Below are 72089 nucleotides of genomic sequence, written 5' to 3'. Positions count from 1 at the left end.
GAGTGCTGAAGATGCCGTCACTCGGATGTGAGGTGTGTCCTCTCAGGTGGTTGTAAAAGATATGAAGAATTTATCCCTTGTATCCGGGACAATAATTATCCCTCAATAACAAAAACAGATCATCTGGCCATTCTCACCTTGCTGTTGTGGGGTCTGCTGTACAAGCATGGGGCTGCATTCTCCGATTGCCAATGCCGAAATCACATTTGTCAATCAGCCGGAGAGTTCATGTTTACGCCGGAATCGCCCTCAAAAAGGGCGTTACCTGAGGCCCTCCCTGATGCTCCGCCCCCAATGGGCCGAGTCCCCGACGGCGTCGCTTGCATGTGCTCACACCGTTCGGGGACCACGCATGGCGGCTGCGGACTGTGTCCAGCGCCACCGCAATCGGCTGAGGGGGAGCCGTTCTGCTGGCAGGGGGGGGGCTTCAGCGGGGGCTGGGGGGACTGGTGGGGGTTGGTCTGGGGGTGGCAAGGCTGGTTACAGGGAGGGCAGTGTTTGGTAGGCCGGGTCCACGCGCGGCTGGCACCATGTTGCACACCGTGGCCGCCGCGTGCATGTGCGGCCACAGACCCGGCCATTCTGTGGCCATATCCGCAGGTAAAGTCGGGGGCCTTACGCAGCATGGCTGCTAGCCTCCCCCCCCCGCCGGGCAGAAGATCGGTGCAGGGGATGGGGGGGAGGGGTGCGGCGACTTGATCGGAGAATCCAGCCCATGGTTCCTGTATTTTCTACACTTCAACAGTGGCTACACTTCAATGTATTTAATTGGCTGTAAAAGGTGATGGGATACCCAGTGGTTGTTAAAGGCGCTATGTGAATGCAAATTTTTCATTTTTTTAAAAGGCCTCGATGTTCCCCTCCTTGTTGAATGCACCATCCTAACTGGATGGTGCTGGCTCAAAGACGGCCAAGTGTCAGTTGGTGGGTAGCGACTGTCTAACCATGACTCTTCACATATCCAAACCATGTGGTTGGCCTGGTGGTCTTTTATAGCCTTTCATTTTCATACTCCTGTGCACAAATGTTGCTGTGGCAAAGATCACACACCAAGCGCAGGCTGGAAATTAAAGATGGAACTTTGGTATTCCATATCACTCAGAATCGCACTCAGCAGCCTTGGGGAATTGGCCTTTTAAGAATGTTTAAATGGTCAAATATTATTTTTAAATAAAGATCAACTGTTAATGAACTTATTTGCTCCCTATCTTCAGGACCAACGTCATAAAATTTCCTCTATCACCCCGAATATCCCACCCCCTTCCGCTGGAATCACAGGAGGTGGCGCACCCGCTCTTTCACCATCTCTCGCCTCAAGAACCCCAACGGGATCCTTCCAGTTGAAGCAGCGACTGTACTTCTTTCAATTTAGCCCACGGTATTTACCGCTCACAATGCACTCTCCTCGACACTGCCCAGACCAGACGCAGACTGGGTGACTACCTTACAGAACCACCTCCACGTGGTGCAGCAGCAGGGCACCCGTCTTCCAGTGGCTTGCCATTTTAATTCACCACCTTGCCCTCACACTCGTATATCTGCCCTCGGCCTGCTGAAGTGTTCCAGTGAAGATCAACGCAAACATGAGGAACAGCACCTCATCTCCCGACTCATCACGGCCTTCTGGACTTAACGCTGAGGTCAACAACGTCAGACCGTGAACCCGGTCCTTCATATTGATTCATTGTTGTTTTCTGCCAACGCCAGTCTCTATCTTGTTCTCCTTTCTTTGCTTTCAGGCACAGCTTCCATTATTCTGCCATCTACCCTCACTCTGGACCAATGCTTTGCTTCTTTATTACAATTATTACCACTCCTTTTTCCATTTTGTTCTATGACATCCTTGTTATGTTGGGCGCGATTCAGCAAACCCGTTGCTCCTGGCGCGAATCCGGGTGCAAGGGGTGAATTGAGCAGGGGCCTAAAATCAGGCGTTAGGCCGGATGCCGGGCTGATCGCGAGTCACCTGAGTCGCTCCGCCCAGCGTGAACTGGATCTCGCCTCCTCGCTGGGCTTTAACTTGAGTCCGCTGAATCGTGCCCTTTATCTCTCCCACCTTCTGATCAGTCCCAGACCTTTTATTTTGTTATTCCTCTCTCCACCCCTGGTTTACTAAAAAGCTGGCTTATAAAGCAGAACAAGGCTAGCAGCGCGGGTTCAATTCCCGAACCGGCCTCCCCGAACAGGCGCCGGAATGTGGCGACTAGGGGCTTTTCACAGTAACTTCACTTGAAGCCTACTCGTGACAACAAGTGATTTCCAATTTCAATTTTCAATTTTCAATTTCCACCCAGAATTGCACAAAACCTATCCCATTTCCACCTTCCTTCAATTCCAAAGAAGGATTTGACTCAAAACATTGGGCGCAATCTCCCGGTGTCTGTGTGGGTTTCCTCCGGGTGCACCGGTTTCCTCCCACAGTCCAAAGATGTGCAGGTTAGGTGGATTGGCCATGATAAATTGCCCTTAGTGTCCAAAATTGCCCTTAGTGTTGGGTGGGGTTGCTGGGTTATGGGGATGGGATGCAGGTGTTGACCTTAGATAGGGTGCTCTTTCCAAGAGCCGGTGCAGACTCAATGGGCCAAATGCCCTCCTTCTGCACTGTAAATTCTATGAAATCTAAATTTTAAAAAATAGAGTCCTTTCTGGGTGGGTTTAGCCTGGGAACCAGCGCTAGTAGCGCCAGGAATGGCCCCACCATCCACCGGCACTCTGTTTTTTTTAGTGTCCCAGCAGGGAACCCCCCCCCCCCCCCCTCCCCGACCCCCCCCCCCCCCCCCCCCCCCCCCCCCCTCCACCCCCCGACCCCAAGGCTGCACTTAGCATCATTTCCTGCACTGAGGAGCTCCGAAGAGCGTATCCCCACCCATGGTCCAACTCACCTATCAGAGGGTCTTCGGTACACCACCTCACACAGGCAGGGCACCCATGGCCCCAATTCCCAGCATGGGCAAAATGCCAAGGTGCCCATGTGGCAGTGCCAAGGGGGTGCCAGGCCGACAGTGCCAAGGTGTCAGGATACCACCACCAGTTCCAGTGTGCCACCCTGCCCAGAAGCCGACCACCCGGGGGGGGCCTCCGATTACTTGAGAAACCTTACAGGTGCCATTCCGCCTGGTCTCTGTCCAGTACTGAACGGCCCCCGGCTGGGGTCTCCTCAGTGGCGAGGCCGGTAGATGCCGGCTGGCCATTAGATCTGGCGGCAGCGCGGCTAAATGTTTTCTTGAACTCATTTAACCATGCGGAATCCAGATCGCGACGTCTCACGAGATCCAACTAGATCTTGCGAGGCGTAAGGGCCATCGGGAATTCTGGGGGGATGCCTCTCCCGGGATCTCCCAGCCACATCATCACTCCCCGGTTCCGGCGGGAAGCAGCCAGTAGATCACGTCCCTAAACTCGGTTCCTCTCTCCACAATTCTGACTTTTTCTATCACTTCCCATTTTTATTTCAGATTGATCGCCGGATTCTGCAGGATGTGGTGAATGTATAATATGTTTAATTCACACTGTGCATCACTGTGTCCCTGTGGGCTCCATCTGTGAGCCGTTGCGCAGCTTTGCCCACAGGGGGAGATGAGGAGCATGTACAGGGCTCCACCCTTGGCTCCGCCCATGGCTCCTCCCACTACCGGAAGTATAAAGTGCTGCGGTCTTGTGAGCCTGCCCTCAGTTCTTCTGGTCGCAGGCAGGCTCAGTTGTAAGTCGATTAAAGCCACAGTTTACTTCTACTCGTGTCATGAGTGAATTGATGGTTGCATCACAGGATTTTGCTTTTATTTTACCCCAAGAATGAGTTTCTGATGGTCTAGAAATATCTCATTCAAAATAACGGTCCACATGGATATTAGCATTTAAACAATGGTCAGGATTTCCTGACCTTTCGTACTTGTGGGATGGTTCACTCCCGTCGACGGCAAGCCCCTGACACGGGAACCCACGTGGTGCATGTAAAACTAACTTTGGCGTTGAAAGTGAGGGAGTTGACTCTCTAAAATTCCGATTGGTTGCCATGAGAAGGTAGTTGAATTCTTAACATATTGATGCACAATCAATGGACACGAAACGTAGCTAAAGTCCGAACGATAGGCTTTAATACACAAGAAGTGGACTCGGCAACAGACGGACAGAAGAACGGCAGACTGCCGGGGAACATGCCTTGTAGGCGGAGCTACCTACCTCTCAGCCAATCAGCTGAGAGGCAAATGACATACCTGGGCCAATGGGCAGCGAGTCCTCTGCACCAATGGCAGCTCACACTCCTAGGTACCGTAATACCACTAGTCATACTACCACATTCACCCCCTGTGGAGAAAGGAATCGGGAGGGGGGCGTGTACGGGGAATGCGGACATGGAGGGGGGGGTGGGGAGGGGGGGCGTGTCCTGTGAGTACGTGAGAGACTGGTAGTATGACAAGAGATGTTAGATCGTACCATTGCATTGATGGCTGCCCACTGGCCCGCAACTATTTACAAAATACAGAGCAATAACTATGTACAGTTTGGGAAAAATGGGGAGGGAAAAAAATGGAGGACAAGCAAAAACAAGAGTCGATCAGCAGTTCACATGGATTTGATCAGCCGATCGGGTGCCTTGGATGTCCTGTGCGACCTGCGTAGCTGTGCTGGCGACGTTGGAGTGGTGGTCGTCCGTGACTCCGAGAGCGATGATCCTGTTCTTGCGGTTGTGTCCGTACCCCTAGTTGGAGCTAGCGGGGGCCAGGCCGGGGGAGTGTCGTCCTGTCCAGCAGCGCGTGTGAAGGTGTCGATGGGGCCGGGGGGGGGGGGGGGGGGGGGGCGCCTGCAGGGGGACAGTTGGGGTTGGGGGTGCTGGCACCGGGAGGGGTGGCCGGGATCTGGCAGGTGCCAGGTCCCAGAGGGAGACTGTGTCCTGTCGGCCGTTGGGATACTCCACATACGCGTATTGCTGGGTTCGTGTGGAGTAGCTGGACTCTTTCGACCAATGGATCCGGCTTGTGCACCCGCACGTGTTTCCGGAGCAGGATGGGCCCGGGGGTAGCCAGCCGGTTGGGAGCGGGGTCCCTGAGGAAGACTTCCTGGGAAAAACAAGAAGGCGTTCGTGAGGTATTTGGTTAGTGAAGGTACAGAGGAGTGACCGGATAGAATGGGGGGCGTCTGGGAGGACCTCTTGCCAATGGGAGGCTGGGAGATTTCTGGACTGCAGGGCCAGCAGCACGGTCTTCCAGACCGTACCATTCTCCCTCTCGACCTGTCCGTTATCCCGGGCGTTGTAACTGGTCGTCCTGCTGGAGGCGATGCCCCTGCTGAGCAGGAATTGACGCAGCTCGTCACTCATAAAGGAGGACCCCCCTATCGCTATGAATGTAAGCGGGGAATCCAAACAGGGAGAAAATGGTGTGTAGGGCTTTAATGATCGTGGGTGTGGTTATGTCGGGGCAGGGGTTGGCGAAAGGGAAGCGGGAGTACTCGTCAATCACGTTGAGGAAGTACGTGTTGCGGTTGATGGAGGGTAGGGGACCTTTGAAGTCCATGCTGAGACGTTCAAAGGGGCGGGAAGCCTTTATGAGATGCACTTGTTCGGGGCGGTAGAAGTGCGGATTGCACTCTGCGCAGATGTGGCATTCCCTGGTCACCGTCCTGACCTCCTCGTGGAGTAGGGCAGGTTGCGGGTCTTTATAAAGTGGAAAAAGCGGGTGACCCCCGGGTGCAGAGGTCCACGTGGAGGGTTCGGAGGCGGTTCACTTGTGCGTTGGCACAGGTGACGCGGGACAGGGCATCGGGAGGCTCGTTTAGCTTCCCAGGATGATACAAGATGTCGTAGTTGTAAGTGGACAGTTCGATCCTCCACCGCAAGATCTTGTCGTTCTTTATCTTGCCCCTCTGTGCGTTGTCAAACATGAAGGCCACTGACCATCGGTCTGTGAGGAGGGTGAACCTCCTGCCGGCCAGATAGTGCCTCCAATGTCGCGCAGCTTCTACTGTGGCCTGTGCTTCCTTCTCGACCGAAGAGTGGCAGATTTCGGAAGCATGGAGGGTACGGGAGAAGAAGGCCACGGGTCTGCCCGCTTGGTTGAGGGTGGCTGCAAGAGCTACATCGGACGCGTCGCTCTCAACATGGAATGGGAGGGACTCATCGATAGCGCGCATCGTGGCCTTTGCGATATCCGCTTTGATGCGGCTAAAGGCCTGGCGGGCCTCCATTGACAGGGGAAAAGTGGCTGATTGGATGAGTGCACAGGCTTTGTCGGCGTAATTGGGGACCCACTGGGCGTAATATGAAAAGAAGCCCAAACAGCGCTTGAGGGCTTTGAGGGAGTGGGGGAGGGGAAACTCCATCAGGGGGCGCATGCGTTCAGGGTCGGGGCCTATTACTCCGTTACGCACTACGTAGCCGAGGATGGCTAGACGGTCAGTGCTAAACACGCATTTGTCCTTGTTGTAGGTCAGATTAAGGAGTTTTGCGGTTCGGAGGAATTTTTGGAGGTTGGTGTCGTGGTCCTGCTGATCGTGGCCGCAGATGGTGACATTAGCGAGAGACGGAAAGGTTGCCCGTAAAGCGTATTGGTCGACCATTCGGTCCATCTCCCGTTGGAAGACCGAGACCCCGTTTGTGACACCGAAGGGAACCCTTAAAAAGTGGTAGAGTTGCCCATCCGCTTCGAACGCAGTGTACTTTCGGTCACTCGCACGATGGGGAGCTGATGGTAGGCGGACTTGAGGTCCACCGTGGAGAAGACCTTGTACTGCGCGATCCTGTTGACCAGGTCAGAGATACGTTGGAGAGGGTACGCGTCAAGCTGCATAAATCTGTTGATGGTCTGACTGTAGTCTATGACCATCCGATTTTTCTCCCCGGTCTTTACCACCTGCACTTGTGCTCGCCAGGGGCTGTTGCTGGCCTCGATGACCCCTTCCTTCAGAAGCCTTTGGACTTCGGACCTGATGAATGTCCGGTCCTGGGCACTGTACCATCTTCTCCTGGTGGCGACGGGTTTGCAATCCGGGGTGAGGTTTGCAAACAAGGACGAGGGATCGACCTTGAGGGACTCGAGGCTGCAGACAGTAAGACCGCCGAATTTGAATGTTAAGCTCTGGAGGTTGCACTGGAAATCTAACCCCAGGAGTGCTGCCGCGCAGAGGTGAGGAAGGACGAGGAGCTTGTAATTTTAAACTTCCTCCCCTGGACCATGAGGTCTGCTATGCAGCACCCCATGATCTGGACCAAGTGCGAACCGGAGGCCAGAGCGATTTTTTGTTTGACTGGGTAAACAGGAAGAGCGCAGCGTCTTACCGTGGTGGGGTGGACAAAACTCTCTGTGCTCCCGGAGTCCAGCAGGCAGCTTATCACGTGGCCGTTGAGGAAGATCTTCGTGGTTGCTGTGGATAGGGTGCGAGGCCGCGACTGGTCCAATGTGACTGAGGCGAGTCGTGGCAGAAACTCCAAGTCGTCATCAGGCAGAGAGTAGTCCCCTCCGGGGTCCTCCGTGCCGATCCAATATGGCGGCGCCCGTCGGCCGCACATGGTGGAGGGGTGGACAAAATGGCGGTGCCCGTTCCCCCACGTGGAGTCGGGGGCCCAAATTGGCGGCGCCCGGGGATCGCACGTGGCGTCGAGCCCCAAAATGCTGATGCCCAGGGATCACACGTGGCGGTGGGGGGTGGGGGCAGCGAGGTCCGTGGGCCGCACGGGGCCCCTGAGGAGAGCGGGGGGTGGAGGACCCGCGGTCGCTGCTTGGGACCGCAGCGACCGCTTTGGATTGGCAAATGGCCACAAAGTGGCCCTTCTTGCCACAGCCCTGCAGGTTGCGGAGCGGGCCGGGCAGCGCTGGCGGGGGTGCTTTGCCTGGCCGCAAAAATAGCAGCGGGGCCCCGTGGTTTTATCGGGGCACCCTGCGGCGCAGGCCTGGGAGTGGGGGTGAGGGAGGTCGCGTTCCACGCTGCCCAGGGGGCCGCCACGCTGTCGGGGGTGTACGTGCGAGCATTCCAATTAGCAATGACTAGGGAGGAGGCGAGAGCCCGTGCCTCTGTGAGGCTTAAAGTCTCTCTCTCTAAAAGTCTTTGGTGGATCTGCGAGGACTGCATACCTGCAACAAAAGCATCTCTGATCAGAAGTTTGGTATGCTTGGCAGCAGAAACTTGTGGGCAGCCGCAGTTCCTCCCCAGCACAAGGAGGGCACGTTAAAATTCGTCCAGAGACTCACCAGGTAGTTGCTGCCTCGTGGCCAGTAAGTGCCGAGCGTAGACTTGGTTCACCGGCGGAAATGTCCTTTAAGTAAGTCCATTGCCGCGTCGTAGTCTGTCGTGTCCTCTATGAGCGTGTACACGGCGGTGCCGATGCGCGAGTGGAGGATGTGCAATTTCTGTTCCCTCGTCAGGATGTTTTCAGCTGTGCTCAGGTAACTATTGAAGCAAGCCAGCCAGTGCTTAAATGCTGCTGTTGCATTTGTTGCGTGCGGGCTGAGTTGAAGACACTCTGGCTTGATGCGAAGCTCCATCCTTTAAAATCTTGTGTATTAAATTGATGCACAATCAATGGACACGAAACGTAGATAAAGTCCGAACGATAGGCTTTAATACACAAGAAGTGGACCCGGAAGCAGACGTACAGAAGAATGGCAGACTGCCGGGGACAACGGATTCTTATACCCCGCCTCGTAGGTGGATCTACCTACCTCTCAGCCAATCGGCTGAGAGGCACATGACATACCTGGGACAATGGGCTGCGAGTCCTCTGCACCAATGGCAGCTCACACTCCCAGGTACCGTAATACCCCTAGTCATACTACCACACATATTATTTCCGTGGGCATTGTAAATGCGTATCACTTGAGCTACAGATTATTATAAGAAGGTACCATTGTAGCCACCTGGGGTGACCACTGCCCAAACACAAAATGGAAGATTGCAAGGAATGCAGGGAAAATGGGCTTGTTGTAAAAAGCAAGCAGCTTGCAGAGCGCTTGTATATTTGGACTGCTGCAGAAACCAATTTTGGCTGTTGCTGAAACCAGACAACGCTATGAAAAGAAAGAAACAGTTAGCATATTAATGAGGCGATACCGGGCGATCCCCAGGCACAAAAGAAACAAGTTAACACTAATCGATACCTTCAATGGAAGGCCAGACTTTACGGCGCCAAAGAAGCCCAAAACAATGAGTCCCAAGAACCGCCCCAGTGATCGAGATACTGTCCCGTTATTGGGGAATTCAAATCAATCGATTGGGAAGAGACCCAATATATTACAAGAGTATAGAGGGTCCACCCAGGTGGGCGCAAGACCCTGAGAGGAGTATAAAATAGAGACCGCGACCCCAGTTCGCTCTCTCTGTCAGCCTCTCCTTGACCAGCTAGCCCTCCCAGCAGAACGCCGTTGCAGCAGAAGAACTTTGTGCAGGAGAGGTCTGGACAGAAGCCGCCAGCAAGTAAGTCACAATGCACGCTACGGGAATAGACACTCCTGACCCCTTTAGACCATAACTACTGGAAGCCTGCGGATCCAGGACAAAGCTAGAAGCCGTTGTTCCCTGATCCGGCAGTCCCCTTATCCAGATAAGTATTTGGCCTAGTAGTGGTAGGATTAGCCTAGTCTTATAGTTTATATGCATGATTAGTAGATTACTGTAATATAATAAATGTGTCTTGCTTGAACTTACTAATTGGTGTATGGTTTTATTGCTTTGAACTTGACCTTGAAACTTGTGACGGTATCTTAACGATACCTGGCGACTCCAAAGCTAAGTAACGAAACAGAGCCAAATTGAGTGTTAAGCACACTCACCCAGAATGAGCAACACCATTCACGGCGGGTTCCATGCTCTGTGTCTGGGCATAAGATGTAGCGGCAACAATGGCTAATAGACAGTTTATCACATCTAAAGATCTACCTTCAGAATGCTGTGCATTTTGTCCAGTGGAAAATACTCCGAACAGCTTGATCAAATCGGGAGAAGAAAGGGGAACAATCAGTTCATCTGTTTTAGCAATGTGTTGGACAGTCATCATGACAAGATGGGCTCGCTTTATATCAAGTGTATCCGGTTTACAAAGATCATCTATTCTAATGCAATTCTTAGTAACCTGATTTACAGGCCCACTGTTCTGGCACATTAGTGTTTATCACTCAGTAAGCACAGGCTTTGAGAAATTGCTGATGTCAGGAGAACGTTTTATCATGATTCCCGCTCACTGATCAGTATTTTCTCGAGCATCTTCCCACTTGCTTGGCTCAGCATAGATTAGATTAGCCCATACCCTTTGAATTTCAAAAAGTAATTAATTGCGTAAAATGCGCTGAGACCTTTGATCAATCATTATATAAATGCAAGCACTGACACATTGCGTTGATCCTATATCAGCTTCACCAAGAGCTCTACAGCCCAAAGTGCGTGAAAGGGAAATTTTGTAGGTTGCTTACGGCAGTCAGTTTCTCCAGCAAACCCCCCGCCTTGTTTTGATGAATTGAAAATGGTTAAAGGGATTGCAATGAACTTCAAAAAGCCAAGCGGATGAGATGGAACAGATGCTACATTATCTTTGACACGAAGAAGGCCAAATCGATAAGTCTTATCAAGAAAGATTGATTGCGATATTACCACCCAGCTCATGTTTGGAAGAGTTGAAAACTTTTTTTGTTCTGATGGTTCAGCTGCTTGGGTTGGAAAAGGGCATCTGATTGATACCAAGATGCACAGGGGAAAAGTTGGTTGAAGAAATAAACACTAACCTTCCTCAATAATGGACCTGGAAATTCCACTAACAGTTTTTCCTTATATAAATTTAGAGTACCCAATTATTTTTTCCAATTAAGGGGTAATGTTAGCATGGCCAATCCACCTATCCTGCATATCTTTGGGTTGTGGGGGGGGGTGAAACCCCCACAGACACGGCGAGAATGTGCAAACTCCATATGGACGGTGACCCAGGGACGGGATTTGAACCCAAGTCCTCAGCGCCGTAGGCAGCAATGCTAACCACTGCGCCACCGTGCTGCCCCCCAAATTTCAGTAATGTGAACCTGGACATCAACAGTTAGCGACTGGGATTCTCCATTGCGAGTCCGCCACACAACCGCCGCTAGAGAGGACGGAGAATTTGGCCCTCAGCCAAATCACCCATTGACTGTGTCGGGAGTGGAGAACTCGCTGCTGTGAAGTGACGGAGAACCCCCGCCCAACGTCTTGTGAAGTAACAATCTGTTTTGTGCTCAAAACAGCGGACACCATAGAGACATACAGAATGTGCAAGAGGGAACTTGAGGAAATTAGGAGAGCAAAAAGGGGGCATACATGAAAGAATACTGGCAGGTAAAGTAAAGGAAAATCTTAAGTTGTTTTAATAATAATAATAATAATAAGCTTTTTAGTGTCACACGTAGGCTTACATTAACACTGCAATGAAGTTACTGTGAAAATCCCTGAGTCGCCACATTCCGGCGCCTGTTCAGGTACACAGAGTGAGAATTCAGAATGTCCAATTCACCTAACAAGCACATCTTTCAGGACTTGTGGGAGGAAACCGGAGCACCCGGAGGAAACGCACGCAGACACGGGGAGAATGCGCAGACTCCGCACAGACAGTGACTCAAGCCGGGAATCGAACTTGGGACACTGGTGCTGTGAAGCAACAGATTATGGTGGATAAAATTCAACGGAAGTAAGCGCAAAGAGTTACACAACAGTGCTAACCACTGTGCTACCGTGCCACCCAAGTGCATGAAGGGTAAAAGGATAACTAAGGATAGGGTGAGGCCCACTATGGATCACTGCCACAGTGGTCATTTGTGTGTGGAGACAAAGGATGTAGTTAGGGCTCTAAATTGGTGTCTTTCAAATTTCTTTTCCAGGGACCCACTTTTGCCAACTGGTGGACATTCAGGATTATACAGTACCAAATAATAGTTATGAGTCCAATATTCAAAGTTTATGCATTTACACGGTCGAGTTACACGGCTTTCTTGTGCTGCTATAGAATCATAGAATTTACAGTGCAGGAGGTCATTCATCCCATCGAGTCTGCACCGGCTCTTGGAAAGAGCACCCCAGCCAAGCCCACACCTCCACCGTATCCCCATAACCCAGCAATCCCACCCAACACTAAGGGCAATTTTGGACACCAAGGGCAATTTAGCATGGCCAATCCACCTAACCTGCACATCTTTAGACTGTGGGAGGAAACCGGAGCATCCAAAGGAAAACCACACAGACACGGAGAGAACGTGCAGACTCCACACAGACAGTGACCCAAGCCGGGAATCGAACCTGGGACCCTGGAGCTGTGAAGCAATTGTGCTAACCAATACACTACCGTGCTGCCCACACCGAGTCACACAGTTATTACACACCAAGTCACCTCCTCAAAAAAATTCATTAAAATTTGTTAGACGTGATCTCCCCTTGACAAAGCCACAGGAGCTAGCTACCCTTGATTAATCCTTGCCTCTCCAAGTGGAGATTAATTCTGTCCCTCAGAATTTTTAAAAATTCAGATGTGGGATTTGGGCATTGCTGAATAGGACACCATTTATTGCCCATCCCTAGTTACCCTTCAGAAGGTGGTGGTGAGCTGCCTTCTTTAACTGCTGCAGCCCCTGAGGTATAAGCACACCGACAGTGCTGTTTGGGGGGGGGGGGGGGGGGGGGGGGGTGGGAGTGCCTGGATTTTGACCCAGCGACAGTGAAGGAACGGCCAATATATTTCCCAATCGGGGTGGCGAGTGACTTGGAGGGGAACCTCCACATGGTGGTGCTCCGAGCACAGTAGCATTGTGGATAGCACAATCGCTTCACAGCTCCAGGGTCCCAGGTTCGATTCCGGCTTGGGTCACTGTCTGTCCGGAGTCTGCACATCCTCCCCGTGTGTGCGTGGGTTTCCTCCGGGTTCTCCGGTTTCCTCCCACAGTCCAAAGATGTGCAGGTTAGGTGGATTGGCCATGATAAATTGCCCTTAGTGTCCAAAATTGCCCTTCGTGTTCAAAATTGCCCTTAGTGTTGGGTGGGGTTACTGGGTTATGAGGATAGGGTGGAGGTGTTTAGCTTGGGTAGGGTGCTCTTTCCAAGAGCCGGTGCAGACTCGATGGGCCGAATGGCCTCCTTCTGCACTGTAAATTCTATGATAATCTATGATTGTCCTTCTAGGCGGCAGTTGTTGTGAGTTTGGCCTGGAATTACCTGGGTTTTCCTTACTTACCTTCTTGAATTACCACACTAGCTGTCCTCCAGTCCTCTGGCAGCTCTCATGTGGCCAGAGAGGATTTATAAATTAGCGTCAGAGCCCGTCTGCTTTTTTATGCCCCCTCTTCATTCTCCTAATTTCTTTTTTAATTACCCTCCTGCTCTCTCAATACTCCTCTCGGGCATCTACTGTTCTGAGCCCCCTGAATCTGCCATATGCCTCCTTTCTTTTCCTTATCCAATCCTGTATTTCCCTTGATATCCAGGGTTCTCTTGACATTTTAGTCCCACTCTTTACTTTACGGGGATATGTTGGCTTTGTACTCTGCTTCCTTTTTGAATGACTCCCACTGCTCTGATGTGGATCTTTCTACAAGTATCTGCTCCTAGTCCACTTTGGCCAGATCCTGTCTTATCCTATTGAAATCAGCCTTCCCCCAGTTCAGAAAACTCTCCAGTCCATCTTTGCCTTTTCCAGAACTACTTTCAATCTTACCGTGTTATGGTCACTATCACCGAAATGCTCCCCCACTGACATGTCTACCACCTGTCTGGCTTTATTTCCTAAAATTAGGTCAAGTATTGAAATTTACAGGGTACTGAGAGGTCTGGATAAAGTGGACGTGGAGAGGATGTATCCACGAGGAGAAAAAACTAGAAGCAGAGGACACAGCCTCAGACTAAAGGGACGATCCTTTAAAACTGAGATGAGGAGGAATTTCTTCAGCCAGAGGGTGGTGAATCTGTGGAAGTCTTTGCCGCAGAAGGCTGTGGAGGCCAAATCACCGAGTGTCTTTAAGGCAGAGTTAGATAAATTCTTGATTAATAAGGGGATCAGGGGTTATGGGGAGAAGGCAGGAGAATGGGGATGAGAAACATATCAGCCATGATGGAATAGCAGAGCAAACTCATAAGTCCATAAGTTCATAAGATATGGGAGCAAAAATAGGCCATTCGGCCCATCAGGTCTGCTCCGCCATTCTATCATGGCTGATATGTTCCTCATCTGCTACCTACAATGTTACAGACCAAGAGCTGGATTTCGAAATCAGCCAGAGCATCTCCTCCCTATAACACATGACCTTGGAGCGGGTGTAGGCAATTTAGCCTCCCGAGCCTAACACCCTTAATGTAATCATGTCTGATCTCATCCTGGCCTCAACTCCACCATCCTGCCCGTTCTCCATAACCCTTCAACCCATTACCAATTAAGAATATATCTAACTTCACCTTAAATTTACTCACTGTCCCAGCATCCACCACACACTAGGGCAGCGAATTCCACAGATTCACAACCCTTTGGGAGAAGTAGTTTCTCCTCAAATCTGTTTAAAATTTGCTACCTCTTATTCTAAGATTGTGACGTCTCGTTTTAGAATGTCCCACAAGAGGAAGCATCAGCTCCATGTCTACTTTATCCATACCTTTTATCATCTTGTATATCTCAATTAGATCTCCCCTCATTCTTCTAAACTCTAGAGCGTATAGGCCTAAACTGTTCAATCTCTCCTCATACGGCAAACCCTGGAATCAATATAGTGAACCTGGTGCTCGCAGAAAAATACTTTTCACTGTACCTCAGTACACGTGACAATAAACAAATCTAAATAAACAAAGGCAAATCCAAACTGCCTCCAATGCTACTAGATCTTTCCTCAAATAAGGGGACCAAGACTGTGCACAATACACCAGGTGTAGTCTCATCAATGCCTTGTATAGTTGCAACAACACTTCCTTACCTTTATACTCAATTCCTTTTACTATAAATGCCAACGTTCCATTTTCCTTCCTTATTATTTGCTGCACCTGCATGCTCGTTTTCTGTGACTCATGCACGAGGACACCCAGATCCCTCTGCAAGGAGCTCCCCGAAACCTCTTTCCATTTAGATTATAAGTTGCTTTCCCATTTTTTCGATCAAAATGCATGACCTAACACTACATTAAACTCCATCTGCCATATTTTGGCTCACTCTCCTAACTATCTATATCCATTTGTAAGGTCCTTATTTCCTCATTGCAACTTACTGTCCCACCTATTTTTGTGTCATCTGCTAATTTGGCTGTAGAATCTTCCATCCCTGTATCCAAGTTGTTAATATAGATTGTAAATAGCTGGGGCCCAAGGACAGAACCCTGCGACACGCCACTAATTACATCTTGCCATCCAGAAAAAGACTCATTTATCCCCACTCTCTGTCTCCTGTCCATCAGCCAGTCTTCTATCCAAGATAATAAATTACCCCCAATCCCATGCGATCTCACCTTGTGAATTAACCTTCTGTGTGGCACTTTATCAAACACCTTCTGGAAGTCCAGATATACTGGGCGGGATTCTCCCTTTTGGGGATTAAGTCCCCACACCCGCCAGAAAACGGGCGAGAATCACTCCGGACTGTTTCCTTGAAAGTCCGTTGTGATTCTCCGTTTTCCAGACGCATGCGCGCGGCGGCCCACCTCGTGTGGGCCGACATGGTGGAGCCACACTGTGGGCCCGGGCGGAGTAAGGTAGGCCCCCCACAGATTGCGATGGCCCGCCGATCGGTGGCCCCCGAGTCAGATACCCCCCACCAGGACCGCCACCACGGCCGTGGGTCCAAGCTCCCGCTGGGTGCTGCCAGATGTCATCACAGAATTTTACAGTGCGGAAGGAGGCCATTCGGCCCATCGAGTCTGCTCCGGCTCTTGGAAAGAGCACCCTACCCAAGGTCCAGACCTCCACCCTATCCCCATAACTCAGTAACCCCACCCAACACTAAGGGAAATTTGGACACTATGGGCAATTTATCATGGCCAATCCGCCTAACCTGCACATCTTTAGACTGTGGGAGGAAACCGGAGCACCCGGAGGAAACCCACTCACACACGGGGAGAATGTGCAGACTCCGCACAGACAGTGACCCAAGCCGGGAATCGAACCTGGGACCCAGGAGCTGTGAAGCAATTGTGCTCTCCACAATGCTACCATGCTGCCTGACACCGGCGGGTGTTAGGCCGGTCGACCGCGGAGAATCGCTGCTGGGGCATCTTTCAGCAGCTGCCAAACGGCGCCGCGTCGACCGTGTGCACGCGACTGGCGGGTCTGCGGAGAATCGCAAAAGTGCCATCACACCAGATTTCAGGCGTGAACGGCTATCCCCTGCGTTGGGCGCGATTCCAGCACGGAGAGTGGGAGAATCCCACCCACTATATCTACAGGACCCCCATTATCCACTTTGCTTGTTACATCTTCGAAGAGCTCAAACAAATTAGTCAAACATGATTTGCTCTTCATAAAAATGTGCTCACTCTGATGTATAGCGCTTTGGCTTTCCAAATGTTCTGATATTATGTCCTTGATAATTGATTCCAATAATTATACATCGACAGATGTTAAACTAAATCTATCATTTCCCACATTCTGCCTCCCTCCCTTTTCGAATAAGGCACGTTAGCATTTTTTCAATCCACTGGAACCTTTCCCGGGTCCAGACAATTTTGGAATATCATAACCAATGGGTCCACTATATCCACTGCCACTTCCTTTAACACCCGAGGATGTAGGCCATCAGGCCCTAAGGACTTGTCTGCCCTCAATCCCAAGAGTTTGTTGAGTACCGTTTTCCTATTGATGCTGATTGTTCCATGTTCCACCCTTTCTATTATCTCTGAAATCCCATTCCTATAGGAATGGTACTCGTGTCCTACACCATGAAAACTGAGGCAAAGTATTGATTTAGCATCTCTGTCATTTCTGTGTTCCCCACTATTAACTCACCAGTTTCATCTTCCAAGGGGCCAACATTCACCTGAGCTACCTTCTTCCCTTTTATGTACCTGTAGAAGCTTTTGCTGTCCTGTTTGATATTCTGTTATCGTTTTTCTTGTAAATTACCTCAGCCTTTTTTATTACTTTTTTAGTATTCCTTTGTTTATGATTGAAAGATTCCTGATCTTCCAGTCTGTCACTGGCCTTTGCAATATGATATAACTTGCTTTTGTCTTTATAAAGTCCTTGACCTCCTTGTTTAGACATGGGTTTTTTTTTACCTTTTTTACCCCTCTTCCCATCTTTCTTTCCAGGAATATGTTCCTGGGATATATTTTAGTTGTGAGGAATTGAGTATCTCAGGAAACAACTTTCACTGCTCATCAGCTGTCAGTTGTCCTACCTGTTAGCCTTCCGCCCAATCTACCTGGGCCAAATCTGACCTCAAGCCTATGTAATTTCCTTTGTGTAATTCCAGAACACTAGTGTGGGACTCCACTTTCTCGCCCCCACACTGAATCTTGAATTGTACCATACTATGGTCACTACCCCCGAGTGGATCCTTAACTATGAGGTCATTAATTAATCCCTCCACATTACAAAATACCAATTTGTGAGCAGCCTCCTTCCTGGTTGATTCCCCAACATACTGTTCCAGGAAACAATCTCTAATGCAATCAATGAACTCTGCCTCCAGGCTACCCTTACCAATTTGCTTCCTCCAGTCTATGTTCATGTTAAAATCACCCATTATTATTGGTGCACCTTTCTTGCAAGCCCCCTTAATTTCCTGGTTTATACTGTGCCCCACTGTAGAACTACTGTTTGGGGTCTATAGATTACTCTGACCAAGACTTCTTCCCTTTCTTATTTCTCGATGGGTTGAATGGCCTAATTCTGCTCCTCTCTCAGGGTCTTATAGTCCCATATTTAGAAACGAAACCAGCAAAGGTTGGGTCCCACGAGGAGAATGCCGGGGGGGCGATACTGCCCAGGCATGATCTTTCCTCCCATAAGCAATGCAATCACCTGAGCTCTCCAGGGATGCCTGCTCACCAAGAGCATGCTTTGGGAAACCAGTTGGGTTTCACGCTGTTCCACCCTCGCGCCAATGTAAATGGTTTTTCTGATGGGGTGCGGTGGGGGGGGTGGGGGGGGCGGAGTGTGTGGGGTTGGGGGATGATTCGGGCACAGAGGTCTGATACTGATATGTAAATTAATTCAAATGATGTTCCCAACGTTGAATGTCAGGAAACATGCCCGTCGCTGACAGAAAAGGAGACAATTGCGTTAGGCATTCACGCCGAGGTGGAAAGATGATTTGGATGTTCCCGCCGTGTATTCCACACGCTCGGGAGCGGCAGATCCCAGCCATTGTCTAGATGGACTTCAAAAAAGGCAAAACAAAACTCTAAATGCTGGAAAACTGAAATACAAATGCTGGAAATGCTGCGCAGGGCCTAGCAGCAACCGTGGAGAGAAAAACAGCGTCAACACTCTGGTTCACTGACCTTTCATCAGACCCAGGAAAGTCAGAGATGCACCAGGTTTTAGGGCCACGATAGGGTGGAAGACGGGAGAGATTAGGCGACAAAAGAGTTGGTGATGCCGGGGTCCAAGGAAGTGGCAATGCGACAGTAAAGAAACATAAGAGCAGGAGAGAGGATGGATAGAAAGCTGTGCGATATTCAATGGCCGGAAGTCTCCGACCTCGCCCCTGGCTGGGATTCTCCGGCCCTGCTGCAGTGAATGGGAGATTTTGCTGAGAGCCAACTTCTCCATTCTCACTGGCAGCGGCGACGGGACGAACGAGATCGGAGAATCCCGGCCGAAGAGTTAAAGAGACTGAGGAACATGCCAAATAGGGTATGGAATTGGAGAACGATATGGACAAGGATGCATCTTACAATTTTAATATGTTGTTGGGGGAGGGGGGGGGGGGTGGGAGAGGAACAAGTGTTGATGGAGAAATATGTCTTTGTGTGGGAGAGGGCATGGTGAGCAGAGAACTGAGCGATTCAGAGTTTTTGGAGGGACGAGGATGGGAGGTCAGGAAGGAGGCCATTGGGAGGTCAAGGTTGAAAAATGAAGTGATGGAGAGGCCGAGTTAGGCTTGGAGGCAGGAAGCTGACGGGAAATGAAGTACAAGGCAAAAGGAAAAGGGTGGCAGAGTGGGGGGGGGGGGGGGGGGGGGGGGGGGGGAGAGTGGGGGGGGGGGGGGGGGCATGTGGGAGGAGCTGAATCATTCTTGCAGCGAGCCAGAATTGACTGGATAGGTCGAATGGATTTCGTCTGTGCTGTAACCGTTCTCTATGAATCTATTGTGGGATTGGAATTAAGCAATTTCGGTGAAGGATTGCACATGGCTTGTCTAATTCAAGTTCAAACGAGATGCGAAAAACCAGACAGCCTTCAGGAATGGCTCAGGGGAGAGATCAAGTCAAAGGCAGTCAGACCAAATTTATGGCTTTTTTCTCTCCAGTGTTAAGCCAGAGTAAGTTATAACTCATCAAGAATTTAATGCAAGACCAGCAGTTTGACGACCACACAGGCCATAGAGGAGGGATACGGGAACACAAGGAGACAGAAAACCTTTCTCAGGAGTGTGACTTCTGCTTCATATCTTTCTGGCTCTCAACAAACCTCTGGGCGGCACGGTAGCACGGTGGTTAGCACTGTTGCTTCACAGCGCCAGGGTCCGAAGTGCGATTCCCGGCTTGGGTCACTATCCGTGCGAAGTCTGCACATTCTCCCCGTGTCTACTTGGGTTTCCTCCGGGTGCTGCGGTTTCCTCCCACAAGTCCCCGAAGAAGTGCTTGTTAGGTAACTTGAGCATTCTGAATTCTCCCGTTGTGTACCCGAACAGGCGCTGGAATGTGGCGACTAGGGAATTTTCACAGTAACGTCATTGCAGTGTTAATGTAAGTCTACTTGTGACAATAATGATTATTATTATTAGATACCAGACTCCAAAGAGCCTAGTCCCGGTCACCGTGCTGGTCGAAGAGGGTTGCTGGAAGGTCAAACGCTGAGTTTTTTGGGATGACTCTTCAGTTGGAATTCTGAAGTACAAGGAGAGGAACATGAAGCAGAAGGGACAGTAATGCTTCCTATCTCCTACCTCCTCTTTGGGGGGCGGGTGGGGGGGGGGGGGGTAGTGTTATGCACAGTCTGTCAAAGGACGAGCACTCACTACTGCCATTCTGGAGAATACCCAAAGATCCTGCAGCAGCCTAATAGGAGCAAGCAGCCGATATAACGGCTTCTACCTAGGATGGAGGGAATCAGTCTTCCTGATCACCAACATTGGGGCCAACACATTTTGAATCCATTGCTGTTCCCAGAACTCTTCCCATTTGTGCCCAAGCCAGTGAGTAAATGTAGACCCACAGAATGATACAGCACAGAAGGAGGCCATTTGGCCCATCGTGCCTGTGATACCTCAGTCCCACGCCCCCACCCCTTCCCTTACCCCACAGCATTGCAAATCTACCCCCTTCAAGTATCGAAAGAGAAAATGCTGGAAAATCTCAGCAGGTCTGGCGGCATCTGTAGGGAGAGAAAAGAGCCAACGTTTCGAGTCTGATGACTCTTTGGCAAAGCTAACAGACAAAGAAAGGGGGAAATATTTATACTGTGGAGTGAGGATGAAAGATTAATCATAGCCACAGAAACCCAGGGAAAGGGAGTCTCAGTGGCTATTAGCACCCTGTTCCCCTCGGTTTCTGTGTCTATGATTCATCTTTCATTCTCACTCCGCAGTATAAATGTTTCCCACTTTCTCTGTTAGTTTTGACAAAGAGTCATCGGACTCAACGTTAGCTCTTTTCTCTCCCGTCAGATGCAGCCAGACCTGCTGAGATTTTCCAGCATTTTCTCTTTTGTTTCAGATTCCAGCATTTGCAGTAATTTGCTTTTACCCCTCAAGTATCTATCCACTTCCATTTTGAAAGTAAAGATTGAATCAGTCTCCATCACCATTTCAGGCAGCTGATTTCAGATCGCAGCAACTCACTGTGTGATGAAACATCTTTCCTCGTGCAGCCTCCGCCCCTTTGTACAATCGCGTTCTATTTGTCCACTCTATTCACCAACCACTCATCCACTGTAAACAGTGGGATGGATTCTCCGGTCCCCCAGCTGCGTGTTTCTTGGTGGTACGCCATTCGCTGGAGACGGGATCCTCCCTTTCCGCCACGTGTCAATGGGATTTCCCATTAAAGCCACCCTGCGCCGCCGTGAAACCTGCGGGGGGGGGGGGGGGGGGGGGGTGCGCTGCCGGCGGCAACACAGAATCCCAATGGCCGGAGAATTCCGGCCAGTGTCTCGATGAAAACCATCTGTAACCTTGAACACTTCTGTCAAATCTCTCCATAACCTCCTCTGCTTTAAGGAAAAGAGGTCCACCCTCTTACATTTATCTCCCACTCTTTATTTCAAGGTGTAACACTTTGCGCTTACTTCCGTTGAATTGTATCCATCATAATCTGTTGCTTCACAGCGCCAGGGTCCCAGGTTCCAATCCCAGCCTGGGTCACTCTCTGCGTGGAGTCTGCACGTTCTCCCCATGTCGGCGTGGGTTTCCTCCGGGTGCTCCAGTTTCCTCCCACAAGTCCCGAAAGATGTGCTTGTTAGGTAATTTGGACATTCTGAATTTTCCCTGAATGTACCCGAACAGGCGCCGGAATGTGGCGACTAGGGGATTTTCACAGTAACTTCATTGCAGTGTTAATGTAATAAAGATTATTATTGTTGTATGTTTAGATTGTGCCTCTGCTATTCTGCTCTCAGCTGGAGAGGCTTGTTGAATCTGATTGCCCTCTGCTGGATATTTAGTTATTGACATCCCCGCTTGAAAAAAATCTTCCAAGTTGCGCAACTGGTTTGCTAATCTTTACATATTTGTCGATGAATAAGATTGAAATAGAATCATGGTGGAGTTTCAGAGAGGAGAGGAGTGGTGTTTATTCTGGATTGGTCTTGCAACTGAATGTCTGTCTTCTTCTGTCTTTTAAACCCATCTAATGTTCTTCGGGGGATTCTACAATATGTCTTCACACTGAAGGATACATTGTATTACCACAATAGTCAGATAATAAATCTACTACCCATTAGGGAAGGAAATCGGTATCTTTACCTGGTCTGGCCTAAATAAACTCTAAATCCACAGCAATGTTGACTCTGAACTACCCCTGAAATGGCCAAGTATGGCACTCAGTTCAAGGGCAATTAGAGATGGACAATAAATGCTGGCCAGCCAGCGATGCACACATTCCCATGAATGAATAGATTAAAAGATAATCAAGCTGAACTTCAGGAGACTTTTAACCTCCCGAAGCTCCTGATGAACCATTGTAATATGTCGCCATTGTGTGATTGCTATGGTGAAAGCATTCACCTGATTCCATTCGCCTCCTCAGTAGACGAATCAATAATCACAGGGCATAATCTGTTTAGGTAAAGAGCAGGAGGTTTGGAGGGGATTTAAGGTTATTTTACCCAAAGGGTGGTGAGAATCTGGAACTCGGTGCCTGAAAGGGTGGGAGAGGAGGGAACCCTCACAGCACTTAAGCATCTAGATGCGTATTTGAAAGGCCACAGCATACAAGACCGAGTGCTGGAAAATAGGATTGGGAATTGCTAAGTATTTGATGGCCAGCAAAGATACGATGAGCCGAACGGCCTCTTATAGTGCTGTGAAACTCCATGGGTGGGATTCTCCATTGGTGAAGGAGGGAGCTCAGCGATGGTGCCTCTTAAAACTGAATAGCTAGCATGCCACTGGAGTAGTTTTACATAAATTACTTTATTAAGGATTGAGATGAATTATAGGGAGAGTACTGAGTGATCATTGTTGACCATTGAAAATAATTTTTAGAACATAGCAGTAATAAGTAATCAAATGGGCTTTAAGGTACCTAACTTGATCAAAGGGACATTACTTCTGACATCCTATCTTTGTGAAACAATCCAGGGTGCTCGTTCTGTTGTTCTGTTTCTCACAGTCAGCACAGGCTGCTGGGATTGCACATAGCTGTCAGGGTGACGTTTAAACATTACTTGCAATTCTATTGGGTGAAGTTTGAACATTGCTTGCGATTCTATTGGATAAGTTTAAACATAGCAGCTTCAGGGATTGGATTGCGTCCAATTGGGAAAGGCTATTGATTTTTGAAATTTGTATATGTGCTGAGTTTGTATTTTTGATCTGTAGAATGATCCTGGCAGCTATCCAGATCCGTGGAAAGATCTTGGCTGCTATCCAGGTCTTATCTCTCATGGACATGAATGCAAGCACGTAGAAAATAAAACCATCTTTCGGATTGTTGATGTGTCTGCTGCTCTTTGTACTGAGTTGAGCCACAGAAGAAAAGCACACGTGGAAGCCGACTCAATACACAGGCCTTGAAACCGCTCCTACAGTCAGCCGACGGCAAAATCGCGAAATACGATTGGGTGGAGAATCGGTTTTGACGCCAAATTCGCAGTGGGTGCTGGTTTCACGCCAAATCGCAATTCTCCGGTGCCTCGACAGTGGAGTCAATGCGTTCTACTCCGCATGTACAGTAAACTCTATTAGCATATCATGAATCGGCCCGACCCGGTATTCTCCGGACCTCCCCGATTCTCCGCCTCCACTCGTGCGAATCCCCGACGGCGTAGTTCACTGTGCTGTTCAAAATTGTGAAACAGGCGTCGTGGCTGCTGACTGGGAGAGAGGGGGTACGGAACGTGACCAACATCGCCATAGTGTGCTGACCATTATACCACTGGCTGGGGGGCTTCTGCCAGGGCCGGGGGGGGGGGGGGGGGGGGGGGGGGGAGGGGGAGGAACGAGTGAGGCCAGAAAGTGGGCTGTGGGGACGGGCTGGATGGGCACGGATCACCATTGCCACAGCCGGAAAGGCTGCGCATGCCGCTGACTGCCCACTGTGAACTTAGGACCATGGGTCATTTCGGTGTCTCCCAGGCCATCCAGTGCCCTCTGGCACCAGTTGACCCATCAACGGGATGGGTGTGCTCCAGCACATCCAGTGCCATCCTGTTGGCTGGGATGAGTGTGTGTGGCGAGTGAAGTGTGTATATGCGCTATTTCTTGCTCACAATATTAGAATGTTGATACCCGATTGGAGGAGCTGGCCTACCACTGGACACAATCCTATCACACAGTAAATCGCAACAGTCTTCAAAGAAAGAGCGCCGTCTCTCCGTGAATGGAAACAATTCAAAGGCCTGCGTTTGAGAACTTGAGAATGAGGTGTGAAATAACTGCTTCTCTCACTTTGACCGACTTGCTGTTAATGTGGACATGTTGATCTTCTCATACTGGGTCCAGCAGCTTTGACGCAGCGGAATGATGTTTTAGTAGAGTTTGCTGGGAGTGTACCCCCTCCCCATTCTTAACAGATGATGGTGGAGAATGAAGTAGCTTAAAGCTGAAGAACAACTTGTTCTCTGATCCTTGATATGTTGTAGGAAGTGACAGTTTAGGTGCGCAGATTAAAATTCCACAATATTGTGTATTAATTGTTTCCAAAACGAATTTGATTCAGTTTCACATGGAACACCATCACTGGGGCTTCAGATATATGGGGATTCAGGATAAAGTTTGGCAATGAATATGAAATTGACTGAAGCTTGGGACACAGTGGGTAACTGTTGAAAGAATTAAACTGGAGTTGGGTGGGAATATTGATTGAGATGTCATGGTGCTCAGTGTTGGGACAGTTAGGGTTTTTAATTAAAATCAATGGCCTGGAACTACACTGGGGGAGTAAACTGGCAGAGTGAATTGCCCAGCTGTTATTGAGCCAACCTGATCTTCATTTGGTAAACGCTGATGGAATGGAGATCGGCAGGGGTTGGGGGGAGGAGGGGGCACAAAGTGGATGGGCAATCCGTAGCTCCAGAACATCTCCCAGTGGAGCAAATGTGTTTGATATACTGAGAAACGCAATGCACATCATTGTCTAATTGCAGGCAAGGAGGGGCAGCGAGATCAAAAGAACCAGCTCAGTTTTACAGAATGAGTTCAACAATATACGTGAGTGAACAGATGATTAACTGAAGGAATTTAATACAGATCAGTTGTAAAGAACTGGGGCTGGATTCACCATTTTAGGGACTATGTCTCCACGCTGTCGTGAAAACTGTGGCCTTTTACCCCAGAATAACTGGCATCAAAAGGTCACAGATTTACAGCCCTGCAGGGGGGGCGAGCAGGGAGCCGTCGTGAAGCTCCCAGCTCCAGCTGCAGATACAGCCCCCCACACTTCCGGGTCATAGGTCACGCATTTGCACGACGGCCGCCTCCAGAAGCCGCGCCGTGCTCCAAGGCGGACTCAGATCGCGGAGCTGGACCGCGGAAATAGTGCCCCCGATCAGCCATGCGCCCAACCCGGACTCGCGGAAATAGTGCTCCCGATCAGCCGCGCGCCCAACCCGGACTGCCCGCTCAATAAAGGCACAGTCCCGTATGAGACCTCCCCCGCCCTCCAATCGGCCAGCCTCCGACCATGGCAGCAAAGGACTGAGTGAGCAGCCGTCCCGCGAGTTTCCCAAATGGCTGGGACCATGTTAGAAATACGCCGTCGGGAATTCGGCCGGTCGAGGGCAGGGAATAGTGGGGCGGGCCTCAAACAATGGTCGCAGGTGGGGGATAAGTGGTGCGGCGTACTACCCGGGTCCTCCGCTTTTCGGGAGCCGGAGAATCGAGGAACCCGCCGTCAGTCCCGATTCCATGCCTGGAAATGGATTCTCCGCCCCGGCACAGGACGCAATTTCAGCGTCAGGGTAAGGAGAATCCAGCCCCTGGACTCCAGAAAGGAATTGTACAACACATGTAATCCAGGATTGGAGTGGATTGGAATTGGTAAGGATGAAGCCAACCGAGCACAAAGGTTCTTCATGGACTTGACGCTCAATGCGGGTCATTTTGACTTCCTCTGATAGGACAAAACAGACACCGAAGATAGAACAGTACAGCACAGAACAGGCCCTTCGGCCCTCGATGTTGTGCCGAGCAATGATCACCCCACTTAAACCCACGTAACCCGTATACCCGTAACCCAACAATCCCCCCATTAACCTTACACTACGGGCAATTTAGCATGGCCAATCCACCTAACCCGCACATCTTTGGACTGTGGGAGGAAACCGGAGCACCCGGAGGAAACCCACGCACACAGGGGGAGGACGTGCAGACTCCACACAGACAGTGACCCAGCCGGGAATTGAACCTGGGACCCTGGAGCTGTGAAGCATTGATGCTAACCACCATGCTACCGTGAGGCCCCTAAAGATTCAGCCACTCATTTGATATCTCTTCTGATTTTAATTTTCTTTGAAGTGAATGATAAGTAATTATCCATTTGCAATTGCAGCCAGCCCCTGGGTAATTCGGGTAGAGTTTGTCAATAATTGATCACCAGGAGCTTTCAATGGGGATTCTATTATCTTGCAGACTGACACTTGTCTGTCCCTCACCTAATCTTCAGCGAAGCAATTCTACAGAGGCTGAGGAAAATGGCAATGCCAGTGACAGAAGGAAGAACTCTGCGCCTCAATAAGCCTTGTGGCAATGTATTCGAAGGGCACCTCGACAACTGGAGACTTGTGTTTGTGAAGGTACACGGATTAGATGATGTGAAAAGAAAGATTTGCGTTCATATACTGTCTTTCACAATCCCAATGTCCCAAAACCCTGTGCAACCAATATTAAAAAATATTTATTCACTGTTGCAATGTGGGAAACATGGCAATCAATTTGTGCACAGCAAGCTCCCACAAGCAGCAATGCTATTAGTGGCCAGGTTAATTGTTTTCGCACCCCTGATTGAAAGATGAATGTTGACCAGGTTAGGAAGAGAACTCCCCTGCTCTTCTTCAAAATGCTGCCGTTGGATCTTTTACATTCAACTGAGAGGGTTTGGTTTAGTATCTGACTAAAGACGATGCCATGAACAATGCAGCACTCCCTCAGTACTACGCTTGTGTGTCAGCCTGGATTATGTGTGACCACTGGAGGGTGTTCCAACTCACAGGAGGGTGGCCATTTTGTTCAGAGGATACCAATCTTTCCTGCTTGCTCAGCCAAGGGAATATTCGGCCACCACCACTTGCAGAAACCCGGAAGTCACATGCAGTGTGGACGATAGCAAACCGCATTGAGGAAGATCAACAGGCGGAGTGAGAAACCATTATCATAGCGGAAAATCAAAAGAATGAATATGCAACCTGCACAATCATTGCATTCTATACAGACTTTATTCAACACACTTTATTCTGTAATTAAATCAGAAATGAACAACTTCAAAAGCTTCAGAAATAAACATGTGCTGTTAGAAATTTGGGTCTGCATTCAAACAACCAAAATGTGCACATTAAAACATTTAGCATCATCCTCTTTACCCTGAAATAGCTGATCTTTGTGAGTCGTTGGAAGTAAACATTCATGCTACTGAAGCTGCTGCCTTAAAGAGTGGTGGAGGCAGAGACCCTCATGACATTTAAGATGTATTTAAGATGTGCCCTTGCGACGCCAAGACATACAAGGCCAAGGGCCAAGTGCTGGAAAATGAGATTAAAATAGTTATTTTTGACCAGTGCAGATGTGATGGGCCGAAGGGCCTTTCTGTGCTGAATGGCTCCATGGGTGTACATTAAGGCCAGAATAAATATATCATTGAGCACCACATGTTGGTGTCATTGAGTCTCGCCGTCTTCTTTCTGATATCGGCAGCTGGGACCATGCATTAGATTGTCCTCTCCATGTACGTGATGAATTTGGATTTCCTAAGTACAGCACATGGAGAAATGCCGGGATATGCCCACTCGGGATCCTGCCCGTTCATCGCATTAACTTCACTGACGCATTGGGGGGTTCAAAGTTCCCTTACAAACCGTGAAAGCCCGCTGGCTGGATTGTTCATGCATTGTACCCAAGTCATTCAATATGCCCAGGGAATTGACTCTAACAACAGCAGTCATGACTGTCACCTGGAGCTAGGTTCTAAATGACAACCCAGTGATCCAACACATTCATCACCCGACATCATGTTGCTTTTGACTGTTTGGGCAAATTCACTTCGTATTTGGGGATGTGAATAGAAGCGACTAACTCCATTTCTGTTTTTCCTTTCAACTTTTTTTTTTCTTCAATTCATTATAGCAAATCCCGCTCCCACCCAGACATTACTAAAATCCAGTAATTTACTTTGCTATTTAACTGCTCAATGCTTCATGTATGAGAGAATCTCCATAAATATCAGTGTTCCTCATCGAAGTATCCCAGAAAACCTTTAAAACACTTCTATTCCCTGCCTGTAACATGCCCAAATAGAGATTACACTGCATTTTATTACAGGGCAACAATTTGCAGACGACATTAGTGCAATATTTGTGGGATCAGTGAACTAGACATCTGGATTAATAATCTTGCGAATATGAGTTTGAGTTTTGCCATGAAACCTGAGAATCTGACCTCTGTTTGAAAATAACATGGGTAAATGTGAAGAATAGACAGCAGTAGAAGTGAGCAGGAAAGCGGCTGGGCCCAACTGGCTCACTAATGGCCCTGAGGAAACGTGTCACCCACTCTGACTAATATGTAACTCTAGCACCATATCCATGTTTATATGCTCGCTGAATTGAACTATCAAAGGAATCCAGGAGGGGACTATAAATCCTGGACTCACCAGCGACACACTCACAAGCCGAGAACAAATATTGGAAAGGAATGAAAGGCTCTTCGGAATTCAGAAAAGTTTTAGCCCAGAGTTGGCCTCACAGCAAAAAGCTGGATACACGTGCCCAGTAAATGTGGCTTCAAATGTATGCACATGTGTCAGTGTGTCAGTCACCTGGTAAAATGACAAAGTGCCCGCGTCATAGTCTAGCTGAACCCTGATGCGGCTGATAGAGCGCTTCAGCGGTAGGTGTACAAACCTATCATTATGATGGGCTGACAAAGTACTGATGCAGAAATACAAGCACCAGGCCTTTGTGGTTTTGCGAAGATCAGAACTGCTACCCGTCTTTTGTATGCCCCCATACGCAATCCCTACCCCCCACCAGTTGCCATTAGTTTCCACATCCCAAGTATGGCGCCCACAGAAGAAACTCTGAGTGCAGAGGACCTGAGAATGGGTTTGAAACCTCAATGGGTTACTCGAGTAGGGCTGTTCCTGATATCTGTGCATCACTGATTGCAGGTCATCAGACAGAATCAAATGCTTGTTGGCGGTCTTCAGATCGAGGGTCAACCGAGGGAGTTCCTCTGGAAAGAAAGAAATGGTATCTATCATTTTACTGACAGACAGCTGCAGGGTAAGCCTGACAACATTTTTCCAGGTCGATTGCCACAGAACATCTAACGCCGCTTACTAAACATGTCACATACACATCCACCAAACTGAATCCACGGCGTTTAGTGTCTGTGTTGGGAAGGTGGTGGCTTGGTGGTAATGTCACTGGATTAAACACAGAAAATAGGTGCAGGAGTAGGCCATTCGGCCCTTCGAGCCTGCACCGCCATTCAATATGATCATGGCTGATCATGCAAATCCAGTATCCCACTTCCGCTTTCTCTCCATACCCCTTGATCCCTTGAGCCACAAGGGGCCACGTCCAGCTCTCTCTTGAATATACCCAACGAACTGGCCCCAGCAGCTTTCTGTGGTAGAGATTTCTACACGTTCACAACTCTCTGAGAGAAGAAGTTCTTCCTCATTACTGATCCAAAGGCCCAGGGTTTAAATCCCACCATGGGTGGCTAGGAGACTTAAAAGTAAATTAATAAATCTGGAATTGAAAGATAGCCTTAGGAACAGTGACATAAAACCATTTTTGATTGTTGTATAAACCGATCCGGTTCACTCATGTCCTTTAGGTAAGAGAATCTGCCGTCCATGTGTAGCACAGCGGTCAGCACTGTTGTTTCACTACGCTAGGGTACTGGGTTCGATTCCCGGCTTGGATCACTGTCTGTGCGGAGTCTGCACGTTCTTTCCCTGTCTGCATGGGTTTCCTCCGGGTACTCCGGTTTCCTCCCACAAATTCTGACAGATGTGCTTGTTGGGTGAATTGGCCGTTCTGAATTCTCCCTCTGTGTACCCGAACAGGCACCGGAGTGTGGCGACTAGGGGCTTTTCACAGTAACTTCATGGCAGTGTTAATGTAAGCCTACTTGTGACACTAATAAAGATTATTATTATTATTACCCGGTCTGTCCTACAAGTGACTCGAGGCCCACGGCAATGTTGCTGACTCTATGAAATAGCTTTGCAAGCCACTCAGTTCAATTAGGGATGCGGGCCCATTGATGCGGGCCCACACGAAAAAACAAAAAAAAATAACTTAAGTATTGCTTAAATGGAGATAGATAGGGAAATGTTGATGTATAAAGGAATCTGGGTGTTATTGTTCACCAGTCTCTGAAAGCAAACACAATAAACATTAATGGTCTGGAAGAAGGAAGTTGCTGTTGCTAAGTATGCAGATGATACAAAGGTCTGTGGAGGGACAGGTAGTATTGAGGAAGCAAGGGGGCTGCAGAAGGATTTGGACAGGCTAGGAGATTGGGCAAAGAAGTGGGAGATGAAATACAATGTGGTAAAGTGTGAGGTTATGCACTTTGGAAAGAGGAATGGAGGCATAGGCTATTTTCTAAATGGGGAAATGCTTCACAAAGCAGAGCGCAAAGGGACTTGGGAGTCCTTGTTCATGAGTCTCTTAAGGTTAATTGGCAGTTAAGAAGGCAAATGAAATGTTAGCATTGAGGTCAAGAGGGCTAGAATACAAGACCAGGGATGTACTTCTGAGGCTGTATAAGGCTCTGGTCAGACCCCATTTGGAGTACTGTGAGCAGTTTTGGGCCCTGTATCTAAAGAAGGATGTGCTGGCCTTGGAAAGGGTCCAGAGGAGATTCACAAGAATGATGCCTGGAATGAAGAGCTTGTCGTATGAGGAACTGTTGAGGACTCTGGGTCTGTACTCGGAGTTTAGAAGAATCTTACTGAAACTTACAGGATACTGCGAGGCCTGGATAGAGTGGACGTGGAGAGGATGTTTCCACTTGTCGGAAAAACCAGAAGCAGAGGACACAATCTCAGACTAAAGGGGCGATCCTTTAAAACAGGGATGAGGAGGAATTTCTTCAGCCAGAGGGTGGTGAATCTGTGGAACTCTTTGCTGCAGGAGGCTGCGGAGGCCAATTCACTGAGTGTCTTTAAGACAGAGATAGATCGGTTCTTGATTAATAAGGGGATCAGGGGTTTGGAGAGAAGGCAGGAGAATGGGGATGAGAAAAATATCAGCCATGATTGAATGTCGAAGCCGACTCGATGGGCCGAGTGGCCTAATTCTGCTTCTACGTCTTCTGGTCTCATGGAGGAATGGTTGGCTGAAACAAAGTTGTTCAAAGTTGTTGCAGTAAAGGCCAACCTACCATGTACCTTCTTAATTGCTTATTGTCGTTAGGCTCATTTAAATATGTTGGCACCCGATTCTCAGGAGGCCTCGAAACGAATGACCATGCCTGGGAGACGTTGCCATGGTGTCGTTTAGCAGTGGTACACACAAATATGGACCAGGTGTAATGGCACCTGGGGAGGTCTCCCAGGCCGTCGGAGGCCTTGGGTAGTCGGCTGGGGGCAGGGTGGTACCTCGGCATTCCTGTTGGCACCGGGCACCTTGGCACTGCCAGAGTAACACTGCCACACTGGCAGGAGCATTGCCAGAGTGTCAGCCAGGAAGTGCCAAGGTGCCCAGGTTCCAGGTTTCCCGTGCCAGGGTGCGGGCTGGGGGTGAGGGGAAGCTTGAGGTCTCCCTAAGACGTAAGTTGGGGCATTGGGGGTATCCAGAAGCTGCGGTGGGATGTCGGAGGGGGGCTGAGATCAGGGCAGCAGTTAACAATGGTGCCCTGATCTCATCCTGTACCGACAACTTCATTGTATTGTGGAACACTACTTCAGCCATCGTAAAAGCCAGCCATCCTAGGGCAGTACGGTAGCATTATGGATAGCACAATTGCTTCACAACTCCAGGGTCCCAGGTTCGATTCCCGGCTTGGATCACTGTCTGTGCGGAGTCTGCACATCCTCCCCGTGTCTGTATGGATTTCCTCCGGGTGCTCCGGTTTCCTCCCACAGTCCAAAGATGTGCAGGTTAGGTTTGGCCATGATAAATTGCCCTTAGTCTCCAAAATTGCCCTTAGTGTTGGGTGGGGTTACTGGGTTATGGGGATAGGCTGGAGGTGTTGACCTTGGGTAGGGTGCTCTTTCCAAGGGCCGGTGCAGACTCGATGGGCTGAATGGCCTCCTTCTACGCTATAAATTCTATGATAAAAAAGCAACACAAAGAACACCAGATTTAGAAAGAGGGTTTTTAGACAAAAGTTACCCATTGGCTTAGATGCCTGTATAAGAGGCAGTTTGTAGGAATAGATAGTGTATGAACAATGCATGTGATTTTATAACCGAAGAATTACTAACATCAGAAAGGACACAAAATGGCTGTTAGCTGAACTAGCCACATTCCTGAACAACCATTAGCTGGGTTAAATTACAAACTGGTATAAACAACATCATTTAATTACAGACAGCAGAGCTAGTCAGGGGGACAAGAATGTTTGAAAGCGACATGGGAGTCACCAGCACTGATAACAGCTCCACGGGACAAAGAGCAGAATGTACCCTCACCAGCTCGCGGTCTCCAGGTGCAGGGAGGAGACATAACTCTAACAGTTAGCTTTGAGTGGCTTCTTCATGAAGTTAGGGGCTGGTAAGATGTCAACCCACTTTACATAATGTCAAATTAAATTGGATATGTATCTAATGTATGTAATCTATAAACAGTATTATTGCACCAGGTCAGGCCAAAATGGGCTGTGTAGATGTTTGAAAAAATATAAGAATGGATGTCCCCACCGAGCCCACTGAGTCCAGGCAGGCTTCGGAGAGGCTATGTTTTCAGAAAATAAATCTTGGGCGCAATTTAACGAAAAAACTTCATGGCGATATTTTGGACGCGATTGGTGGGGTATTTCACAACAGCCACGTTGGAGAGATCACAGCCCCTATTTACCGGCACCTAGTGCGGGAAATAAGGTCCGATGAGCTTATCGCCATTACTGGCTCCCTCGCCGCCTGATTCGCCAGACTCATACCCCGGCGTCTTGCCGCTAACAAGGAGGAGCCGCTTTTAAGCGATTCCTCACCACTCACTCCAGCTTCACGTTTTTAAAAGGGAGCACTAAACGACGCCCGCGTGATTTCTCACTGGCGAGCTAGTTAATTCCCGGGAGGCCGTCACATTCAACTTCAATCTCGTTAATGAGATAGAAATTAATGCAGACGGGGCAAATGATATGGTCGCCACATTTGGCCGTGTTCCGGAACTTGTCATCAGCAAAGGGTCGGTTAGACGGGTGCGAATCTCGATTCAGGCCTTTTCTGCTATTTAACCGACATGCCCAGATCCGTGCTGGGCGCAACGAGATGGATAAATCGCACCCATTGTCATCTTTGGCGAGAATTTATGGTGTGTTTTTGATGTAAGTGCTTCCTTCATACGCCATTGGGTTCTCATTTTCATAACTGTTATTTTTAATCTGTATCAGATACATAAAGTGGGGTCGGTGAGGTCTTCGAGGCGAGGAGCCAAGTGTAAGGTCAGGGAACACATTAGAACCCATAAGTAAATGCAGAACCTCAGCCTGAAATCTCATCAGAACTGCCTGTCGTTCTCGTGTGCGGCAGTTATAGTTTCAAGGTGCGAGTTTTCAATATCACCCAAACAATTCCAGAGAAAACAGGTTGATAAGCAAGCTTTTACAAACCAGATGCTTCGCAAAGAAAGAGTTAATAATTAGAAAGTTCAATGTCTTTTGTCATGTAGGAGTTGGTGAGGATTTCATGTTGTGCAAACTCAATTGTTCACTCCAGTTATGTGTAATTCTAATCACCTGAGGTTTCAATCCACCCACACTGAAACCATAGGCATACCTCTTCACCTTCCAATCAAAATGACAGGTTAATTCATTCAGTTCTTCTATTTATCTGCAGGGGTATGTTGTAAGAGTTTACAAATCATTAAAGTATTAAGCATCTGGCTAACTGCCTAACTCACTGGCAACAAAACCCCAATGCATTAATTGCACATGGATAGGAGGCAACCTGTCACCTTCTAGGACCTGTTTCCCCTGCGTTCAATTAGGACTCAGCTGATTTGTATCTTACCTCCATGGATCCACCTTGATTGTGTATTCCTTCAGGCCCTTACCTCACTAAATTCTAAGACTCTCAAGGCGCAATTTTCCAGCCCTTCCAAGTCTTAGACTTAGAACTTAGAACAGTACAGCACAGAACAGGCCCTTCGGCCCTCAATGTTGTGCCGAGCAATGATCACCCTACGTCGGCAGGAACTTTCAGTCCCGTTGGAGACGGCCCCTGCCTCAGATTCCCCGATGGGGGCATGGACGATGATGGGAAAGATCCTATCAGCTGCTGATGCCAACCTCCCGCTGCCGCGGTGGGCAGTGTTGGTTCCAGATCCCTTTGTGCTCCCTTCACCCTTTGTGTGAAGGAGCATTTCCTCTAATGGCTTGTTCTGATTTTAAGGTTTTTTTGTTGTTGTTTTTTTCAATTTAGAGTACCCAATTATTTTTTGTTAACCAGTTAAGGAGCATTTTAGCGTGGCCAATCCACTTAACCCGTACATCTTTGGGTTGTGGGAGTGAAACCCACGCAAACAAGGGGGGGGAATTGGCACGGTGGACAGCACGGTAGCACAGTGGGTAGCAATGTTGCTTCACAGCTCCAGGGTCCCAGGTTCGATTCCCGACTTGGGTCACTGACTGTGCGGAGTCTGCACGTTCTCCCCGTGTCTACGTGGGTTTCCTCCGGGTGCTTCAGTTTCCTCCTGCAAGTCCCGAAAGACGTGCTGTTCGGTAACTTGGACATTCTGAATTCTCCCTCTGTGTACCCGAACAGGGGCCGGAGTGTGGCGACTAGGGGCTTTTCACAGTAGCTTCATTGCAGTGTTAATGTCAGTCTACTTGTGACAATAAAGATTATCATAGAATGTGCAAACTTCACACAGAGAGTGGACCAGGGCCAGGATCGAACCTGGGACCTTAGGGCCATAGGCAGTAGTGCTGAGCACTACACCACCGTGCCGCCCGTTTTAATTTTAAGGTTAACCTAGCGGGTTAAATAATTTTTCGACCCCATCAACTCCTTTAATCGTCATAAGATAAACATTTCATTTAGATTACCCCTTAGCCTTTCATATTCGAGCAGATCCAACTTGATATCTGCAGACTGTCCTCATAATGTAACTCTTTTCGGTCCTGGTATTGTTACGGAGATGAAGTGGGTTGAACAAGATAGCCTCAGCTTTATTCCACGATAACAGTTTTACATTAACTTCCTGTTTGCATGGCCAAGTATTACTGCAGCTGAGAGCTAATCATCACAGTTAGAGGAACGCATCATGGTTTAATCATCTCCCAGTGCTCAGAGGGTCTTCCAGATTGATAAACAAAGTGCAGAACTTTGGCAGTGTTGACAGCATCTTAAATATGACCGGAGAACAATTGTATTTAAGCATCTTTATTAGTTGCTTTTTTTACAACCTGCAATGTTTACATTCTGGAGTAAGAGCATTTGCCAAATCGTGAGATCTGAAACAATTTGTGTGGATTTGCACCCACCCCAATTAGCGGGGGCGGGGGGGGGGGGGGGGGGGGGGGGGGGGGGGGGCAGTGTGTCTCATTGTAAAATAAAGAGTCAGTAAAGTCACTTGACTTTCTTTCAGAAATATGAACCCACCTTTTGATTCTCTGAATGAATTATTTACTCTGTTAGATTTCAAGTTGCCAAGCCATAGCCTGGCTACTATCACCTTTTGTGCTTTTGTCGAGAACCTGGGTTTGCTTTCTATTGGGCGCCTGGTCTTGATGGCAGTTGCCGCTGCAAACAAGGAATAGAACAAGAGAATTCAGATTAACAGAGTGCACAGGGACTATAAGGAGATCTTGTAGCACAGTAATGGTGGCCCTCCTTGGCCTAGAAGCTCAAGATTCAAGTGCAACTTCAGTATCTGAGGGCCACTAAAGATGCATACACAACATGGGCAAACAGATTGGTTACCAGCCTGTCCATCCTTCTGAAAGCCTGATGTAAGGCGGTAATGGTGAAAGGGTTTAGTCGGCCATACTGCATAAGTTAATGACAAATCATGGCGTTACTTTACCAAGGATAATCATGGACCAATCTAATGGAAGTACCTGGTCTCCAACGCTGTCTTAGGGAATGGTAGATGGAATAGGAGAAAGAGGAAGGAAACTACAGCCAGTGATCAGTGTGGGTTCAGCAGACTGTAACAAAAGTGTGGATAGAAGAGTAGCAATGACACTGAGAACTACAGATAGAGACACAGACAGTGTAAGTACAACAGATTGTGACAGAAACAGTGCGGGGACAATAGACTGTGACAGAAACAGTGTGGGAACAGACTGTGACACAGACAGTGCGGGGACAACAGACTGTCACAGAAACAGTGTGGGAACAGACTGTGACACAGACAGTGCGGGGACAACGGACTGTCACAGAAACAGTGTGGGAACAGACTGACACAGAAAGTGGGGGACAATAGACTGTGACAGAGACAGTGTGGGGACAACAGATTGTGACAGAGACAGTGTGGGGACAACAGACTGTGACACAGACAGTGTGGGGACAGGGCCGGCCCAAGGTACTGGCAACTCGGGCAGTCGCCCGGGGCGCCATGTGCTAGGGGGCGCCAGAGACTCGGGTCCCGCGCATGTGCAGTTGGGCCGGTGCCAACCAGCGCATGCGCGGCGGCCGCCCTCCCCCACGGCGGCCGCCCTCCCCCAGGGCGGCCCCCTCCGCCCCCCCGCGCCTCGGCCCCGCCCCCCCCCCGCCGCCGCCCCCGCCTCGGCCCGCCGCCGCCGCCGCCTCGGCCCCGCCGCCTCGGCCCCCCTCCCCCCCCCGCCTCGGCCCCCCTCCCCCCCCGCCTCGCCCCCCCCCCCCCCCGCCTCGCGCCCCCCCCCCCCCCCCCCCCCCCCCCCCCCCCCGCCTCGGCCCCCCCCCCCCGAAGGGCGCTGAAGTTCAGCTTGCCCGGGGCACCAGCAACCCTAGGGCCGGCGCTGTTGGGGACAATGGACTGTGACAGACGCAAAGTGAGTACAACAGACTGTGACACAGATAGTGTGGGAACAACAGACTGTGACACAGACAGTGTGGGGACAACAGACTGTGACACAGACAGTGTGGGAACAACAGACTGTGACACAGATAGTGTGGGAACAACAGACTGTGACAGAGACAGTGTGGGGACAACAGACTGTGACACAGATAGTGTGGGAACAACAGACTGTGACACAGATAGTGTGGGAACAACAGACTGTGACAGAGACAGTGTGGGAACAGACTGTGACACAGACAGTGTGGGAACAACAGACTGTGACACAGATAGTGTGGGAACAACAGACTGTGACAGAGACAGTGTGGGAACAACAGACTGTGACAGAGACAGTGTGGGAACAACAGACTGTGACACAGATAGTGTGGGAACAACAGACTGTGACAGAGACAGTGTGGGAACAACAGACTGTGACACAGACAGTGTGGGAACAACAGACTGTGACACAGATAGTGTGGGAACAACAGACTGTGACACAGATAGTGTGGGAACAACAGACTGTGACAGAGACAGTGTGGGAACAACAGACTGTGACACAGATAGTGTGGGAACAACAGACTGTGACAGAGACAGTGTGGGAACAACAGACTGTGACACAGATAGTGTGGGAACAACAGACTGTGACAGAGACAGTGTGGGAACAACAGACTGTGACAGAGACAGTGTGGGAACAACAGACTGTGACACAGACAGTGTGGGAACAACAGACTGTGACACAGATAGTGTGGGAACAACAGACTGTGACAGAGACAGTGTGGGAACAGACTGTGACACAGACAGTGTGGGAACAACAGACTGTGACACAGACAGTGTGGGGACAACAGACTGTGACACAGACAGTGTGGGAACAACAGACTGTGACAGAGACAGTGTGTGGACAACAGACTGTGACACAGATAGTGTGGGGACAACAGACTGTGACACAGATAGTGTGGGAACAACAGACTGTGACACAGACAGTGTGGGGACAACAGACTGTGACACAGACAGTGTGGGGACAACAGACTGTGACACAGACAGTGCGGGGACAACAGACTGTGACAGAAACAGTGTGGGAACAACAGACTGTGACACAGATAGTGTGGGAACAACAGACTGTGACACAGACAGTGTGGGAACAACAGACTGTGACACAGACAGTGTGGGAACAACAGACTGTGACACAGACAGTGTGGGAACAACAGACTGTGACACAGATAGTGTGGGAACAACAGACTGTGACACAGACAGTGTGGGGACAACAGACTGTAACACAGACAGTGTGGGGACAACAGACTGTGACAGATGCAAAGTGAGTACAACAGACTGACACAGACAGTGTGGGAAGAACAGACTGTGACACAGACAGTGCGGGGACAACCCAGATTGTGACACAGGCAGTGCAGGGACAACAGACTGTGACACAGACAGTGTGGGGACAACAGACTGTGACACAGTGTGGAGACAACAGACTGAGGCACAGACAGTGTGTGGACAACAGAGTGTGACAGACAGTGTGGGGACAACAGACTGTGACACAGTGTGGAGACAACAGACTGAGGCACAGACAGTGTGGGGACAACAGTGTGACACAGACAGTGTGGGGACAACAGAGTGTGACAGAGACAGTGCGGGGACAACCCAGATTGTGACACAGACAGTGTGGGGACAACAGAGTGTGACAGACAGTGTGGGGACAACAGAGTGTGACAGACAGTGTGGGGACAACAGAGTGTGACACAGACTGTGTGGGGACCACAGATTGTTACATTCACAATGTGAGAACAACAAGCAGTCACACAGACTGTGACACTGATAGCGTGGTCTCATGGTCAATAAACTAAATTCCCAAATCCCTGGCATAAGACCTCAGTGCTAATTGCACCTATATTTTATTGGTATTGGCTCACCTTGCCTGCAGGCTTTCCTGTTACCCACCTGAGTAGTTCTGTGGAGATCGAATGTAACTACGTAGCTCTGCAGCAGAGTCCATTACAACAGTTGGTTCCTCATGTTCATTTTTCCCTTTCTGAATATTGCCTGGAGAAAACGGCATGAAAATTTCTTTTAGATGCACGATTATTTGGGCTGGAAAACCGGAGCTTATTGCCCTGCACTGAGGACTTCCTGCTGGAGCTTGTCTGAGGGCAGAGGGAGCTCCTGTCACCTGGAGACTCGGGTTTTAAGACAGGGAGCTGCAGAGATAGATTTGTTTTGATCTTCCAGGATTTCTTAAATTATAGAACAGTTTGCAAACATAACCCCATTATTAAGGAAAGGAGAAAGAGAGAAAATGAAGAACTAGGCCAATTTGCCGAACATCAGCAGCAGGCAAAACACTAGAATCTATTGGGCGGGATTTAAGTAAATGGGAACAAAGTCCCATAGCGAGCGTGTTTAGCCGCGTGTTTCCTGGTGCTCGCAGCAGCGAAAAATCCAACACTGTAAAACGGCACCCGGGTTGGGTAGGGGGCCTCAGCGGTGATGTGTTAGGCAGGTTTGTTTGACGTTGACTGCAACTGGATGCAGGGAAGGTAGAAACAAACGTCTAACACCGGAGATGATCCAACGCGGTTTTATTTAACTATGGACTGCTGTACATGTTCAGCTGTGGGTTGACACTCTACTAATCCTACTGACGACCTCTTACTGGCTCGATCAGACTTACTAGCTACCGCATGGTAATAATATCCACTGACTTGTGCACTCTGACTGTCTCAGTGTCTGGGTCCCGAAAAGAGCGGGAGTCTTAATGCCCTGTGGGCTTTATAGTGGTGTCTTGTCTGGTGATTGGTTGTTCTGTGTTGTGTGTTCATTGGTCATCCTATGTGTCAATCACTGCCTGTCTGCGTCTCATTATATACATGAGTGGATTTTATGACAAGCGGGGAACACGTGGCTGAGACCACGCATAGCCCCGTTTTGTGCTCGCTGGAACTCCACAGTGAGGCGAGAGAGCATTAAAAATGGCGTCCTGACCTCTGGAGCCCTCGAAGCGATCCCCAACCTGAATCCCCCCTCCCCCTTCCCAGCGCGGTGGCAATCAGACCGGGGGTGCCCTGCGTGGATGCTGTGTGATGTGCGGGGAGTGGCGCTGGGGACGCTTCATAGTGCCTTGGGTCTTGTGGGTTGTCGGGAAGTGCTTCAGGGTCTCCAGAGATCAGGACGCCATTTACAATGTTGTCCTGATCTCTCGCTGCGCTGAGGATTTCCAGCGAGTGAAGTTCCTCAGTGCATAAAACCAGGCTAAATGCGGCCTCGGCCGTACGTCCCCGCTGAGGTCCCCTAGCCAACCCGGGTGCCGTTTTACAGCGTTGTGTTTCTCCGCGCTGCAAGCACCGGGAAACATGCGGCTAAACGCACCCGCTGTGGGACTTTGTTCCCATTTAGTAAAATCCCATCCATGATAATCAGGCAGTTAGAAAATCACAATATGATTAAGCAGAGTCAACATTAGTTTATGAGTGTAAATCATATTTCACAAATCTCAGAATGTTTTGATAATGTAACTTGTAACATGGGGAAGGTGATAAAATGTATTTGGATTTTCAAGCTACATTCGATAGGGTGCCACACGAGGAGTCATTACAAAATAATTAAGGCTCAGATAGATATATGAGCAGATTGTAAATTGGTTGATGAGCAGAAAACAGAGGAGCAAGAATAAAAGTGACACTTTTCGAGTCGCCAGTCTATATTGAACAGCATACCACAAGGTATCAATACTTGGGTCTCAGATACTTAATAATCGATAATAATGATTTAAACAAGGGGACTGAGTGTAACGTATCCATGTTGATCATTAGGTGGGAAAGTCAGCAGTGAGGGAGATGGAAAGATGCTGAGGGACATAGACAGAAAATGCTGCAAAAACTCAACAGGCCTGGCAGCATCTGTGGAGAGAGAAACAGAGTTAACATTTGGAGTCCAATATGAGTCAGCTTTGGAATTTTGCTATTATCTGAAGGATTTGGACAGGATAGGTGAATGGGAAATAACATGACAGATGGAATACGAAGAGTGAAGTCTTCCCCTTTAGTAGGAAAAAATCAAATAGGTAAGAGACTGAGAAATGGTTGCATCCATTTGGACCAAGGTATCCATGTTAATGAATCACAGAAAGGTAACAAGCAGGCTTCCACCATCTTAAACATTCAATCCCCCCACCACCTAATTGGAGCGGCAGCCGTGTGCATCATCTAAAAGGTTAACTGCAGGAATTCTCCAAGGTTCCTTCAGCAGCACCAACCAAACCCATAGCTTCTGCCAAGGACAAGAACAGTAGGTGCATGGGAATCTGCAGGTTCCCCTCCAAGACACATCCCATTCTGATATGGAAATATATTGGCGTTCCCTCAACCTCACTGGGTTAACATCCAGAAACACCCTTCCCAATTATCACTGTGGGTGTACCTACACCACATGGACTGCAGCAGTTCAAGAAGGCAGCTCACCACAATATTCTAAAGAGCAATTAGGGATGGGCAGTACATGATGACCTAGCTGACGCCACACCTGCATCCCATGAACAAACAAATAAACAAAAAGCAATTAGGAAAGAATATGGAGCGGGATTCCCCCCCCCTCCCGGGCCAGAGAATTGCTGGAGGGCAGCGTGAATCCTGCCCCTGCCGGCTGCCGAATTCTCCAGCGCTGGGGTTTTGGCGAGGGCGGAAATTGCACCGTGCGGGGGGATCTGGCCCCGGGGGGTGCCCCCATGGCTGCCTGGCCTGCGATCGGGGCCCACTGATCCGTGGGCGGGCTGAGCGCTGGGGGCACTCTTTTCCTCCGCACCGGCTGCAGTGAACCTCCGCCATGGCCGGTGCGGAGACGAACCCCCCTGCGCATGTGCTGGGATGACGTCAGCATAAGCTGGCACTCCTGCGCATGCGCCAACTCGCGCCGGCTGGCAGAGGCCCTTCGGTGCCGGTTGGCGTGGCGCCAGGCCCCTTCCGCGCAGGTTGGTGGGGCGCCAACCCCTCCGGCCTAGCCCCTGAAGATGCGGAGGATTCCGCACATTCCAGGCGGCCCGATGCTGGAGTGGTTCACACCACTCCTCGGCACCGGGACCTCCCGCCCCGCCGGGTAGGGGAGAATCCCGCCCATGGTATGTGGCTTTTGGTACAAAGGAACTAAAGTGCAAGAGTAAAAATGTCTTCCAACAATTAAAATTTTAAATTAAAAAAAAATAAATTTAGAGTACTCAATTCGTTTTTTCCAATTAAGGGGCAATTTAGCATGTTCAATTCACCTACCCTGCACATCTTTGTGTTGTGGGGGTGAAACCCACGCAAACACTGGGAGAATGTGCAAATTCCACACGGACAGTGACCCAGAGCCGGGATCGAACCTGGGACCTCGGCGCCCTGAGACTGCAGTGCGACCACTGCGGCACTGTGCTGCCCCATTCCAACAATTATACAGGGTGTTGCTGAAGCCACACCTGGAGTAGTGTTTGCAGATTTACTCTCTTTTCTTATGGAATGAAGTATCTGCCCTACAGGAGGTTCAACGAATGTTCACTAGATTGGTTACGGGGGAAAAGGGATTGTCCACTGATGAGAGATTGAGTTGCCTAGGCCTATACCTTGGACAGCACGGTAGCACAGAGGTTAGTACTGTTGCTTCACAGCACCAGGGTCCCAGGTTCGATTCCCGGCTTGGGTCACTGTCTGTGCGGAGTCTGCACGTTCTCCCTGTGTCTGCGTGGGTTTCCTCCGGGTGCTCCGATTTCCTCCCACAAGTCCCGAAAGACGCGCTGTTAGGTAATTTGAGCATTCTGAATTCTCCCTCTGTGTACCCGAACAGGCATCGGAATGTGGTGACTCGGGGCTTTTCACTGTAACTTCATTGCAGTGTTAATGTAAGCCTACTTGTGACAATAAAGATTATTATTATATTCCCTGGAGTTTAGCACAGGGCTAAATCGCTGGCTTTGAAAGCAGGCCAGCAGCACGGTTCAATTCCCATACCAGCCTCCCCGAACAGGCGCCGGAATGTGGTGACTAGGGGCTTTTCACAGTAACTTCATTTGAAGCCTACTTGTGACAATAATCGATTTTCATTAGAAGAATGAGACGTGATCTAATTGAAACATGTAAACTTCTGAAGGGATTAGATGCTCAGTCACTGAATGTATTCAAGGCAGTGGCCGATAGATTTTTAGATGCTAAGGGAATTGAGGATCAAGGGGAATACTGTGAGGAGATGGAGTTTAGGTAAAACATCAACCACAATCTTGTTGAATGGCAGAAGACATGAAGGGTCAAATGGCCTATGACAGCTCTTATTTCTTCTGTACCTATGAGACAATATTTACAATTGTGTTTATCATTATTTAGATCCTTGCCATTTGCTGGTTTAGAAATTATTGTAATTTTCAATGCCTTTTCTTGTGCCAGGCTAGGTTATGTTGTTGGAGCTGTTATTAAGTAATGCTGCTCAATGCATCTGTGTCTGGCTTCATCTGTGGTGATACTGGAAAGGAGAGGTTAATTACACTTCTCACAGTACTCAATTCCAGTTGTGACAGCGTTAGTTTGTGTAAACAAAGAGTCATTGCCATGAATTATGTGAGACAGCCCAATTAATACCTCTGCTATTATTGTCAGATTGCAATCTGATATTCCTGGTGTGTGAGTAAGAAAAGGAAAGCCAAGTTTATTTTATGCTCTTTGTTTAATATTGTGGCTGGGATATAATGGTGGATGGTGGATAAATTCTCCCGGAAGATCCTGGGTGGATAAAGCCTTTTGCCTAGAGCCCTTCACCCTCCTCCCTCTCTATACAGTTCCTCATCGTCTCTGATGCCTCTTCTCCATCTTTCCCTCAAGCTGCAGCCCAAATGGGGATTGCAAACACAGTACCTGTGACTGAGAGCATGATCTCTAACCAGGACCTTTTCAGACACAACCAAAGCCTCCTTCACAAGGTAAATGTCGGCCTTTGTCCCAGGCTGCTCTCCCCCTTTGAGAGCTGACTGGTGATGATTCAGCCTGAGGATTACCACACCTTGGGCAAGGTTGAGAAGATGGGGTCTTCTTGCATAACCTCATCCCTGATGCACGATCAATTACACAAAGACGAGAGTTGGATGCAATCGAGGCTTTATTACACTAAGGTGTGTGGCCTCCTACAGCAGCTGGTGAAGTGGCTGCTGTACTGGGAGCACACATATTTATACTCCGCCTACTAGGCGGAGCCAGCAGACAGGGAACTATCCCCCTACCTGTAGTACAGGGCCTTACCACAAAACACCTACACCGACATCCTCTATATACAATATATACATCAGTGGTGACTACCACATTCACCCCCTGTTAAGATTGAGTCCGGCGGGGGTGGTGGAGAACTATATACAGGTAGACTTTTCAACGTACAGAGAGCAAAAAAAATTGAGTCCAGCGGGGTGGAGGGGAAAATTATGTACAGAGGGATAGTGTTTTAAAAGTCCAGGTCATGTTACAGATTCAGTCGGTCCGGAGCATTGATCTGCTGCCGGGAGCGCCGCAGTGCTGGCGGTGATTCCGGTGTCGGTTTGGTCTTCGGTGACTCCGGGAGCGTGTCGAAATCCTCTTCATCCTCAGGTGTGAGCAAGGGGAGGACGAATTATCACAGGGCGGGGGCTGCGGTGGGGTGCTCCGGGGGAAGGGGGGTGGCGCCGGATCGGGGGGGGTGTGGGGAAGCAGCTAGTTCCAGGTCCCTGAGGAAGCCAGTATCTTGGCGGCCATCGGGGTACGTACTGTGGGTTGGCGTGAAGTAGCTGTACCCTCTCAACCAACAGGTCCGCCTTGTGGAGTCGCACGTGCTTACGGAGGAGTACGGGTCCTGGAGCTGCCAGCCAAGTCAGGAGCGACACCCCGGAGGTGGACTTCCTAGGGAAGACAAAGACACGTTCATGCGGTGTTTCATTAGTCGCAGTGCACAGGAGCAACCGAATGGAGTGCAGGGCGTCAGGAAGCACCTCCTGCAGCGGGAGGCCGGGAGATTTCTGGACCGTAGGGCCAGCTGGACGACCCTCTAGACCGTCCCATTCTCCCTCTCCATCTGTCCGTTTCCTCGGGGGTTATAGCTGGTTGTCCTGTTCGAGGCAATGCCCCTGTTGCGCAGGAACTAACATAGCTCATCGCTCATGAATGAGGATCTCCTGTCACTGTGGACGTAGGCGTGGAAGCCAAACAGAGCAAAGATGGTGTTGAGAGCCTTGATGACTGTTGCAGACGTCATGTCGGGGCATGGGATGGCAAAGGGAATCTGGAATACTCATCGACCACACTGAGGAAGTACGTGTTACGGTCGATGGAGGGGAGGGGCCCTTTGAAGTCCACGCTGAGGCGTTCAAAGGGGCGGGAGGCCTTCACCAGGCACGCATGGTCTGGCCGGTAGAATTGCGGTTTGCACTCCGCGCAGACCTGGTAGTCTCTGGTGATAGCCCTGACTTCCTCGATGGAGTAGGGCAGATTGCGGGCCTTGATGAAATGGTAAAAACGTGTGACCCCCGGGTGACAGAGGTTGTCGTGCAGAGTCCGGAGTCGGTCCACTTGTGCGCTGGCACATGCACCTCGGGATAGGGCATTGGAGGGCTCGTTGAGCTTACCGGGGCGATACAAAATCTCGTAGTTGTAGGTGGAGAGCTCGATCCTCCACTTCAAGATTTTATCATTTTTGATCTTGCCCTGCTGCGTGTTGTTGAACATGAAGGCAGCGACCGTTGGTCAGTGAGGAGAGTGAATCTCCTGCCGGCCAGGTAATGCCTCCAATGCCGCACAGCTTCAACGATGGCTTGGGCCTCTTTTTCGACAGAGGAGTGCCGAATTTAGGAAGCGTGTAGGGTTCGTGAGAAAAATGCCACGGGTCTGCCTGCCTGGTTGAGGGTAGCAGCTCGGGCGACGTCTGATGCGTCGCTCTCGACTTGAAATGGTAACGTCTCATCGACTGCATGCATCGCGGCCTTGGCGATGTCGGCCTTGATACGGTTGAAGGCCTGGTGAGCCTCGTCCGTCAGGGGAAACAGAGTGGATTGAATAAGTGGACGGGCCTTGTCTGCATAGTTTGGGGCCCACTGGGCGTAATAAGAGAAGAACCCCAGGCATCGTTTGAGGGCCTTGGGGCAGTGGGGGAGGGGGAGTTCCATGAGGGGGCGCATGCGATCGGGGTCGGGCCCCAGAACTCCATTCTGGACCACAAAGCCGAGGATGGCTAAGCGGTTTGTGCTGAACACGCACTTCTCCTTGTTGTACGTGAGGTTGAGGAGAGTGGCGGTGTGGAGAAATTTGGAAAGGTTGGCGTCGTGGTCCTGCTGATCGTGGCCGCAGATGGTGACATTGTCCAGGTACGGGAAAGTGGCCCGCAGTCCGTACCGGTCAACCATTTGGTCCATCTCCCGTTGGAAGACCGAGACCCTGTTGGTGACGCAGAAGGGAACCCTAAGAAAGTGGTAAAGGCGGCCGTCCGCTTCGAAGGCAGTGTACGGGCGGTCCGCCTTACGGATGGGGAGCTGGTGGTAGGCGGATTTTAGGTCTACAGTTGAGAAGACCCGGTACTGTGCAATCTGATTGACCATATCAGATTTGCGTGGGAGGGGGTACGCGTTCAGCTGCGTGTACCTGTTGATGGTCTGGCTGTAGTCCACGACCATCCTGCGTTTCTTCCCAGTTTTCACCACTACCACTTGGGCTCTCCAGGGGCTGTTGCTGGCCTCGATAATGCCTTCCTGAAGCAGTTGCTGGACTTCGGACCTGATGAAGGTCCTGTCCTGGGCGCTGTACTGTCTGCTCCTGCTGGCGACGGGTTTGCAATCCGAGTTAAGTTTGCAAATAGGGAAGGTGGGTCGACCTTTAGGGTCGCGAGGCCGCACACAGTAAGGGGTGGTAGGGGCCCGCCAAATTTCAGTGTTAGGCTTTGGAGGTTGCACTGGAAGTCCAGGCCGAGTAGCAGGGCAGTGCAGGGGTTGGGGAGGACATAGAGGCAGAAGCCGCTGAACTCCACACCCTGGATGGTGAGAGTGGCTATGCAGTACCCCCGGATTGCCACGGAGTGGGACCCGGAGGCCAGGGAAATTCTCTGGTAGGCGGGGTGTACTGCGAGGGAGCAGCGTCTTACCGTATCGGGATGAATGAAGCTCTCGGTGCTCCCAGAGTCCAGAAGACAGGAGATCTCATGCCCATCGATTTTCACGTTGGTGGAAGAAGTTGACAGCTTGTGTGGGAGAGACTGGTCAATCGTGACCGAGGCGAGACGCAGCTGATGGCAGGCGATGAGTTGCCCGGGGGGCATGTGTCCTGGTAAGATGGCGGCCCCCACGGGCCGCACGTGTCATGAGGAAGACAAGATGGCGGCAGCCAATGATCCTGGGGAGAACAAGATAGCGGCACCCACGGACCCGCACGTGGTGGAGGTGGAACAAGATGGCGACGGCCACTGGTCGCACGTGGTCCGAGGAGGGGAAGATGGCAACGGCCACTGGTCGCACGTGGGGGGAGTCGGAACAATAGCAGCGACTGCGCGGGCCTGGCACACCGCAGAAATTGCCTCTTTTTGCCGCAGGCCTTGCAAAGGGCACACCGGGCCGGGCAGCGCTGTCGGGGTGGTTAGGCTGCCCACAGAAGTAACATTTGGGCTCCGCGGGATTGGTTGGCTACCGCGCGGCACAGGCGTAGGGTTGGCTGAGGGGGGGTCGCTGGTGAGGTCCACGATGTGGTGGTCGTCTGCGGAGTCCACAATGCACAGCAGGGTGGGCCGCACAGCCGGGGGCGTAGGCCTGGATGTTGCATGAAGCGACTGTAAGCGAGAGCACTAGCTTTTTAGTCTCCTCGAGGTCAAACGTGGCCACTTCTAAGAGGCGCTGTCGGATGTAATCGGACCCTATCCCTGTGATGAAAGCGTCTCTCATGAGCAAGTTCAAGTGTTCCATGGCCGTGACGGCCTGACAGTCACAGTTTGTGTAACGCAGACACCATTTTGATATCAAATTGGCACCTGTAGGACCAGAACTATTGGTACGTTGAAGCTCAACTTTGTAGCCTATGATCTCCATAGGAAACAACCATTCAGCATCCAACCTGTAAAAGTAAAAGTAAAGTAACGTTGCCATAGTCCCGGGTGACAATAGGCTGCTTTCCCCTTTGAGTGGGAGAGCTGGCTGGAGGCGATTTAACCTGAGGATCAACAGACCTCGGACGAGGGGCAAGGTTGAGAAGGAGGGGCTGTCCTGAATAACCTCGGCCAGTATTAGAGTTGAATCTGTGCTGATGGCCTCGCTCTGCATCACGAACCAGCTGTCCTGCCAACTTAGCCAAACTGGCCCCCAAACCCTGTAAAACTGTTCCGATTGCTGGACTTCACTAGATGGTTATGTTTTAGACAGTCCCCTCCAATTGCAGGTGAAACAGATCATTCTGAAAATGGAAGTTGACATCATTCTAAACACCTCCGCTCGGAGACAGACCCATGTGATCTGGTTGCCACGGGGAAAGGAACTCAAAAAGAAAACTGTTGAAACATCAAGTGACACTTCTCACAGCTGAGGCAGCTGCTTTTTGAAACACAGTACGAGAGTGAGGGAGAAAGAGAGCATTTACTGTTCTGTGCAAGAACACAGGAAAAGTGAAGAAGGATGTTTTGCGTTAACAATTAAGCAGGATGCCTGTGAGAGCTTGGTTTCTGTTTGAAAAAAGGAAGACAGAACCGACGTGGCATTGGAGATTTGAGAGACAAAGAGCCACTTACTGGTGAAAGTAGCCATGATGTGGAGATGCCGGCGTTGGACTGGGGTGAGCACAGTCAGAAGTCTGACAACACCAGGTTAAAGTCCAACAGGTTTGTTTCGATTCACTAGCTTTTGGAGCGCATTCAACGTATCGTGTTGCATCATTGACTTTGTCTATATATGTGTTTCTGGAACCCGCCTCTTCATTCACCTGAGGAAGGAGCTGCGCTCCGAAAGCTAGTTTTTGAAACAAACCTGTTGGTCTTTAACCTGGTGTTGTCAGACTTCTTACTGGTGAAAGTAGGATCTGGAAAATTCAGATTGAGTGCAACAACTTCCAAAGTACACTGAAAGTTTAGACTTTCAGTGAAAAGTGAAGGTGCTGGAGAGCTGGGAGTAACTCTGCGCCTATTCTTGTTCTACATTGTGTTAATCAGTTAATGCAAAAGTACCTTTTTATTTAGTTTGGCGCATTATTTGTCTGCCACTTATTGTTTGATATATGTTGACTTTAATTTGTTTATTACAGTAAAAACCTTAAACATGACATCTTGCCCTTGGTTTCTTTCTATCGGTCACTGGGAAATCCACACATCTAAAAAAGCGTTTCTATTCTTTCTACCAAAGTGAATAATTTCACAATTCCCCACCTTACACTCCATCTGCCACCTTCTTGCCCAATCACAGAATTGAACCATAGAATTGTTACAGTGCAGAAGGTGCTCATTCAATCCATCAAATCTGCACTGACCCTCTGAAAGTGTACCCCACCCCATTCCCACCTAACCTGCTCATCCCTGGGCATGAAGGGGCAATTCATCATGGCCAATCCATCTAATCTGCACATCTTTTGACCGTGGGAGGAATCCAGAGCACCCGGAGGAAACCCACGTAAACATGGGTAGAAAGTACAAAATTCGCACAGTCATCCAAGGTCAGAATTGAACCCTGTCCCTGGCGTTCGGAGGCAGCAGTGCTAGCCACTGTGTCACCATGCCATCCACAGTCACTTCACCCTCTCTATATTCCTTGACAGCCTCGTTACCGATTACATTCCCACCCAGCTTGTGACATCAGAAAACTTGCCCCCGTCATCTAAGTAATTGATATAGATTCCCTTATATAAAACCTCGTTGACTCTGCATAATCATATTGTGCTTTTCCAAGTGCCCTATTACCACGTTCTTAATAATAAATTCCAGCATTTTCCGGAATACCAATGTCAGGTCAGCTGATCCATAGTTTCCTATTTCCTTTCGCACTCCTTACTTTAACTGCAGGGTAACATTTGTTACCTTCCAGTCCATGGGGGCCATTCTAAAATTTAGGGAATTTTGGCAGATCAGAATCAATACATCCACTTGTAGCCATCTGGAATGGCCACTTACAAAGGATCCCGGGAAATATGGCCACCTACAAAGGACCATGGGAAATATGGTCAACCCAGGACTCAGACGCTCAGAGCTTATGTATATTGGCAACTCAGATAACTAGACGCTATCAAAACCCCCAGCTACTTTGCACTCTAATGGCCCATTTCCCCAGAACAAAAGACCTGTACTCAGGTAACAGATACAGAATCAGACTCATTGGCGCCATTCCCTTTGCTCAAGGAGCCCAAAAACCCAAGGTCAATGACCGCTCAGGACACGCCCCGCCATCAAGGCACCCGCCTCTTTATTGGCCAAAATCGAAGGCAGCAATCGAAGCCTGCCGAATTATTGGGTCCAAAGCTAAGGACCGCCCAAAAGAGCACAAAATTCCAGAAGGATAAAGAGAGACACTGCCATGTGTTCGGTCTCTCTTGACCCCGGCACTCGGTCTCTCTTGGCCGCGACCTACGCCTAAAACCAAGCAGAAAACCGCATCACAACCAGAAGACAAGTTCAAGACCAACGATCGCTACCAGACGGATGAGCCCAGCAGAAACGAAGTCACTTCTCCAGACCCAACCACGCAAGATCCAAACAAAGGCCGTGTTCCTCTGCATAAAGCCGGGTGCCTGAAGTCAAGTATAGGTTGTTGTAATGTTGGGTGTAATTTACCTTTTAGTGTTTTATGTTGCATGCCAAAGTCATTCTGTGTGTAAATAAACTATCACTGAACTTGAACTGACTAACTGGTGGTTTGGTCTTTGATCGATATCCAGTAAAACCTTGTGGTTGAATAATTTGATACCTGGAGACTCTGTTAAGCAATATCATCATTAATAACTGTCATATCAGTATCCAGTTAAAAAGAGCAACACACTATCTACAGATACCCCTTTTCATCCATAAGACCCAGAGAATTTGTCAGCTTTCAGTCCCATTAATTTCTTTGTTACATTTATCTTTCATAATGTTAATTATTTTTTAAGCGCCTCACTTTCATTCGACCTTTGATTCCCCGGACTCTCTGACATTCTATTGCACGTTATTCTTTGCAGCCTTGCTTCTATGTGTAATGCTGTAAATAAAAATTACTGTTCGGTTTAACCTGATCATTTTGAGCACTATAGTTTGGCAATGTAGGGCTGGATTCTCCACACTGACACCAAACTCCCGTTCGGCAACGGGGTGGAGAATCCGTTTTCGAGCACGAATTCAGGACATGCAGCAGTTTCGCTATTTTCCACCCCCCCAAAAATCGGCATACTCAGGGGGTTTGCCGCGCTGAATATCCACCACCTCAGGCCATTGCCTGAGACCTGCCACACTATTCTCCGTCCCCAACCAACCGAATTCCCAACATTGTGGTTCTAACATGGTCCTGCCGTTCGGGAACCTCGCATGGTGGCTGCGGACCCAGTTCCGGGCTGCCTCAGTCTGTGGCGGGCTGACCGGAGGGCAGGGGGGGGATTTCATTCGGGGCTGAGGGCTATGTGTGCGTGTGAGCCAGCAGCTGAGGCGGGGCACTATTTCGGCGGTCCAGGTCCGCGGGCTGAGGTCCCCACATGCACGTCCTCTGACCCGGAAGTGCAGGGGGCCGTATTGGGAGCTGGAGCTGCGAGCTCCACGACATCTCCCTGCTAGCCCCCAGCAAGAAGGGGTATCTGTGGCCTTTTGACGCTAGATTTCGTGGCGTAAAAGACCACAGATGGCGTGGGAACATAGTCCCAAAAACGGAGAATCCAGCTCCATGGTGTTTGCCATCTCTTGGAGTAAACAAGGTGAATATTGAGCAACGCGCGTGGGTGCTTGGCATTTAACATTATGACATTCTATAATAACAATAATCGCTTATTGTCACAAGTAGGATTCAATGAAGTTACTGTGAAAAGCCCCTAGTCACCACATTCCGGCGCCTGTTCGGGGAGGCCGGTACAGGAATTGTTGGCATTGTTCTGCATTGCAGGCCAGCCATTTAGCTCACTGTGCTAAACCAGCCCCTTCTGTAATAAATGTTAACCCTGAGGAATGCCACCCCATCCACACCAAGTGATAGGTTGCAAATCTTAGATTGTAGAAGGTGTGGATTTGCTTTTATAAATTGCAATTTACTGAGGAATTGACGAAGAGGTTTGTAATACACCCTGACAACAGGCTAAAGAAATCAATTAAATGACCTTTGAGAACGCACTGATGGTAATGAGGACAGGGTTAGACTGAGTTGATCCAACAACCGATATGACACAATCATTCTACATCAATGTGGTTGAGAGTAGGCAGGGTGTAATGCTGAAGTGTGGACAGCAGCAAGACCAGGATCTGAGGGTGTGTGAATATTGATTTATTCATAGAGGTGTCATTGTAGATTTATCAAAGACACTGAATGTGCTCGGTAATGTTTTGAAGAAGGCAAATTGCACCAGTGGGAGGATTGGTATGGTGTGTGGAATGTACATTTCTCAATCCACTCATTTTTATGTTCACAGCTCCGTGACTGTCTGTGTACTTCCTCACAGACTGTGTGACTCTGTCTGACTATTTTCTCCAGGGTTTTCTTGAATTTTCCAATGTCTCCGAAAGCGACAGCATTTGTTTGCTATCGGGTCTTTGCATGAGAGGAAAGTGAGGCTTTCTCACTTGCCTGAGCGAGGAGTGAGCTTGACTGGTTGCTCTGTGCATGGGGCAGTCTCGATGGATTAGCCGGTCCTTTCCTACCTGCTGTTGATTTCGGATGTTCATGCATTCCTATCACTTCCTCTATGGCCAAGTAGTACTGTTTAGATTCCTCCGTCCTCCTTCTGAGAAGCTGATACACATTGGACAGGTTCAGAGTCAGCTCTGGAGCATCCGGACCTGTGACTTTCTGAATCTCAATAACTCTGCAATGACAGAGAAAAACTATACTTTAATCCGTGAGAGATTTCAGATAGAAATTCACGTGTTAGCGGGTCATCACCACAACCACTAAAGCGCTTCCTGAAATTGTCCAGCACATCACCCAGAAAAGATCAGAATTCAGGGATCTGCACCGATCTCTCCATAGTCGACAATGATCTCCACACATAGTGCAATCCTTGTTTGGGTCTGTTTTGACTTCCTTCAGAACTTTCAATGCTATCTGCATTCCAGGTGAGTCCCTCTGAACAACATCCATCAGGGATGAGACTGAACTTTCACAGCTCCCTGCATCAGGAATGCCAAGTGCAAATATATGAAGTAAAGACTGGATGAGCAAATATTTCCCCCAACTCATAGAACATAGAACATAGAACAGTACAGCACAGAACAGGCCCTTCGGCCCTCAATGTTGTGCCGAGCCATGATCACCCTACTCAAACCCACGTATCCACCCTATACCCGTAACCCAACAACCCCCCCCCCTTAACCTTACTTTTATTAGGACACTACGGGCAATTTAGCATGGCCAATCCACCTCACCCGCACATCTTTGGACTGTGGGAGGAAACCGGAGCACCCGGAGGAAACCCACGCACACAGGGGAAGGACGTGCAGACTCCACACAGACAGTGACCCAGCCGGGAATCAAACCGATTTATGCTAACCACCATGCTACCCTGCTGCCCCCAAACTCATTGCTGGGAAATCTGACACCATTGCCTTCGGCCGTGCCACAAACTGCATTCCTCAGCCACCACTCCGTCCTTCCCCAAAGGAACTGTCAAGGGAATGAGCCAGACCATTCGCAACTTTCACCCGAGATCAGCACCTAATCCCATATCCGCTCCATCGCCATGACCACCTAACCCTACCTCCACAACATCAGCCAATTCCATTCCGCCTCAGTTTATCTGCCCCTGAAACCCTAATCCATGCCTTTGCTCCAACTCTACACTGACCTACTCCAATGTTGTTCAGGCAGTCCTCTCATCTTCCATCCGACCTAAACAGAAGCCCATCCAAAACACTGCCGCACATATCCTACATTGTGCCAAATTCCATTCACGCATTAGCCCTCAGCTCGCTGACCTAAAATAGTTCCCAGCCAAGCAATGGCTCAATGTTAAAATTTTGACCCTTGTTTTAATATCCCTCCCTAAGTTTATAGTCTCCTCCATTCCAACAAGCCTTCACAACCTCTCACTGGTGAGCATGACTGATGCTTAACGTTGCTCTATTGGCAGCAGTGCCATCAGCTGATCAGGCTGTAAGCTCTGCAAGTCTCTCCCTAAACCTCTTCCCCTCTCAAGCTCCCTTTTCTCCTTTAAGACACACCTTACACCTACCTCTTTAACCAACATTTTGAGCATGCCTTAATATCTCTTTATGTAGTTGAATGCTGAATGTGGTTTGATAATGCTCCAGTGAAGCACCTTGGGATGCTGCACTGCACTAAAGGTGTTATATAAGTCCAAGAGAAGAAACAGCCTCTCCCTGATCCCTGTGGAAGCATCATTGGCGTTATTCTCTCAGCCCGGGCTGAGCTGGAGAATCGGTGGGACGGGCGGGAATCACGCGACGCCGCCCGGACACTGGTCCGCCGATTCTCCGGAGAGCGGAGAATCAGCGCAATTGGCGCCTGGGTGGTCGGCGATGGGCCGAGCGGCCACGCAAAAAAACCAGAGTTCCATCGGCGCGGTTCACACCTGCTCTTACCTGGCGGGACCTCGGCGTGGATGAATCTGGGGGCGGCCTGGTGGGGTGGGAGGGGGGTCCGACCGCAGGGTGGGGGGGCCTCCGCTGTGGCGTGGCCCGCGATCGGGTCATACCGATCAGCGGGCTGGCCTCTCGGGCTGGGGGCCTCTTTTGTTCCGCGCCGGCCCCTGTAGCCCTACGCCATGTTGCATCGGGGCCGGCGCGGCGAAGGGAGCTACTGCGCACGCGTGCATTGGCGCCGGTCCCACATACCTGCGGCACCCGTCTGACACCGGGATCGGCAGCTGGAGTGGCATGGGTCACTCCAGTGCCGTGCTGGCCCCCTGTAGGGGTCAGAATCGCTGCTCCTGAGGCCATGTCGACGCCTTCGAGAAACGCGTTTACGACGGCGTCAACACTTTAGCCTCAGGATCAGAGAATCCCGCCCCATATCTCTCAATTCCATTACAATTCTATCACAACTCAGAGTAACACCTCATCTATAAGATGGCACTTCTGACAATGTTACATTCTCTCACTGCTACACCTAAGACCCAATCTACATGGTGTGATTAGTGGGTTGCTTCACTGAAATAAACCTTGTACAGTCATAGGTGTTTACAGCATGGAAACAGGCCCTTCGGCCCAGCTTGTCCATGCTGCCCAGTTTCTATCACTAAGCTAGTTCCACTTACCCGCATATGGCCCATAGCCCTCTCTATTACCCTGCCCATGTAACTGTCTAACTGCTTTTTAAAGGACAAAATCGTACCTGCCTCTATCACTGCCTCTAGCAGCCTGTTCCAGGTGCTCACCACTCTCTGTGTGAAGAAATTTCCTCTCTGGTCTCTTTTGTGTCTCTCCCCTCTCACCTTAAAACTATGCCCTCTAGTTCTAGACTCCTCTACCTTTGGGAAAATATGTTGACTCTCTCCCTTATCTATGCTCCTCATTATTTTATAGACCTCTATAAGATTGCCCCTAAGCCTCCTATGCTCCAGGGAAAAAAATCCCAGCCTATCCAGCCTCTCCTTATAACTCAGACCATCAAGTCCTGGTAGAATCCTCGCAAATCTCAAAGCTTCCCTGAAGAAATCCAACATCTATGCTGCCTCCACAAGACACCAAACTTTGAGGCTTTGTCAGGAACACAGGGAAGCGAAGTTGAGCACAAACTTCCAACAAACTCATCTACCAGCTCCTGCAAGCACCCCTGCCCCATTTGTGGCAGAGTCTGCAGGCTGCCCATTGGACTTACCACCCATCAAACCGGAGTGGAAGCAAGTCATCCTCAATCCTAAGGGACTGCCTGAGAGCTACACTGACCATCACTCCACCCTCCCCCTCTCCTAGACTGATGGACCTCACAAATTTCTAACTCAAATGAGATACCGTAAGCTGAACCACATTGGAATGGCCTGAGGGTGCCATCTAAATTGAAGTTCTTCCTTGACAAGGCGATCCAAGTTTCTGTTAATGAGAAGTGGGAGGGACAAGTGAAAAAGCTAATGTCAGTTACATTCCCCTATAGACTATTCACCAGTGATGCTTCAAATCAGCAGTTCAAACTATGTTATCAGGGTTGGTTGACATTATGGTCTCCCAATCTTCTCCCAGATACGAATGAAGATACCCACCAGTAGCAAGAAGTAACCTACCTGGAAAGAAGCTCCTTAGAATTCTGAAAAGAAGAAAAGAGGAGATCAAAGCATTGAACTAACAAATCAGCGCACTGTTGAATAATACAAAAGTGAATGATATTTCGGGTAAAGAGTTGCGTGTCTGATGGCATTTTGAGTGAGCCGCAGTCACTGACTAATGAGCTGTTTCTCTACATTCTGAGGACAAGTGTGAGGACGCAGCAATAATGTTGGGGATAGAAACAATGAGTTTATAATTATGCCGCAGCCTCAGCATAATTCATCAGGAAATCACAAGGTGGTTATAGATATTCTTCCATATTAGTTCATTCGTCTAAAACCACCCGGAAGGTACAGAATCCAATTGGTTCTGAAAGAATGAAAATCATTCTGCCTTAACCCCTCACTGCCTGAAAAACAATTTCACAGCATCGGTCCTCCGTATATCTATTATTTGTTTGAAACTTGGGACCTTTTTGTTTTAAGTAATTTTCAGGCCTTATGTTTTCTACAGTGTTTAGTAACTTCCCCCAGCACTGAAACAGTCATCAGTCTTTACTCTGAGAATGTACGCCATCATCTCTCCTTGTTCTCTCAACATTTCTGCAATCTGTGACATAGTTTACCACACTAACCTCCTCCAATGTATCTTCTTCATTCAGCATCTACGATGGGCTTCATAGTAGGAGATCTTCATGGATGTTTTCTCAACCATACTTTCTCACCCAGGGCAAGTCGTTCGACTTATGAACATCCTTAAATTATTGTATAACATTTGCAAAAGACAGTGGAACATTTTCACCACAATAGTATTCTAGAAACCGTGAACCATATTTTGGTGAATAAAACTCTTCTCAAACTCTTCCCCTATTCAGTTGTATCCAGCGAATCTCTCAATAGTGGCCTCTTTTCCTAACCCTACACATCCACCTCCCAGATGAGGAGCTATCCTTGTCCTGTTCTTCTTCATGTAAATGTTGTCCTTTCTTATATCAGTCACAGGCATGGGAGTCAGCTTGTGCTGCAATCACAAACAGATCTACCTCACTAGCACTTCTCTCAAGCTCTTCAAAAATATCTGACTCCTTATCCATTTGGGAATAGCTGCAATTTCCTCCAGGCAACCATTGGGAGGATTGCTATTATCATCCTCCTCCCTGGCATAGACGCCATGCTTTAGCCACTAACTCATCCACCTCTCCAACCTCTGTCTCTAGCTGTCTCCTCAGCTTGGGCATCCTTTGAGAGTTGACCCTGAGTTGACTTTCCAAACCAATTGCCTCTCCATCGCAAAGCACTCTGACATGTAACTCTCTAACGGTGCCTATCTCCCACCTCCCCGCAATCTCAGTCCATCTTCCTCTTTAACCTTCATCCCAACATCTATCACCTCCACACTCAATTGCTCCAGTGACCTCCAGGCTGACCTCCCATCCTCCACACTCAAGAAACTTAAGGTCATCCAAAATTCTTCTTCCTCCACAGACTGTGTGCCATACATCCATCGTTCGCCCTTACAAAATATACGTTGGCCCTTGCTTTCCCCAACTCGAATTATCATTCGTCCATGGCTTTATCCCTACTCATCCCATAACCCAGCCAACCTGTTTGTGTGCTGGGGTGACAGACCTTCGCTATGGCAGCTAAAAGGCTTCATCTTCCCTGAGGTAAGGCGGGGAAGTTCAGTCAGGCACCCTACTTATCATCACTATCCAGTTCTGGTTATAACTGCGCACTAATAGGCATCATATCGAAATAGCTTAGCACCAATGGTCACTTTAGCCCAACTGACTTGCCTAATTAATAACAAGAAAGGCTTGCATTTCTACATTCCCCTTTTACTTCCGGATGTCCCAAAGTGCTTGACAGCCAATGAGATCATTTTGAAGTGCGGCCATTGTTGTAATGCAGGAAATGCAGCAACCAATTTTCCGCAGGTAGTTTTAACGCTGTTGTGGCAAAAATATTTGCCAGGAGACCAGGAATAATTCCCATACTCTTCCTCAAAATGGTGACAGCAAATCCTTTACTTTCAGCTGACAGATCAGGTGAGGCTTCAGTTCAGCATCTCATCCAGGGGTGCAGCAGGCCCTCAGCACCGCATTACACTGAAGTGTCAGCCTAGGGTTCTTGTGTTCAGGCCTGCGGCACCTTTTGTTTGTAGTGTTCTTTGGCATGAGTCACAAATTCAAGCCTAACTCCAGGATTTCAGCAAATTGAATCCATGCTGATACTTCAAAGGGGGGGGGGGGTGATATACAAAAAAGATGAAGTTGTGGTTATTTGTATAGAGCTCTGGAGGGAGACCAGCAGATTTGGCCACCATACCTCAGGAAAGTTACATTGGTCTTGGAGCAGGCATAGCCAGGTTCAGCAAAATGACGTCAAGGGTTATTTATGAGGATGGGTTGCATAAACTTTGGCTTTTATTCACCTGAGTACAGAACATTGAGAAGGTTTTCCTATCCATTCAAGGCGTTTGAATTGTTAAAAAGATTTGATGCGGTCATTACAAAGAAATTGTTTCCCCTCGTGGGGAAAACCGGACATGATCTACAAATCGGAGCTCGTTCATTCAGGAACAGTTTTTTTGGACAAAGGAACAGAAATCAGGAACTAGGTCATTTCAGAGTCAACCACATTGCTGTGGGTCTGGAGACGCAAGTAAGGGCTGCAGATTCCTTTCTTGATGGTTTGTTTTCACAATCTGGCAGTTTCAGTGGCCCAGAACCTCTGAGGAATGATTCTTACTCAGGTCAGGAGCTGCACATTTCTCACCTGATCTTGCAACTGGGGCCTGGTTAGAAATGTGCAACCCAGCAGCCCCAAACCCCCCGTCAGTGCAGGGGAGCAGCGAGAGATGAAACCAAGCCCCTGTTCTACGGCATTAACGATCTCAGACACTTTCACACGAGAGAGGTAAAAGTGTAAGTAAGTTGGTGAGGGGGCTAGGCTGGTCCAGGTTGTGGTGTTCTCTGCTTGGCTTTACCTGGATGGCTTGGATGAGTAGTGTGGAACAAAGAACAACAAGCTTTGTTAACAAACAAAACTAATTTACTAACACTACTCAATAAGATTCATACGTATTCCTCAAGTATAAGATTACTATATTAAACAATGCTATCTCTAACTACTGAACCACCTTCTACCTCTTCCACTCCACTCTCCTTGACTCTCTTCAGCTTACTCTCCCAGAATTCTAAGAGCCAGTGCAATTTATAGTACTGTCCCTTCTCTCTCTAGTGGCTAGTTTTAACGTAACATTAACTCTTCACATGCTGTACATTTGTATAATGTCACACAGGTAGTTCAGTGAGGGATAGGTGATAAGGCGGGGGGGGGGGGGAAGTAATAAAGGGAGTAGTTAAGGGATGAGGGGTAGTCGGCAGGCAGGTTCGATGATGGTCATGTGGTATGGGGGGATGGGAGGGACGGATGATAGTTTGGTGTCCGGGGATAGTTGGAGCGGCGAGTCTCGGGGAGCTGGGAGGCGGTTAAATGAACGGGAATGGGACAATAGTCATGGGGTGGTAATCGTAAGGTCAGAACCATTGGTGTCCAGAAGTTAGAAGTGGTTTTATTCCAGCTAACCTTTTCTGGACAACTTTTCTGCTCAGAGAGTTGGAACCGCCTGAAGTCTCCGTTTTAAAGCAAAAGGTTTTATGATTCCATCTTCTGGAGTACTTCTTCACCCTCTCCCGCACCCTCACTGTGAAAAAGAGGTTCTGGGGCATTGTCACAATGTTATCGAGGGTAGCATTTTAACACCAGAATTATACATTTAATTGAATTTAACCTCCCCAGCTGCCTGGTGGGGCTTGAACTCATGTCTCTGAGTTGCTAGCCGACTAGCACAACGGTTGTGCAGGCAGCTCTCCTGGCCAGCATTCCACACTGCTACCACCAAGATCTTGTTTTGAGCGTTTTCACTGGTCAGGCACTGGGTCGTATATCCATTTCCAGTCCACCGACCACTCCTTAGCTGAAACTTTCCAGTCCCACTGGGGAGAACTTTCCCGTGGCAGGCGCGGCGAACCATTTAAATCGCCGTTGACTTCAGCGAAACCGGAAATTCCTGCAAGCAGGAAAGGCCATGTCCAGCCAGGAGAGAAGAGGCTGATTCCATTTTAACTAGTCATTCATGTCTATTCCTGTCTGGAGCCCCTATGCTCCTCTCTAAAGAAGAACTTCAAAAGTAATTCGTGACTGATGAAAAGTTTGAGAGATGTCCCAAGGAAAAAGTAATGTATAACGTAAAGGAAATTCCTTTCTTTCATATGTTTGAATTGACTTTAATAGAACGATACAGCGCAGTATAGGCCCTTCAGCCCACAATGTTGCACCGACATGGGAAGTCAAAAACTAAAGGCCATCTAACCTACACTATGCCATTATCATCCATATGCTTATCCAATAAACTTTTAAATGCCCTCAATGTTGGCGAGTTCACTACTGTTGCAGATAGGGCATTCCTCAGCCTCACCACTCTTTGCGTAAAAAACCTACCTCTGACCTCTGTCCTATATCTATTACCCCTCAATTTAAGGCTCTGTCCCCTCGTGCTAGCCACCTCCATCCGTGGGAGAAGGATCTCACTGTCGACCCTATCTAACCCTCTGATCATTTTGTATGCCTCTATTAAGTCACCTCTTAACCTTCTTCTCTATAACGAAAACAACCTCAAGTCCATCAGCCTTTCCTCATAAGATTTTCCCTCCATACCAGGCAACATCCTGGTAAATCTCCTCTGAACACGTTCCAAAGGGCCAAGACCAAGAGCAATGTGTCCAAGTTTGCAGATGACACTAAGATGAGTGGTAAAGCGAAAAGTGCAGAGGATACTGGAAGTCTGCAGAGGGATTTGGATAGGTTAAGTGAATGGGCTCGGGTCTGGCAGATGGAATACAATGTTGACAAATGTGAGGTTATCCATTTTGGTAGGAATAACAGCAAACGGGATTATTATTTAAACGATAAAATATTAAAGCATGCCGCTGTTCAGAGATGATGTGGAGATGCCGGCGTTGGACTGGGGTGAGCACAGTAAGAAGTCTTACAACACCAGGTTAAAGTCCAACAGGTTTGTTTCAAACACGAGCTTTCGGAGCACGGCTCCTTCTTCACCTGAAGAAGGAGCCGTGCTCCGAAAGCTCGTGTTTGAAACAAACCTGTTGGACTTTAACCTGGTGTTGTAAGACTTCTTACTGTGCTGTTCAGAGAGACCTGGGTGTGCTAGTGCATGAGTCACAGAAGGTTGGTTTACAAGTGCAACAGGTGATTAAGAAGGCAAATGGAATTTTGTCCTTCATTGCTAGAGGGATGGAGTTTAAGACTAGGGAGGTTATGTTGCAATTGTATAAGGTGTTAGTGCGGCCACACCTGGAGTATTGTGTTCAGATTTGGTCTCCTTACTTGAGAAAGGACGTACTGGCACTGGAGGGTGTGCAGAGGAGATTCACTAGGTAAATCCCAGAGCTGAAGGGGTTGGATTATGAGGAGAGGTTGAGTAGACTGGGATTGTACTCGTTGGAATTTAGAAGGATGAGGGGGGATCTTATAGAAACGTTTAAAATTATGAAGGGAATAGATAGGATAGATGCGGGCAGGTCGCTTCCACTGGCGGGTGACAGCAGAACTAGGGGGCATAGCCTCAAAATAAGGGGAAGTAGATTTAGGACTGAGTTTAGGAGGAACTTCTTCACCCAAAGGGTTGTGAATCTATGGAATTCCTTGCCCAGTGAAGCAGTTGAGGCTCCTTCATTACATGTTTTTAAGGTAAGGATAGATAGTTTTTTGAAGAATAAAGGGATTAAGGGTTATGGTGTTCGGGCCGGAAAGTGGAGCTGAGTCCACAAAAGATCAGCCATGATCTAATTGAATGGCGGAGCAGGCTCGAGGGGCCAGATGGCCTACTCCTGCTCCTAGTTCTTATGTTCTTATGTTCTTATGTTCAAAGCTTCCTCGTCCTTCCTATAATGAGGAGACCAGAATGTACGCAATACTCCAAATGCGGCCGTACCAGAGTTTTGTACAGGTGCAACATGACCTCATGGCTCCGGAACTCAATCCCTCTACCAATAAAGGCCAACACACCATAGGCCTTCTTCACAACCCTATCAACCTGGGTGGCAACTTTCAGGGATCTATGTACATGGACACCGAGAACCGAGGCAACTTTCAGGGATCTATGTACATGGACACCGAGATTAATGGGTGGACTGCCTCTGGAACAACACCAGCTTAATACCATTGACTTCAGCAATAGGGGAAATCGCAGGAGAAAAGCAAAAGGAAAACAAAACTGACGTACCTGAATGAAGTAGAGACAGTCCCCTTGTATCAGATTCCACGCTTCGTCTTCTATTAATTTAATCTGTTGCATCACCTTGCTCAATGCTTCTGAGCGCTTTTGAATCTGCGAGAGCACTCGAAGTCCCTCGTGGTCGATCAGTTCCAGTATGTGCTTTTCATCTTCTTCCAACTGTTCGCTCCATTCCAGGAACTTCTTTGACAGATTTCCTTTCAGCTCATTGGTCAGTGTCTAAAGGTCCAAGCCAAGCTCTTATGACAAACCATTCACACACAGGGACTGCATATGTAACAAGAATATAATAATAATAATCTTTACTGTCACAAGTAGGCTTACATTAATACTGCAATGAGGTTACTGTGAAAAGCCCCCAGTCGCCACACTCCAGCGCCTGTTCGGGCACACAGAGGGAGAATTCAGAATGCCCGAATTACCTAACTGCACGTCTTTCGGGACTTGTGGGAGGAAACCGGAGCGCCCGGAGAAAACCCACACAGACACGGGGAGAACGTGCAGACTCCACACAGTGACCCAAGCCAGGAATTGAACCTGGGACCCTGGCGCTGTGAAGCAACAGTGCTAACCACTGTGCTACGATGTACGATGCTGCCCAACAGGGTAATCGGAGTACGACTAGGGGATTTTCACAATAACTTCATTGCAGTGTTAATGCAAGTCTACTTGCATCACTAATAAAGATTATTATTATTGAACGAATTGATGATCATAATTGGGTAGGGCAGATTGACGTGTTATCAATTTTGCTCGCAATCAGATCGGAATTCTGCGACAGGGCTCTTAAAGTACAAAATGACAACGGTGTGATGGAAACGAGGTGAAGCCTTGAAGACCTGTACCACCACCCACACATGACTGCATCAGGCTTCATGTGAAGGTTGAGTCCCCAAGTAAAGGGTTTTTGTATTATAATGCGATACAAGCCCCTGGGATGTCTCACAACCTTAGAGCATGCTGCCAGCTGCCTGCTGTTCCATGTGTCACAAAAACAATAACTTATATTAGTATCATGGCTCAATGTACTGAAACAGCACAAGGCACATCACAGGAGCACAATCAATTAAAATGTGACGCTGAATCACACAAGGGGCGTTTGGGTCAAGTGAACAAAACTTTGGTTAAACAGAATGGTTTTACAGTATGTTTTCAAGGAGGAAAGCCAAGGTAGTGAGGTGGAGGTGTGTGGGGATGGGGGGTGGTGTTGGGGGGAGGGGGGAGGTGGGGCGGGGGGGGAGGGCGGCAGTATTCCAGAACTGGAACCAAGGTAGCGGAAGGCTTGGCTAATTAGTAATTAGTAATGAGTAATTTTAAATGGGGATGCACAAGAGGCCAAAATTAGAGGAAGGCAGATATTTCAGAGGCTTACAATCATAGAATTTACAGCACAGAAGGAGGTCATGCGGCCCTTCGCGTCTGTAACGGCCCTTGGAAAGAGCACCCTACTTAAGCCCACACCTCCACCCTATCTGCGTAACCCAGTAACCCCACCTAACCTTTTGGACACGAAGGAGCAATTTAGCACGGCCAATCCACCTAACCTGCACATCTTTGGGGAGGAACTGGAGCATCCGGAGGAAACCCACGCAGACGCTGGGAGGACATGCAGATTCCGCACAGACAGTCACCCGAGGCGGGAATCGAACCCGGATCCCTGGAGCTGTGAGGAAGCAGTGCTAACCACTGTGCCATCGCGTCACTCTAAATGGCTGGAGGAGGTGACAGGGATGGAGAAGGGAAAGGTTATGGAGGGATTTTAAAAAAAAATAAGAATGAGAATTTTAAAGACAAGGTGTAGGATTTTGCAGAGTGTGTGTCCCTGTCCAGCCCCACAGCTTTTCTCTCCAGATTCTCTGGCGTCTGTACACACAAAATCTAGAAGCATAGTTTTTGCTGTCACAGGGCAGGATGGGACCAGATAGAGCTAGCAACGCTGGCTCCACAGACATTGGGGCCCCATTTTAAATAATACTCCACCCCGACCACCCCCCACAGCTAACTAGGTTATTGGGATAAGGTGGTGGGGGGGCGATGTCTAGATAGGGCAGGGGAGTGGGCCGAGGTCGGGTGCTCTTTCAGAGGGCCGGTGCTCAATTGATGGGTCGAATGGCCTCCTTCTGCGCCATAGGGATTCTGTGATATAATTTTAGAGGAAGATTTCATGACACAATTGCATCTACCTTTATTGCAACTTCTGATTTCTCCAAGTCACGCTGTTTGATGGAACACTTCTGTTGAAATCTCTGAAGGTTCTCAACTTCCATCATGAATTCTCCCTATGGAAACAAATGAAATATTTTGAATTCGAATCCTGAACAAGAATGTAAATGGAAAATTACTCAATTCCAGCTGTGTGTTGATAATAAGGGAAAATGCTGGGAAATCTCAGCAAATCTGGCAGCGTCTGTAGGGAGAGAAAAGAGCTAACGTTTCGAGTCCTCTGACTCTTTGTCAAAGCTGGCTCAGACCAGAGCCAGCTTTGTCAGAGCTCTGACAAAGAGTCATCGGACTCGAAACATTAGCTCTTTTCTCTCCCTACAGATACTGCCAGACTTGCTGAGATTTTTCAGCATTTTTCCTTTCGTTTTAGATTCCAGCATCCGCAGTTGTTCGCTTTTATCCAGTGTGTTGATAATAAATGGCTCAGGAGATGGTCAGAGTCACAGAACACAAATCTGGAAACATAGAAAATAGGAGCTGGAGGAGGCCATTCAGCCCTTCGAGCCTGCTCAGCCATTCATTATGATCATGGCTGATCATTCAACTCAGTAATTTGTTCCCACTTTGCCCCCCATACCCATGGCACCCTTCCTCTCCAAGAGCCATATTGAACTGCTTCTTGAAAACATGCAATGTTTTGGCCTCAACTACTTTCTGTGGTAACCAATTCCACAGGCTTACCAATCGCTGGGTGAAGAAATTTCTCCTCTTCACAGTCTTAAATGGCCTAACCCATATCCTCAGACTGTGACCCCTGGTTCTGCACCCCTTCACCATCGGGAACATCCTTCCTGCATCTGCCCTGTCTAGTCCTGTTCGAGTTTTTTACATTACTCCGAGAACGTGCCCCCCTACCCACATTTTTCTAACTCCAGCCAATATAATCCTAACCAACTCACTCTTTCTTCATACATCAGTCCCTCCACCCCAGGAATCAGTCTGGTAAACCTTCTCTGCACTCCCTCAAGAGCAAGAGGTTGAGTAGACTGGGACTGTACTCGTTGGAATTTAGAAGGATGAGGGGGGATCTTATAGAAACGTTTAAAATTATGAAGGGAATAGATGGGATGGATGCGGGCAGGTTGTTTCCACTGGCGGGTGAAAGCAGAACTAGGGGACATAGTCTCAAAATAAGGGGAAGTAGATTTAGGACTGAGTTTAGGAGGAACTTCTTCACCCAAAGGGTTGTGAATCTATGGAATTCGTTGCCCAGTGAAGCAGTTGAGGCTCCTTGATTAAATGTTTTTAAGGTAAAGATAGATAGTTTTTTGAAGAATAAAGGGATTAAGGGTTATGGTGTTCGGGCCGGAAAGTGGAGCTGAGTCCACAAAAGATCAGCCATGATCTCATTAAATGGCGGAGCAGGCTCGAGGGGCCAGATGGCCTACTCCTGCTCCTGGTTCTTATGTTCTTATGTTCCCCAGATAAGGATACCAAAACTGCACACAATACTCCAGGTATGGCCTCACTAAGGCCCTATACAATTGCAGCAAAACATCCCTACTCCTATACTCGAACCCTCTTGCAATGCAGGCCAACATACCATTTCCCTTCTTTATCACCTCTGCACCTGCACGCTTATCTTCAGTGACTGGTGTACGAGGCCACCCAGGTCTCATTGCACATTCCTCGCTTTCAAATTGTAGCGATTCAGATAATAATCTGCTTTCCTGTCTTTGTTACCTAAGTGGATAACCTCACATTTATCCACATTATACTACATCTGCCATGCATTTACCCATTCACTCAACTTGCCCCAATCACAGTGAAACATCTCTGCATCTTGCCCATGCTCATCCTCCCAGCGAGCTTTGTGTCATCTGAAAATCTGGAGATATTACATTCAGTTCCCTCATTACTATATATTGTGAATAGCTGGGCTCCCAGCATCAGTCCCTGTGGCAGCCTACCAATCACTGCCTGCCATTGAGAAAAAGACCTGTTTATTTCTACTCTTTTTTTTCTTGCCTGCCAACCCTTTTCTATCCATCTCAATGCACTACCCCATCCCATGCACTTTAATTTTACACGCTAATCTCTTATGGGACACTTTATCAAAAGCCTTCCGAAAGTCAAAATAAACCACATCTACTGGCTCCCCCTCATCAACTCTACTAGTTACATCTTCAAAGAATTGCAGTAAATTTACAAGCATGATTTCCCCTTCATAAATCCGAGCTGACTCTTTCTGATCCTGCCACTGTTTACAAGTGCTCTGATATAAAATGTTTGGTAATAGATTCTAGAATATTCCTCACTACCCATGCCAGGCTTACTGATCTATAATTCCCTGTTTTTTCTCTACCTTCTTTTTTATGTAATCTTTATTGTCACAAGTACACTGACATTAAGACCGCAATGAAGTTACATTAGCTACTCCCCAAACTGTAGGAACTGTTTCACAGTGTATAGAATCTTGAAAGGTGACCACCAATGCATCCATTATTTCTAAGCCACTTCCTTAAATACCCTTGGATATGAATTATCAGGCCCGGTGATTTATCGGCCTTCAATCCCATCAATTTTCCCAACACTATTTCCCTCCCAATATTGATTTCCTTCAATTCCTCCCTCTCACTGTAATTGGCTGATTGTCACCATTCCAACTGTGGGTGGTAAAGTGGTAGATGCCATATTGCCAGATGCCAGTATTCAGCCAATTTGATTTGCCCCAAGTGATATAAAGAAATTGCTGAAGGCACGGGATACTGTAAAGGATATGGGCCCTGACAATATTCCAGCAATAGTACTGAAGAATCGTGTTCCAGAAATTGTCACGCCCCTGGCCATAATGTTCCAGTACAGCTACAACAGTGGCATTTACTCGGCAATGTGGAAAACTTCCCAGATATATCCTGTACACAAAATGTAGGACAAATCCAACCGGGCCAATTATCGCCCCATCAGCCTCCTCTCAATCAAATCCCATCCTTGATCACCCTACAGTGAAGCGATGAAGGCGTCATTAACAGTGGTATCAAGTAGCACTTGCTGAGCAATAACCTGCTCACTGACGCTCAATTTGGATTCCGCCAGAGTCACTCAGCTCCTGATCTTTGGTGAGGTGAGTGTGTCTGCTCTTGACATCAAGGCAGCATTTGATGAGTGTGGTGTCAAGGAACCCTAGCAAAACTGGAGTCAATGGGAATCAAGGGGAAAACTCTCCATTAGCTGGAGTCAGACCTAGCACATATGAAGGTAGTTGTGGTTGTTGTAAGTAAATTATCTCAGTTGCAGGACATCACTGCAGGCGTTCCTCAAGGTCTTAGCACCAATTATCTTCAGTTCCTGACCTTCTTTCCATCATAAGGTCAGACATGGGGATGTTCGCTGATGTTCAGCACCATTCACGACTCCTCAGATACTGAAGCAGCCAATGGCCATATGCATCAATACCTGGACAATATCCAGGCTTGGGTTGACAAGTGGCAAGTTACATTTGTGCTGCACAAATACCAGGCAATGGGCATCTCCTACAAGGGAGAAGCTAACCATTAGCCTTGACGTTCAATGGCATTACCATCACTGAATCCTACACTATCACTCTACTGGAGATTATCATTGACTGGAAATTTAACTGGACTAGTCATATAAATACAGCAACAGCAGGTCGGAAGCTAGGAATCTTGTACTGAGTAGCTTACTTCCTGACTCCCCAAAGCCTGTCCACAATCTACAAGGCACAAGTCAGAGTGTGATGGAATACTCTCCATTTACCTGGATGAGTGCAACTCCAACAACATTCAAGAAGCTCAACACCATCTCCACCATAATGCACAGTAGCTGCAGTGTGTACTACCTACAAGATGCACTGGAGGAACTCATGAAGGCGCCTTAAGCAGCACCTTCCAAACCCACAATCACTACCATCTGGAAGGGCAAGGCAGCAGACACATGGAGACACCCCCACCCTGCAAGCTACTCACCATCCTGACTTGGAAATATATCGCCGTTCCTTCGCTGTCGCTGGGTAAAAATGTTGGAACTCCCTACCTGAAAGTACTGTGCGTGTACCTACATACAGAAACTGCAGCAGTTCAATTGGCAGCTCACCACCACCTTCTCAAGAGTGATTTGGAAATAGCGATAAATGCAGGCCTAGATATCGACACCCACATCCCACTAATGGGAAAAAGGAAAGGCACACTGATCTGCATATCTGTAAACTTCCCCATAATTGATGGAGGTCTCATCTGCCAGACCATTATACCCTCCATTCTCATTTTATGCATTAAAGACAGAAACAAGCAAAGTTGCATTTATATATATATATCACCTTTAACAGAGCAAATCATCTCTAAGAAATTCACAGGAGTGCAATCAGGCAGAAATTGACCCCAACTAAAGAATGAGGCATTTGGACGAGTGGTCAAAAGATTGGTCAGAGGTAGGTCTGAAGAAGAATCTTGAAGGAAGAGAGAGAGAGAGGAGGGGGTTGAAATGGCAGAGAGGTTTTGAGCTGTTGGCTGGCTCACTGGCTAGTTGATCTATGGCGAAACAAGAAAAATGCAGATTAACATTTCCAACAATATGTTTCAAGATTTGCCCCCACAAAGACTTTTACAATATAAAATTATTTCAGTTTAAAGTGATTGGACAATCCAGATTACTTCCTAGAGTTATTGAGAAGTCTGACAGAAAAACAGAATCGGAATTTACCTTAATTTTAACTTCTGTTTCATCCAGGCTCACCAGCGTATGCGACTTGTGAGTACCGATTACTCCACATGAAGAACACACACAGACGACATCATCAGTACAGAAGAACTCAAGAATCTTCTGATGGTCTGGGCATTTTCTCTGAGTGAGATCGGCCACAGGGTTGACGAGCACATGATCTTTAAAGATCTCTTTTGTTAAGTGCGGCTTCAAGTGAACTGGACAAAAAGAGGTCTCGCACTTCAGACATGTCTTCACAGCTGGGGATTGATTCTCGCCGCAGTGATCGCAGGCAACAGTGGGGAATCCCCTCTGCAAACTGGTCTCGGAGTTGAATTTCCTGTGACACCGAGGACAGCTGAACCCATCCTGATTGACTTCTTGGGTCCAAACATCTTCAATGCACTTGAGACAGAAGCAGTGCCGGCAGGGTAGTGTGACAGGGTCTCTGTACACCTGGAGACACACAGCACAATTCAAATCCTCTTCACAAGCTCCGGCTTCCATCCTTCTAAGCTCCCTGAATGAGAGGCTTCACAAAGCACAATGAAGAGTCTGCAGCGAGTGCAGAGTGTGAAATACTGCCCAGTGAGATTGCAGGCGCAAGTTTCAGTTTCACCTACACTCATTAGAGGTTAATCCTCTGCATCATGTTATACCAGTTCAGCAACAAAGTTCCAATTTCACAGTCCACAGAAGTTGTTGGCAAATACTCATTACGATCAGTGTTTCCTTCATTCTGTTTTGCAATCTTCAACTGTAGAAACTGTACACAAAGTTACGATGAATGAAGAAATGTTGTTTTTTTAAAATGACAAGAACATCTAATATTCAGTGAGGGATTGTTAGATGCTGTTACAAGTAACTCTTTTTGGATTTAATGACCATCTCTAATCAGACCAGACAGGAGCAACTTTTCATGAAAAAAATTGTTTGGTGCAGGAGAGTTGCAATGTAGAAACATGCACCAGGATTTATACTTGTGTCCAGAGTTCATTGTGCAAATTAACTTATCCTCGACTTGTCCAGTAAAATAAAATGTACAAAAAAGCAGCAGAAAAAATTAAGAGGCGACACTATTGAGCCATTCAAAATTATGAACAATTTTGATAGGGTGAGAAGGATATTCTGAGCGGGATGCTCCGCCCGGCCGCGCTACATTTCTGTCTCACCCCGCCGGCGGGATGCTCCCTTACGCTGGCCGGTCAACGGGGTTTCTAATTGTGGGGCAGCCCCACGCCGTCTGCAAAACGGTGCAACCCGCCGGCAGAGAATCCCACCCTCTAATTCCACTCGTTGGTATGTCAGTGACTGGGGGTCACAGTTTCAGGTCAGCAAGAGAGCGGAGGACGAGATGAGGAGAAACTTCTTTTCCTCCGGGTGCTCCGGTTTCCTCCCACAAGTCCCGAAAGACGTGCTTGTTAGGTGAATTGAACATTCTGAATTCTCACTCTGTGTACCCGAAGAGGTGCCGGAATGTGGCAACTCTGGGATTGTCGCAGTAACTTCATTGCAGTGTTAGTGCCAGCCTTCTTGTGACACTAATAAAGATTATTGTTATTACTCAGAGAGAGTTGTTGGGGTTTGGAATGCGCTGCCTGGGAGAGTGGTGGAGGTGGCTTTCATAAGTGGTTTCAAAAGAGAGCTGTATATATATTTGAATATATATTTGAAAGTGATTGATTTAGAGGGCTACGGAGAATGGGACCAGCTGGTGGCCCTATTGGAAGCCAGTGTGGACAAAATGGGCCAAATGGCCTCCATCTGTGCTGTACAAATAACAAAACAATTAACATTGATGAATCCCCATTTCAGCACTGATAGGAGTGTGGCATGACTTTGTTTGAGGTGCTATTTTACCCTGGTTCATCCAAAATATAGATAAAATTGTGAAAAGCGCACGCAATAAATGTTTTATTTTACTACTGCTCTGTCAGTAAAGAGAACATGATTATCAATACAATCATTTCAGAAAGAAAATTGATCCGGTTTTTGACAGTTACAAAAATTGACCCAGAGCAATGGAATGTGAGACAGGTTAAGTGATGCAATACCACAGCCTCGCGTGATTCCGACTCATCGCAGACACAGGAATGAAAATGGTGACAAACAGACGTGCCAGCCCAAGAGGGTTGCCCCATGACATCTGAGTGAAATTAGGCACCAAAGACCCATCTTCCACAATGCTCCCCAACCACCATCAGTCTTGTAGGAGGGAGGGAGGGGGTGGCGCAGGGGAGGGAGCCAAAGGTTTTTTTTAGGCCAATTCAGGGAAGAAATAATTTCTTTCTAATCCCAAAGACGAAGAAAACAAGATTCAAGAGACCACAATGGTCATGAAGCACTCCACCCAACATTCCAGTTGCTTTGAACAGTCATAATCAGTCTCCCCTGAGAACCTATCCAGCTCCCTTTAAATTAATCAAACAAAGACTTGCATTCCTCGAGCATCTTTCACCACCAAAGGATAG

At 48.6% G+C, this 72089-nt stretch overlaps 1 protein-coding gene across 1 annotated transcript; it reads right to left on the bottom strand.

Moving 5' to 3' along the window:
* Positions 1 to 27156: 27156 nt before the first annotated feature.
* On the bottom strand, positions 27157 to 70271 carry LOC119968733 (E3 ubiquitin/ISG15 ligase TRIM25-like). Its single transcript, XM_038801389.1, has 8 exons — positions 69619 to 70271; positions 64920 to 65015; positions 62725 to 62955; positions 56433 to 56455; positions 52897 to 53060; positions 39043 to 39144; positions 35730 to 35870; positions 27157 to 29176 (listed from the first exon to the last, which is right to left on the bottom strand). The coding sequence occupies exons 1-8, from the start codon at positions 70123 to 70125 to the stop codon at positions 28656 to 28658; spliced, it is 1785 nt and encodes a 594-aa protein (XP_038657317.1). The 5' UTR covers positions 70126 to 70271; the 3' UTR covers positions 27157 to 28655.
* Between the last annotated feature and the right edge of the window lie 1818 nt (positions 70272 to 72089).

This window comes from Scyliorhinus canicula, chromosome 7, assembly GCF_902713615.1.
Source record: "Scyliorhinus canicula chromosome 7, sScyCan1.1, whole genome shotgun sequence".
In the NCBI taxonomy this organism is placed as follows: Eukaryota; Metazoa; Chordata; class Chondrichthyes; order Carcharhiniformes; family Scyliorhinidae; genus Scyliorhinus; species Scyliorhinus canicula.
Note: the sequence above shows the minus strand (reverse complement) of the source record. Positions and strands in the feature narration are given on the sequence as shown.

What these genes read in the sequence shown, in the direction of transcription:
- LOC119968733 (XM_038801389.1), bottom strand. Translation starts at nt 70,125, where the DNA reads ATGGAAGCCGGAGCTTGTGAAGAGGATTTGAATTGTGCTGTGTGTCTC. An exon ending in ACATCCGAAATCAACAGCAG is followed by an intron (nt 39,145 to 52,896) that starts GTAGGAAAGGAC and finishes CGTTTTCTCCAG; the next exon opens with GCAATATTCAGAAAGGGAAA. An exon ending in TTCATTCAGAGAATCAAAAG is followed by an intron (nt 29,177 to 35,729) that starts GTGGGTTCATAT and finishes CTTTCTTTCCAG; the next exon opens with AGGAACTCCCTCGGTTGACC.